The 72,089-nt window shown below is 32.1% G+C and overlaps 3 long non-coding RNA genes and 1 pseudogene across 6 annotated transcripts; 3 read left to right on the forward strand and 1 right to left on the reverse strand.

Moving 5' to 3' along the window:
* Positions 1–8,944: 8,944 nt before the first annotated feature.
* On the forward strand, positions 8,945–11,042 carry LOC107891378 (uncharacterized). Its single transcript, XR_001682207.2, has 3 exons — positions 8,945–9,208; positions 9,552–9,593; positions 10,785–11,042. It is a non-coding gene; the product is annotated as an uncharacterized lncRNA (long non-coding RNA).
* A 3,749-nt stretch (positions 11,043–14,791) lies between these two features.
* On the reverse strand, positions 14,792–18,140 carry LOC121220890 (uncharacterized). Its single transcript, XR_005918128.1, has 2 exons — positions 16,943–18,140; positions 14,792–15,380 (listed from the first exon to the last, which is right to left on the reverse strand). It is a non-coding gene; the product is annotated as an uncharacterized lncRNA (long non-coding RNA).
* Positions 18,141–20,004: 1,864 nt separating this feature from the next.
* On the forward strand, positions 20,005–28,640 carry LOC107891377 (uncharacterized). 4 transcript variants are annotated; one of them, XR_005918130.1, is made up of 6 exons: positions 20,005–20,372; positions 20,449–20,636; positions 20,761–20,885; positions 21,491–23,069; positions 23,150–26,912; positions 27,651–28,640. It is a non-coding gene; the product is annotated as an uncharacterized lncRNA (long non-coding RNA). The 4 variants fall into 4 exon arrangements; XR_001682206.2 differs by having other exon boundaries at positions 20,761–20,811; XR_001682204.2 differs by having other exon boundaries at positions 20,449–20,811.
* A 740-nt stretch (positions 28,641–29,380) lies between these two features.
* On the forward strand, positions 29,381–33,854 carry LOC107892546 (G-type lectin S-receptor-like serine/threonine-protein kinase At1g34300; annotated as a pseudogene).
* The last annotated feature ends 38,235 nt before the right edge of the window (positions 33,855–72,089 follow it).

The raw sequence follows: 72,089 nt of genomic DNA on the forward strand, positions 1-72,089 counted from the left end.
TTTCATTATTTTTCTTCATGTAAGTTCAATTTTTGTTTATTTCTTGAAATTTTTGTGTTTTTGAGATTTTTACAACTAGGTCCAACTATCTATTTTATTAGTTTTTGATTCTATGGGTAATTTTGAAAGCTACCATTGATGATTGTTGGATGTTTAAGATGAATTAACATGGATTTGAAGTTTTAATTTTGTTATATGATGATTTTATCAAGTAAAGTATTTTTAATAGAAATTGATTTTAGGACAAAATTGTGAAAGAGATTAAATCTTAGGGTTTGGTATTAAAGTTTGTTTATCAAAGGCTGCTTAATAGCTTATAATATTTAGATAAAGTTTTAATTGAGAAAAATTAGCTCATTTGATGAGTTAATTGGTGAGAGACTAAATTGCAAAAATTGTAAAAGTTAGGGTAATTGTGTAATTTCAAAATCTGAAGGGTATAAATTGTGAAGTAGACTAAAATTGAAATATATGCTAATGAATGAAAAATTTTACATTTTAGATCAAGAACCCGTAGATCAAAGAGAAAAAGGGAAATTAGTTGAATAGTCCATGAACTACTACCAATTTTACAATTCAATCTAGGTAAGTTCAAATGGTTACAATTTCATGATTATTTATTAATTTATGAATGATAAAATGTATGTATTCATATTTTTGTTATTGAGATTAAAATTTATTGTTAAAATATGAAATTGAAATGAATGCTTAAAACAAGTAGAACGTAGGATAGAGTACAATCATTTTATAGCAAAAGATGAATTGACGGATAAGAGTATGGTTGAACCATGGCAATGTTTATATGTAAGACCATAGCTGGGCTATGGCATTTTAATGAAAAGACCATAATTGGGTTATGGCACTTTGAATGTAAGATCATGGTTGGACCATGACAGTATTTATAAGTAAGACCATAGCTAGGCTATGACATTCTGATGATAAGACCATAACTGAGTTATGACACTACGAATGTAAGACCATCGTTGGGCCATGGCAATGCATGTGTAAGACCATAGTTGGACTATGGCACAAAGAAAATGATGTACTCATATCCGTAGGTCGTTCCTCGATTCAGTTAGAATTGGTAAATGTGAATTAATTGAAAGATATATTGATTATTAATGATATTGATCTAAAGGAAGTGTGTTCATTGACTTATGTTGTATTTGATAGGGAGAATGTATGATTTATTTACAATTTAGTTTATTATATTAAGTTTTGTAAGATCAATGTTTAATCTATTGAACTTACTAAGCTTCATTAAGCTTACTCGGGTTGTTTTATGTTCTTGTAGATTAACGTGTGATCGAGAGATCAGATCAACACATCAAGCCACACTATCCAGTTTAATCCGGTAGTTTTTAAAATGTAAATTTTGGTTTATATGGCATGTATAGGGTTGGTTTGGCAATGAAATAGTTTGAATTGTGGTTGTGAATCTTAAATGTTTGTATGTGTGTAATTAGTAGTAGAATTTAATAAATCAATGAAATGAGTTAAATGGGTACGTATAAGTAATTGATGTATATGTAATGTTGTATTATGTTTAGAACATGTATTGGTTGATTTTGATTGCTTGGTTGGGATATATTAGTGTATTTAATGTTGTGTGTAGGTTGATGTAAAAAAGGGTGAGAAAAGTGGCCTTAAAATGACCTATTTTCGTCCACACAGATAGAGACACGGGCGTGTGTGACACACGGCCATGCACATGGGCGTGTAGTCTGGCCGTGTGTCCCCTACACCTTGAAATTTCAAAACAAAATACTCAGGTATTTGCACACATCCTAGCACACGGGCGTGTGTCTCGGCCATGTGACCCCTGCACCCTTCACACGGCCTAACACACGGGTAAGGACATGGGCTGGGACATGGCCATGTGTCCCACATCAAATGCCCACACGGCCTGGCCACACGGATGTGTGTCCCCTGCACCTAAGAAAAATTTTAAAATTTCACGAAAAATTCTCCATGTTTTCGATTTAGTCCCAATTTGTTTCTAATGCCTATTTTGGGCCTTGAGGGCCCATTTAAAGGGACTATATAATAAAATATAATTAATTTTAGATATGAATAGTAAATAACATGAATTAATTGTAATTATTCTATAAACTCTAGTAATGCTTCGTAACCCTGTTCTGGCGGCGTATATGGGTTAGAGATGTTACAAGTTAGGATAGAATAAAGGGTTGGACCAGAATTATAAAATATTGAATTTTCATATACAGTTGTAAACTATTTTTATTAAGGTAGTCTTGGAAGTTTAAGACACGTGTCAGGTTCCAATAAGGGATTAGGTTATTTATATAGATACTCAAGTTACAAAAGAGAGTTTTTATTCTTTCTTTCTTAAGAAGTATTGTTACCTAAATCTTAAAGAACTTACAATATTACTCTCTCCTTCAAGTTGGAATTGTAGATCTGGATCTTCATTGGTGATTACTCCATGACGAGGCAAGGTTTATGACTCTGCCTGTTGGATCTAGTAAATCAATTAGATAAAGATATAAGACCTTACTTAGGGATTTTTAACATTAGAAATAACAGAAAAGAAGGGTATATGAATATATCTTTATAAATTTTCAAGTTCTGTAGCAATAGCTGCCGCTGATTTGCGTGGTGGATGTTTGGATTTGGAGTTTTGAACTATTGTAGATGAGAATTAGGTGAGTCCCTATATTGACTCTTGCATGTACATGAGATATTTCTGTAGAGACAGAAACTAGAAAAGTATAAGTATGATGGTCATGCAACTATACGAACAAATGTTAAGGATATGCTGCATATTATAGTATGGAATATGAGAAGTAGGTTTGATCATATATGTGTGTCTTAGATGCATGTTATGTTTTGCTCTGTTAAGAGTGAGTTGTGGAGTTAAAGATGAATGTGAATTGCATTAGTGCACTAAGGTCTGTGTCTGTTCACTATAGTGAGTCTAAAGGGGTTCGTCAGGACTAAAAATATGACCTCTTATATAAATATTGAAGAAAAATCCCATGGTCACGACACTTTTTGAAAGGAACTAAAGGACAGTAAATACATGGGGTTCTTTGCGTGTCCCAAGATAATGATGGGCAAACCTCACATAACGTGTTATGTGAGAAATTAGGCAAATCTATATCGTAAACATGTCAGGAAGGAAATCTTCTATGGCGAATCATGAAGGGGTAGCCTCTGTGAGGAACCCTGCAATGATAACTTATATGGCGCAATATGAAAGGAACGCCTTTGTGGTGAATCATGAAGGGATAACATCTACGGTGAACCTTACAATGAAACCCTTGTGGCGAAAAATGAAAGGAATACCCTTGTAGCAAACTCCGTAAGAAATACTTTCGCAGCACACTCTTAAGAACCGCCCTTGTGGCGAACAATGAATCAATAGCCTGTGTGGTGAATTCTGACGTGATAGCTTTTATGGCAAAATCCAAAAGCAGGGTGTTTGTGACGTATCCTAGTAAGGATCGTAATGATGTGACCTAAAGGAATGATCCTGAGGGGATTCTATATTAAACTACTTTGGTGCATTAAACATGGCTTGTAAGTGTGATTAAAAATATCAGCAAGGCACAATGTCTCTATGGGCCACGATAAAGTGTTATACAAAACCGTGGTTCAAAATAAAAAAGTGATGAGATATATAAGAAGTGATGGGTAAGCATAAAAGAAGCGTATTCTGAATAAGGATTTTTCTAACTATATATCAGAAGGAATGTACCTATATGTATAGGTGATCAAACATGGATTGTGGAACGATGACTTAAAGTTACGCATACAAGGGTGACGGTGATTCGATCGTATGAATATTTATAAAGGAAACGGGTAAAGACTTATGAAAGATCAACTTGAAAGAGGTAAGTGACATATTGAAGATGTTGATGAGTAAGAGATGAGCTCTGAGAAAGATATAGTATCTGACTTGTAAATGAGAATAGAAATTGAGGGAGTATTCGCCAAGGACTAAGTTGAAGGTTCAGAACGATGTGATCATCCAAATAAGTAACTAGTTGAGATGTGCAGAAATGACACATGTAAATGATGTTTTCCTCACTGAGTTATTACAAACTTATATGAGTGTGTGTTTTGTTACAGGCGAATTGATTTGAGTCTACACCAGGAGGGGTGATGTCAGGGCTACGCCTAAGGAGGCGTATTCAAAATTTGAGTTGTCATTGAGAACCCTATAACTTGAGGTGCTTGTAATAAATTAGGATTCCAAATTAAATATCATTGCATTTGTATTTACTCAATGTATTTACTTATGCATTTTAGTTTGGGATTTTGTCGTTAAGTAAATTGCCTTTATCTCTAAATTTTATAAGTAAATTAAACTTGTGTCTATGTTTGTGTGGTAATACCCAAGATCTGGATTCGGTTGATCGGATCGAGTTGAGGGTGTTACAACTCGAATCTGTAATTATTTGTGGTTTGTAATAATAGTTTAAATTTATGTATGTATTCATGTGGTAACACCCTAGATTTAAATCTGGTGAATCGGATCGAATTGAGGGCGTTACAATCATTCTTGTGGTAATATGGTGCCTACATTGTTAATTTTGTTGATTGTATTTGTTGTGTTTTAAGTGACTATGTTGGAGCATATCAACCATCCACTAGACCTATAGAAGATGATAATGATGAATTAAATAGGGGTGTTCATAGTTTGGTTAAAACTGAATTAACCGATTGAACCAATCTAATTTGATTAATCAATTGGTGGTTGAATTTAGTGTCAAAGATCGGTTAATAATTTTGTGAAATTTCGGTTATCGATTACTTAGGTTCAAAATTAGATAATTAACCAAATTAATCGAAATAAATAATATATAATATATTTTTTGAACTATTAAAAAAAAGAAAGTTAACATTAACAATGTATTTTTTATATGTTTTATATTTATTTTAACCAAAAGACAAAAACATATAACTTTTGGTTAATTCGGTTAACCGACGACCGAATTAACCAAAATATTTCGTTCAGTTAATATATTTGAAAAAATTTCGGTTCAGTTAACGGTTAAATATTTTTACATTTCTAGTAATTTAGTTAATAGTAATTCGGTTCTATTAATAGTCGAACCGACCATTTGAACACCTTTAGAATTAAATGCGCTAGATATTGAGCTTGTTGCAACTGCATCTATTGCTATAGCTAAATTTGTGTTTCAAGAACCTATTGATGAATAGCCAGTAAAAGTTAGAAACAATGAAGTCTATCTCTTGGATGGTTTAATTCAACCTTAGCCATCATCATGGGTAAAGAAAAATAATTCATTAGATGATGTCATTGGTAATCTTGATGAACGAGTCAAGACTAAAGAAAGCATCTAAGCCAAATTATTGTGATACAATCAGATTAACTAGTTATACTTCATCCATTGAGCCTACAAAAGGTTGATGAAGCCCTTGGTGGAAATCATACAATTGAACCTAAGGTATAGATAACCTTAGTTGCAACTGGTTCTGTGGCTAGAAGAAGGACCAGGGCAAATGTAACACCCCTAACCTGTCTTCATCGTCGAATTAGGGCTATGGAGCATTACTGTACAATCGAAAACATTTAACATCATAATATTTAAGTAAATTAAACGTATCATAATTCATTCAATCACATGCATTTCATCCCTAAATCGAGCCTTCGATACCCTAAAAATAGCTTTAAGGCAATCCAGGACTAATTTGAAACAAAACAGAAAGTTTAGGAAAAAGTTGCAAAAATTGGAAACAGGGGTCACACGGCCATGTGGCCAAACCGCGTGACATCACCCCAAGTTGTGTAACTTTCGAACAAGGGACACAGCACTGTGTCTCAGCCCGTATCCTCACCCGTGTAACTCACTGAGATTCCCATACGCCCGTGTGCCAGGCCATGTGCTAGGCCGTGTAACTCTCTGACTTTCCATACACGCCCGTGTGCTAAGTCATGTAACTCACTGACTTGAACACTAATAAACTCACAAATGACACACGGTCGTGTGATAGCTCGTGTTTCAGGCCATCTGAACCAAAATTTTACCTAAAAATAAGTCATTTCATGCATAACTCACCATACCATTTGTGCACACTTACAAGGGACTTAAGCATCATTCAAATACACATAAATATATCATTTCAAACATCCTAAATCACCTAACAAATATGCCATTCAAAGGCACCACAAATGCATCAAAACATCAATTACCTAAAACATGCCAACATTGCCATAATCCAAAAATAAAAACCAAGTTCAACTAACTACCATATATGACCAAATGCAAGCCATCAACACATACCAAAAGAACCTTATAAACAAGCACATTAAAGTAACCAAAATGACATAGCTTGGTAAGGCATCAAAGTGTACCAAACCAACATAGCTTTCAAAACTTATACATGCCAAAACACCATTAACACATTCACCAAAATACCATTACATATCACCCTATACATGTCATTATAACTCTTGGCCAAAATACTCAAAAACTACCAAATTGACTGTTGGATAGTGTGATAGATCTCCGACGAGCTTCCAACTGATCGAGCTCCCGATAATCTATAAAACAAAAGAAAGAAACTATGTAAGCAACGAGTGATTAGTAAGCTCGTATAAACTGAAACATAACTTACCATGTTATTATTACAATTCAATAATCAATTTTTTGAATTTGTTTTTATATTTAAGATTTTTATTAAGTTTTCAAAGTTTGGAAGTGTTGGAGTTAAAAAGAAATTCTTAGCAGCTGCTGGTTTCTGGTACTAGTCTTGAGTTGGTGGCCCGCTGTGCTGAACTATCATTGTACTATCAGAAATTAATGTGCACCGCATTTCTCAAGTTTGATAGTCATTTTCTGATAGCCCTTCAAAAGATTGAAGAGGTCAATTAGATAAGTGGAATTAATCATCACCTTCTAACTATATCGACCTTTGACACTTTTTAGTTTTTAAACCCATATTTTTCAACTCATGGAAATTAATTCAATCTTGACTTCCATACCGTTCTTTAAGATATACATAAATAAATATTTTATTATTTTTTAAATTTTACATTCCTTTATTAATTATGATGGTGAATTTTTCATCGGTTTTAGTTATATCGGTCAATGCATGTCGTTTTAGTGCTAAATTGGAACACTCAGCATCCATTGTCGTAGCTATAAAAATTTAGGTTTTTGCACCGACTCCTTCCGATCAATTTCGGTTGCATCTGTGGGAATATAGTGCACCATCCGATGGATGAATAATATGACAAAATATAAAGTTTTTATCCGACTATTTTGCTAAAGACTTAATTGGAACATGATTAATCAAAAAGATTACTAAAAAAGTTTATTTTTTGAACATACTTTCATATTAAAAATATAAAAACTAAAATATAATTAAGAAAAACTCACTCACCTGATTACCAAAGAAAAATATTCGTTCACCTTTCAGCTTATTTTATAAAAAAAGAAAAAGTAAAGGAGCTAAATCCTTAAATTTTCATGTTTAATGATGCATTTTATCAATAATTTTGGATTTATTTGAATGTTAAAATTTTATTTTTGAGTTTATTAATAAATAATTTATATAATTGATGAATATTTTATATTTGAAATTTATTTAGTTTCAGTTATTTAATATCTGTACATATATTTATATATATTAAATGTTTTTTAAAAATAGTGATAAATTTGAAATAGTACATCGAAAAAGATCAATATTGGTACGTACGAGTTCTAGTAGAAAAACGGTATGTTCACCGGTGTGGTATTGACTACTTTAATCACATTCTAATTAAGTTTTTAATATTATTCATGCAGAGGATGATGTACCATGTTGGTGTTGATATAATCGGAATTAATTGGAAGTTTGAGTGATGCAGTAAAAAAGTGTTGAATGTTCCAGTCTGAGGGGTATTACCGAAACCAATTTCTTACTTCGTTTATATTCAAAATAAATTCGTATTTATTGAAAATTAAAATTTGATTAGGAACTCAACTCAAGAGTGAGTGAACTTAATCAGGTTGGGTTGTGAGTTTTAAAAAAAAGATACAAAATATAAACCCAAATCAATTACGTAATTGAATCTACTTTGGGGACCTACCATAGTTGACTTGGAAATTGATAAAAGAAATGTTAATAACCTTGATTGATGAGGAAGAATTGGAGAATCAGGTATTAATAGGAATTGGTAGGTGATTACGAGTTTAAATCAATCAATGAAATAATAGTAAGTGTGAGAAGGTGATGTGCATGCAAAATTACAACATAAATTGGATGTTATGTTAAATGAATAATATTGGGATAAGTTTGAGTACGAAGTTATACGAATTTGCATAATAAAAATAATAGAATTTGAGTACTTAGGTTTCATGGTAATAATGTATAAAGGTGAATTTGTAGTCTTTAATGGGTAATCAAAATGATAGGTTTAATTGTGATTTTGAGGGTATTATATTTTAATTTCTTAACTATAAAATAAAGGTCTAGTAATTTGGAATTTATTAAGGTGTTAGGATTGTTTTTTTATGTGTAGGTTGAAATTTGGAATACTGCATCTAATACCCTATACTCGATTCAACCGACGGATTCGAATTTAAATTGCCACAACATCAACGAAACAAACTATGAACAATTTAAATCAAAGCTGAAAAAAACCTTTTGTGCCTAAAACCGTCAAATATGCTTTTATTAATCATACTTAACTTAGTTAGTTGAACTGCTAATCGATAATATAATTATAAACTTCTAGATCAAAAGTTTTAACTAGTAGGCTAATGGAAAATTAACAATAATAGTTATAATAATTTTAATCAATTTCTCTTCGTTGTAAATAAACACTACAGGAAAGTAAGGTTTTAACTACGTTTTTAGTGGTATTTAGACGGAAAACGTCACAATAGGTAAAATAGTAATGATTTTCTGATAAAAATGTCACAAAAAGTAAACAATAGCGGTGTTTACGGTGAAAACACCGCAAAAAGATTTTTTACTTTTGGCGCCGTTTTTCACAGTGATATCATCTCCCAAGCACGAATTATTTTCTTTGTTTGAAAACCCCAAATTCATTTCTCCTTTCTTTCCCAGACTTTCTTTGCTTGAAACCCCAAAATCCCGTCCCTTTTCTTTCTCAATCTTTTCGTCGTTGGAAAACCCCAAAATCCCGTCCCTTGTTCTTCTATTTTAGCTGCTCCTCACATTGAAGAAAATATCAGTCTTTTCTCAGTCTCAATCGACATTGTCTCAGGTAAGACAGTTCTGCTTCATTTCTTCTTCTTTTTTTCTCATTGGCTTTTTATTTTTGTGTTTTTCTTTAATTTCTAGATCTGTTGTAATTTATTTTCTCTTTTCTTCAATTTTTTTAATTTTTTTTAATTTTTTTTAATTTATTACTATCGAAACTGGAATATGTGATTTACAATGGTGTTTAGTCCATGAAATTTTCACAATATACTTTTACCCAAATAATAGATGCCTTAAGCAATCTTAGGTTTGGACAAAAACCAAATTTTGTCAATGGAAAAAACCAATTGTTTCAGCCCAGACTCGCCTATTTCTGTCTTGGTCATGCTTGATGGTTTCATTTACAGATGTCAGATGACTACATGGAAGACCTCTGCTCAAATATCAAGGTTGGTTGTGTATTTATTTTTTACTTTGTCATATGTACTTAGCATCTTTTGCAGCATATTAAACTACTGTTTTGGTCTCTAACTCTTTTTAAAGGAAGTAAAATAGTCCAATTCCGTGTGTGTGTGTTTTGAAGAAAATGTCATTTATTATTTATTACCTTTGGACATTGGTAGTTCAAGAAGAATTTATTTAATATTTGCCCACCATCTTGACAATGGTTTTGTACTGATGAAAGAACTTAATAAAATTCTGTAGTGCTAATTTATTTCTAGTTTTATCATCTTTAGAGATCAGAGATTAGTTAGTTTTTCATTTGTGATTTCCCCTTTTTGAAGTGCCAAATGAATGATCTTTAAAACCTATATTCTTTTGTTGCTAGATGCTTAAGGAAAGCTACTGAAGATCATAGACTGATTGATAGGGTACTTAAATACAGTGGCAAATATAGTCCTATTATGAGGCATTCTGCTCCAACAAATTGAATAAACTGCTGGAGCTTACCTTTAAGTTTAACCCTTGGCAAAGTTTCTTGCCCACTGGCATCTTTCTTTTTCATTTTTCTATCTATGGACCTTTATTGCAATAGCTCGTAATGCACGTATATCCATGATGGCATTGCAGACTTTAAGAAAGCAAGTTTACTGCATTGCAATTCATTGTCCATAACTAAATAGTATTATTTGTTTATTTTGTGTTTCCTTCTAATTATTATAGCATAATTAAAAATGGAAAAGTAGCATTAACATTGATTGCTAATTGATTTATAGTAGTGGATGGGACACGGAAAAGTGATAGGAAGAATAAAAGATGGAATAAATGTTGTACATGTTAGTGAGATTATATATTAGGGAATCCGATTCATACTTTTTTGCTCCGAAAGATTTTGATCTAAGTGACTAACCGTACGGGCAATCAGTGAGTTCTCTTCTTTGTTTATGTTCATAAGATCTCTGTGAGAGTTCTTTGTTGAGTGTCTAACAAGTCTATCCAAACTGCTGATGGACTCTATTTTTGTCTAGTTTTTCTTCTTTCATGAGAAAATATATTACATATATGTTTAACAGGCAGTTTAATCGTTTTTCATATCCGAAGTCCAAGAGGTGTATTCTGACAGTAAAATATTTGGTGTCTCCTACCTGTTTTACTGCTTTTATTTGTTTGTAACTTAGGATGGAACTTGTTATTTGCAGGTTAGTGACTATCCTGAACGAGATCCCTTTGAAGAGGATGAGATATGATGTGGTCGCGAAAGGGTACTGCTGCATCATTTGTTTCCATGCAGAACAATAACCTTACAGAGATCGGCAATGATATTTGATTTTATTTTTGGTATTATTGTAACATATTTGGCGTGGGACTGATGTGTGAGATACAAAACTCTTAGAGAGATGATACCTGAGCAATATTTTCTTATAATCTACTATTAATATATGATTCTTGTGTCTAAATCGTAGATCTTTGTGAGTTCTTTTCAAAACGGTTTTTGAATCACTTGATTTTGTGGGGAAAGCATCGCTAAATGTCATGTTCTTTAGCGGCGTTTGTAGGGAAAGCGCCGCTAAAAGTCATGTTATTTAGCGGCGTTTGTAAGAAAAGTGTCACCAGAGGTCATGCTCTTTAGCGGCGTTTGTGGGAAAAGCGCCGCTAAAGATCATGTTCTATAACGACGTTTTTCTACATAAATGTTGCAAAATTTAGCAGCATTATCTATAGCGACATTTTTTGCGGCGCTTATAAAAATGCCACAAATTGTTTTAACGGCACTTATAAATATCGCTATAGGCTCAGAAAAACGCCACTAAAAACTTGTTTTGATGTAGTGAAAGCACTACATTTCATATTTAGTTACAAAAAGAAAATTCTAACCTTGAGGTTCAACCTCTAGGCTGCCTCACTATATGCGAGTTACAGCTAAGAACATAAGTTCGTCTAAGCTTAAATGAATTCTGGCTTGATCCCTCTTCAGCTCTTTATATAAATCATTATACTTGAAAAACATAACAAAAACTAAGTTCAAATGAACTTAGTGAGTTTTCAATATAATATATCATTTATGAATTATAAGTAAAAAAACTTCATGCGTTTGATCTCCTAGCGTACTCTTGTCCTTCCTTATGTTGGCTCATCTTGAGAATTTGTATGCTTTCTGTATTGACACAATCCTCCGTTCATATCGATCGTACGATAAGCCACAATGAAGATTGATTTTTACTTACCCATTTGTACTGATTTCTTACAAGATGAAATATTACCTCTTTTTCCAACAGAACATATGCAAATTACCTTAGCAATTTTTATTATCGCGAATTAACGTATAGCGGATTAATTCTAGAAGACTCATGCATGGAGATTCACACTTGGAGAATTTCTTTTACATGCGGATTTACACTTAAATTCGTTCAAACATGGACTCAAGCTTGACGAACATATACCTACAGACCTTATTTACGAACATTTATAAGCAAAATTATAATCGCAGATTCATACATACAAGTTCTTACTTGTGAACTCCATCTTAATTAATAACTGTTGCCAAACTCTTGTTTGGTGGATAGTCACTGTGGACTCTCGATTTAAAGATAGTTCTTGGAAAACTCCTACATGGAGAAGATCCCTACAAGTTATGGCTTGATATAACTCGTTCATACAGACTCTTGTGGTTTGAACATAAGAATAAGCCCATACGGTTTCTTGCTTGGATAATAGTCCATGTTGACTCTTATAAAGCATAGTCTTTTTGATTTTTTTAAACTTGAAACATGAATATAAGACTAGCAGAATGCCATAGATTGAACCATAAAGATAAATCCAACGGACTGTCATACATATAGGTTCATATAGAAGATTCATAGATGCGAACTCATATATGGCGGACTCATGCGTGCGGATCCATAGGCAAATACTAACATACATTCGGATTCATAGAAGAAACTTCATAAATTTGGCGAACTTATATATGCGGATTTTTGTCACGGACTTCAAATGGTGAAATCTCATATATAACTTTGACATAAAACTTAAAGAATAAGTTTAGAGGACTTTCATAACTTACGTATGCCATGGTCATGGACTTGCTTATACATATGAGACATTAAGCCTTAGACTCTGCAGAGTCGCATACTTGAAAGAACCCACGTAGGGTTTATCATAAAGATGTGCACATATTGCCATACAATCCAACCGAACCTCCAAAAAACCAAATATCATGCGTATACATTCTCCGTACAACTCGCCGAAACCTCTGCAAAACCAATATCATGTGGCATAGAGTGTACAACATGTTATTTCTACATCTTTCTTCCGCCAATACATCCCTTCATACTCCACATATCGTTCATATTTATGGTGGAAATATAACAAACATTCGACTAAACATATTGTTAATAACACAACACAAATCTTACAAAGCATATCTATCAAACTATTTCAACGATAACTTATTCAATAATTATTTTACCAGGGAAAGTTTATCAAAACAATGAATTGAAACATACAATCAACATGCATATGTAAATCATCACTTTGTATACAACAACTATACAACAATCAGCCCACAATAATTCATCTCATCATCAACAGAACATGAAGTCAACCACAACACAATAAAACAATACTGATATATATATAACATCCACAAAAGGTTTGAGTTTAGAAAATACCTAAAGGTTGATACCTATTACTCCTGCTTAGCTTTTCCTTATCACTTGAGCTTCTTCCTTATCAGTTAGCTAAACATAATAACCGATTTAAGATCAAAACGAAGGCATTCATATGTAAGAAAACCACAATTCATTTGCATGCAGAAATATTTTAAAGATAACCATTTGGTCATAGTGAACATGTTGAGTTTTGAAATATTAAACATATTTTCTTAAAATTTTACCAAGGTAAAATCGTCAAAATTTTGCTAGGGGTAAAATAAGGATGAGAAAATTGTTTTATATATAAATATCAAAGTTTATTTTGGGAATAGAAAAACTAAATCGGGTTGGATCACATTACAGAGTACTAGGTTAAAAAGGCCTAAGAAGTACTCATAATTGGACCCCATGTGAGAGGGGCCCAAAAACTCCTCATGGACATGAAGAGGGAGGCAACCCTAGTAGGAATACTAGGGTGTGTCATCCACCCTAGTCCTATTCTAAGTAGGATATTGTTTTTCTATTTGAAATAAACCACTACAATTCAACTAGGGTTCTACTTTCTTTTCCTATAAATTGATGGCACCGATAGAGCTATTAACACAACTTTGAGAGATTGTTATTCTGCAAAAAAAATGGAGAGAATTAATTCTCAAATATTACATATATTTTTCTGGAATAACAATTCTACAGGTTTCTATTAAAAAGAGATAATTTTATTTTTCACCCCTAAATAGGAGAAAACTTTTTCTAGTTTTGTGTTTCAATTCAATTGGTTCGAGCCCACACTTAAAGTAGTTCATGATATGAGAATAGAGGATAATATTGTTTTGTTAAAAGTGTAACACCCCTAACCCTAATTCGTCACCGAAACAAGGTTACAGAGTATTATTGAACTTTTCAGATCAAATACGAATATTTCATATCTTTTAACATACATATTAGAAACTAATCATAATCACTCATATTGTCTCTTATATGAGCCCTCGGGCCCAAAACACATGTTAGAAATGAATTGGGACCAAACCAGAAACTCAGAGAATTTTTCACAAAATTAAAAAAAAAATTAGATGTAGGGGACACACACCCGTGTGACCAGCCCGTGTGGCTCACAAGGTCAAGAGATACGTCCGTGTCTTAGGCCATGTGGACATTCGAAATAGAGGCACACGACCGTGTCCCAGCCCATGTCTGTGCCTATGTAACTCCCTGACTTGGGTCACATGGCCAAGCGACATGCCCATGTGCTAGGCCGTGTGAAAATACTTAGGCATTTTGTTTAGCAATTTTAAAGATGCAGGGGACACACGGCCAAACCACACGCCCATGTGCTAGGCCGTGTGTCACACACGGCTGAGACGCACGCCCGTGTCTCTGCTTGTATAGACAAAAGTAGGATATTTCAAGGCCACATTTCTCACCTATTTTAATATCAACCTATACACAACATTTAAACACAACAAGACAATCATAATAAGCCAAAATCATGTTTTAAACATAGTATATCACCATATATACATAAACATAAGTTCACCATAATTACTCAAACTTACCTATTGAATTCATGCAATAACTCTACCTAAGTTCACCATAATTGAAATATACATAAACATATATATATGCAAAATTACAATTACTAACATTTACACATAAGACAAACTTTAATTAAATCCACACAAACCCTATACATGCCTTATAAACGATAATGTACGTTTCAAAAACTATTGGAATAAGCTGGATAGGGTGACTTGATGTGCTGATCTGATCTGTCGACATCTTGAAAATCTACAAAGATATTAAACAACTCGAGTAAGCTTAATGAAGCTTAGTAAGTTCGATGGGTTAAACGTAAATCTTACCGAATCTACTATAACAAATCAATTAAATAAAATCATTCAATGTAAACTTCCTGCCAATCACAACTTCAAATGATGAATACACTTATTTCAAATCAATACCAATAATAAACAACAATTCTTCCAATTTCAATTACATAAGTCACTTACCAAATCTTACCAAATTTGAGAACGACTTATGGATAAGAATACATCATTTTCTAAAGCCAGAAGGCTGAACAGAAGCTCATTAGAGCTAAACAGAAACCCATAAGGGTTGAACAGAAGCTCGTAAGACCTGAACGGAAACCTATAAAGGTTAAACAGAAGTTCATTAGAGCTAAACAGAAACTCATATGAGTTAAACAAAAGCTCGTAAGAGCTAAACGGAAAGTAAACACAAAAGTTCGCAACAAATGCTGAACCTCAGTTTACTTGGGTAATTTGCTGTCACTTTCCTTCAATGCCGTTAATTTATCGATTGTTGAATGTAGTCATATCTCGCGTTCCATTTAAATCCGAACATTCAATTCAATTTTGCAACTTTAACAATATTTCATTTTCAACAGTAGAATAAATACATAATACTATTCATCAAATCAATATCAATATAAATATTTAAGTTTAACCACACGAACTTACCTAGGTTAAATTGTAATATTTGTAGGAGATCAGGGACTATTCTACTAATTTTCCTTTTTCACGAGTATCTATGGGCTCTTGATATATAGCAAAATAGAAAACCAGCTTCTTAAGAGCTCTTCAATGGTGTTTTTAGGCTGAAATTTAGAGATGAAATGTCTAGAAATCATTTTAGCCATTTGTTTTATTTTTCTTAACTTCACCAAATGACCATTTTGCCCCTAATTCACCTTATTTTGTTTCTTTTTCTCTACTTATGCTGCCTCATGCCTGTATCTTAGGCTTAATTGCTCCTTAAGTCCTCACTTATTTATATATCAAGCCATTTAATCATTATTTCTTTTAATTAGTAAGTTTTTTACCTTTTTCAATTTAGTCCTTTTTAATTAATTAACTATCAAAACATGTCTTACGCCGTGTAGGCATTCGAAATAGGGACACACGGCCGTGTCCCAGCCTGTGCTCGTGCCCATATAACTCACTGACTTGGGTCACACGGCCAAAACACATGCCCGTGTACCCTTAAAAATAACCTCATACGCTCGTATGCCTGGCCATGTGCTAGGTCATGTAAAACCTGACTTGTAACCCTTTGAAAACTACAGGGGACATACGACCGTACCACCTGGCCGTGTGTCACACAAGGCTGAGTCACGTCCATGTCTCTGCCCGTGTGGACGAAAATAGGTTATTTTACAAGCCATTTTTCACCCTTTTCAACATGTACTTATAATCCCTTTTGCACATATACATAAGCTCTTAAAAGGCACAAAAATTATGCATAATCAAGCCAAACACATATGGTATAATAACATCCAACCAATATGCCCAAAGGCACCTCAAATGACAACATTAGAACATGTATAATCATGTACTCAATTTGGCCAAAATAATTGATTAACTTCTAACTAAGTTTGCATCATTACACAACATGTAAATTGTATTTAATAACATATTTCATTCAAAAACAAAACAATTATATGAACAATTTTTATTATTTATATAAAATATTATATTTACAAGTTTCTCATATTTAAAAACAATCAATAGCATGCTCTAAAAGTGAAATTACTTGGTAACAGGGTTGAATCGGAAAGATGGAGGCCTCTAGAAGACACTTCAATAAAAATTAACTATAATGCGGCTCTCCAACAACATTCCCTAGGATTGTCATATGAAATCAAAGAGGTGATGTCTTTGGGTCAACAATAGTTATTAACAGTTACATACCTACTGTGTTTGTCACGAAAGCCCTTGCATGTCTCCAGACAGTTCGTCTGGGCTTAGATTTGGGGCTCTATGAGGTTGTGATTGAAGGTGATGCCATCACGGTGGTCAAGAAGCTTCAGACAAACAGAAGAGACGAATCGATTATCAGTGCATATATTGAAGATTCAAAATCCATGTGTTTGAACTTTCGAAAATGTGTGGCGCATCTTTTGGCTACGAAAATATTAAGGAGGGAGTGGAATACTTATCTGCTTGGAGGAGTGCCGAATTGTGCAGTGGACGCGGTGGAAAATGATCACCTGGAGGTAGATTCAATAGATGAACCCCAGGTTTCTAAGGTGTGGTAGGTTAACACAGGCTTGCTACTGTCTGGTTGTCATTTGTTAAAGGAAGATGGAGGGTTGTAAAGGGATCAGAAGAGAGTGAAATGGTACTTTTAATTACAGGGCTTCTGGTTCACTGATCAGTTCCTAGAAGAAGTGCAGTTGTTTTCTTGGAAAGGAGATGACTTTGTGAACGGGTTCCGGGGCATTCATTGTTTTTGTCTTTTCAATGTTGAGAGAGCTCATTTATTAGGCTGGAGTAACTTTTGTTTTTTAGGCATTTTGTTTTTCAACTTCTAGTTTGTTTTAGATTTTGACCTGTTTACTTTTCACACAATAAATGATAATTCTAGCCGGTTCCAAAAAAAAAAAAACAATAGTCAATTGAGTTTTTATTGCTTCATCCATACAATCTCCTTAGGCTCCTCCATCTCCATCTCCCTCTCATCCCTACCTTAATCATGGTGCTCTTCCATTTCCATTTTCTTTTTTCCTTCATTTCCTTAGCTTCTTCCAACTCTTTCCTTGCTGTCATCACGTATGCAAGTGGGGTTCCTATTTAGATTGTTGGAGATGGCACCACCATTGACTTTGATGGTTCCCTCCATCTACTCTCTAACGGATCCCTTCATCTTATCAATGATTTTGGCGCTGTTGTCTGGGACTTTGGCACCACCAGCCAGGGTGTTTCCTCTGCTTCTATGGAAGACTCTGGGGAACTCTAGTTACTACGCAATGGTAGTTCTGCAGTTTGGTCTTCATTTGATCATCCAACGGATACAATCATTCCGACAGAACTTCACTATTGGTAGAGTTCTAACATCAGGGTTGTATTCTTTTTCTCTTCAAAGGTCATGGTAGGGGAGCTAGAAAAGCTTTTTAGGGTCGAAATTAAATTATAATTTTTACAATAATAAAAATATAATTCCATCATTTTTAGAGTCTGTTTTTATAATGTTTAAAAGATTAAATCAAATTTTTTTATATTTTTAGGGGTTATAATATAATTTTACTTTAAAATTTTAAAATTTTAAAAAGTTTGAAAAAAATTTCCATTTTAAGGTAATGCTTCCAGCCTCAAAAAATGACTTTCATGCAATTTAATCATTACTCAAGCCTAGTCAAATTTTATACATATTAATAACAGCCCACATAATTCACAATTTCAAAATTTTACCTTAAATTTATCATCTTTTTCAATTTAATCCCTAATTGATAATTTCATTAAAATTCTCTTTATAAAAGTTGTTTACCTAACAACAACATTTCATTTTCTATCATAAAACTTCAAAATTCAGGCATAATTATCAGTGAAAAAACCTTAATACTTTAATAGTTTTGCAAATTAATCCCCGAGCTAACTAGATTAAGCTACTACAATCTTGGAAACATAAATATCATTAAAAATGGGACAAGAATACATACCTAATTAAGCAAAACAAGCTTGCTAATATTTCAAGCTTCCATGGCTAGGTTTCTTTCTTTTATTTTTTATTTTTGGTGGATGATGATGAGAATAGATTATTTTATTTTATTTATTTTAACTTTAATCACTAATTTCCAAAATTAACCTTATTAATTCATTCAATTTCCAATGATGACTATTCATGCTTATCCACTAACAACTCTAAATGGCCTATTTACTATTTAAGGACCTCCAATTTCAAATTCTTTAGCTATTTAATACCAATAGCTATTAGAACTCAACTCTTGCACTTAATGCAATTTAGTTCTTTTCATCAAATTAGGTATGTAAACGGTAAAATTTCTTAACGAAATTTTTATACGGCAATTCTATCATACTATAAACCATAAAATAATATTAAACTAAATCTTTTTCTGACTTTAGATTTGTGGTCCTGAAACCACTGTTCCAATTTCACTGAAAACGGGCTGTTACAAACATAGTATGGGGACCAAAATTAAATTTTGATCATTGTTTTATAATGTAGAAAAAAATGTAAGGAAAATTAAAATAACCACAAAACATATTAATCGAAAAATTAACGATATAACTATTTGGACTAACAGATAACATTGTAAAATTATACAAATTAAATTATATTAAAAATTAAAATATGAAAATTAAATTTTAAATTTCAGCATAAATAGAAGTGAAATTGATATTTAACCATTTTTCTACGAGATAAATAAACCCGAGAATAGTACACTTATTAGGTTAAGAACTTTCTTTTATATATTTATTTTATTATATAATGGTATAAACCATCTATATTTATTTAAAAAAGTTTTAATGAAATCTATTATCCGATTTATTAAGGTACATGAGTGCATCAAATAAAGACTTCAAAAATAAAAGCATAATTTTATTTTTAATGAAGATCTAACTTAGTAAAATACTTCAATGTTTTTAATATATATTCAAATAAATAATAAGTTTAAACTTTAATCGTGTTTTGAGAACTAAACTAAATTATTCGATTGTACTGTTTCGAAACAAAATAAAAAAAATCTATATAAATCAATTAAACCAAATTAAAAAAATTAGTTAAAACTCATTAATTGTACTACATTCTATAATCTTATAATTTTATTTTTATTTTTATGAATTTATTAATAATTTATTTAACTTGAAAGTGTTAGTTTTCCTCAAATAAAAAAAAATATTTCTCGTAACGTGGTATGCTTATGAATTAATTGGAGAGGTAAAGGAAATAGAATCATGTGAACAGGACGACCCTAGCAGTGGTGGGGAAAGGCAGATATAGGCAGCTACCTTCCATCTTGGCCATACCTCTCTGTTTCATTTGTCTGCTTATAGTTAGATATGATATGATATACATGCATCTGCCAATGTATCAAACAACTGTATTTGATGTTGTCCCTTACGAATCCAACACACCCCATCGAAAAGCAGAAGCAACCTCCATAAACAGACATTTTCTTTCCACTGCTCCCAACGCAATGCCTGTGATTGTTTTCCCACTAGTCTTGACACGTGATTCTCTAAACACCCAAATATTTTCGTATATATATATCTAACACTTGTATGTATCTGCCTTTAATCAATAACCTTGTCATTCCGCCATTGATATACAAAAATGAAGCTCTTCTTCCTTCTTCTAGTTGCCATCCTCCTTATACAGGTAAAAACTTCACTTAGTAAGGGGATAAACCTTTTCCATTGAAAATTGCTCACTCAGTCTACTTCTTCCGTGTCAGGCTTTGCTGCACGCTTCTGCATTTAGTCATAATGCTAACTCTCTGCCAAATTTGAGTCTCCTCTTCTCTACTTATTTAGCTCACTGATAAGAATGTGTAATTGCAAGGAAAAGAAAATGCAACGCTAATGCGTTTAGAAGAAAAAATTGTCATTTTTCTTGTACATTCTTTTCACATTTATATGAATGGTTTGTGCAATGCTGAACTTTTCTTCTTCTTCTTCTTTTTTCGGTCTTCCTTTTCCTTCAGTATGCACTAGCTAACCCAATTTTATTTTTATTTTTATTTTTTTTACATTTTGTTTTAACTCAGATGAATGAAGTGATATGGTGGCTCTTACTAATAAGTATCACAAGAAAATCAGTATGTGTTATATTCTTTACCATGTAACCAAGCCTTATTTCTCTAACCAAGAACTTCGAATTGATTGCAATTAGGTAAATTTCTGTTTATAAACATATTAAAAATCACTAAATATGTTGAAATTCTAAATACTACTAAAATTGCATATTTATACTTGAATTTGGGGTAAGAAAAAAATAATAAGAACTGAACTCAACACTCAACAATCTCATATTTTAAGCATTGTGTTTTATTTATCAAAAAGTGTACTGTGGTTTAATAATATTATTTATATTTAGTGCCGAACTTATCATATTATTTTTTGTATTAATTATTAATTGAAGTAGTTAAATATTGTTAGAGTTGTGTGATTTCAATTATAAGAGATTGCTTGCAAGTCACGTTAAACAAAATATATCTTCTTTCTAGACGATTTAATATTTATGAGTATAATATATCTAGCATTTATTAGCATAATATATTTGAGTTTGATTAGAATTAGGTTTTTTCAACCTATAAATAGATGTAGTCGGAATTCTTCTTGTAATCATTCGAATTCGACATGGTGAATTTTCTTCTACTCTGCCCGTAATTTTTTCCCCGAAAGTATTTCCACGTAAAATTCTGTGTGTTCTTTATTTTTATTTCTCTTTTATTTGTGATATATTGTCATTACTGACGTTCTAATATAAATATTCAGACTTCAAATATGCATGCTCCAGGCGGTGCAGGAAGAAACCAACAAAGAAGGTTTGTGTGAGAGTATGCAAAATATGCTGTAAGAAATGCCACTGCGTTCCTCCGGGTGCTTACGGCCACAAGAGTGCCTGCCCCTGCGATGCCAAACTCAAAACCCATGGGCATAAGCTCAAGTGCCCCTGATTTCTAACCTGTGGAGTTTCTAGACTCTAAGAGTAACATATGTTTTAGTTAGGGCATACTAAAACTATCCCTAAAGGTATGATGTTTTGGGATGGGGCATGGGGGCTAAGTGGGTTGTTTGTTGAAGGGGAAGACCATGCATGCAAGTTTTATCATACATGTTGGGTTGGCTGTTATAAATAAAAAGTGGGCTGAGTTTAGAGCATTATTTTGTATAGTGTACAGTTGTTTGACATGCAACTATCTTTCTTTGTTCAAGACAACACTTGCTTTACATGTGTTCTTTTACTCCGACATCTTCCATAATAATGTAGTAAAGATAGAGTTGAGTGCGAGGCATATGATATAAATCTAGAAATAGAAAAAAATAGGGGATGCAGAGCGAAATAGGAGATTCATGGATGGTGTTCGCTGCCAGCTAAGAAGAGCAAAGATAAAGCAAAGCACAATTGAGAAGTCAATACTCCCTCACTCATTTGTTTTCATAATTGTCTTTATATTTTTCACAATTTATTTGCCAAATAATAACAATAAAAAGAGTTGAAACATTAATTTAGTGAGTAATCTTAAACTTTTTAGATCATGTTTATGTACTTATTTCAACTTTTTTTTTTGAATTACTGGAATATAATCATATTGAAATAATATTATCCTTCATATAAATCAAATTCGCCAATCCTATAAATTAAATTTCTAATTTTGTTGTTGTGAAAATATGACATAAATATTTGTCAGTTTTAGTGGTTCTTTGTTCTGGGAGTGCTTGTGAGGTCTTAAGTTTAACCTTTCGCTTGGGTAAATTTTGATATTTTGAATGAATTAGGCTTTACTCTTGTTTAGTAGGCTTTTATTTGATTGTTGGGTAAATTACATTAGAATAACTTATTAGTCTGGTGGTTAAATGGTGTGTTATTATGGTGGAGGTCTTGTGTTTGAATCCCTATGTAGGCAAGGGTATTATTTATTTATTTATTTTGCTCAGACTTTGGGATAGAGTTTTTTAATAGGGGGATTCAGTAGTGGATGTGTGGTGGGAATTAGGGGAGAAGATTAAAGGATTTTTAGGGTTATTGAGATTTTATACTCTTTTTTTCAAAAAAAAAATTGTCGTTTATTCTTCTCCCTCTCCTCTTGTCTAAATTCTTTGAGTTTTTCCATCTTTCTCTTTTTTTTTCTTCTTCTTGATTTTTCCCTAATCCATTTATTTTCTTTCATTTTCGCACGCAGTTAGTGCTCGCTTAGTTTCGGTAAGTGTTTCTCTTCGTTTCTGTTATGAATCTCTTAACAACTGAAGTGATAATGTTTTTTCTCTGTGATTTGGGCATAGGGGGAGGCTTGGACTGTTGAATTAAGTGTTCTCGCTTTAACAATAATTAAACGAAGGGTTATTGTTGGTGGTAAGTTGGGTTTCGGTTCGTTTTTGGTTTTCAATTCACTTGTAAATCCATTAAATTGATGTTGAGTGTCTTGATTATAGGCTTTGGAGTGCTCGGGGACTATTTTAACATCAAACAAAACCAGGTGTGTACCCAAAACGCAAAAAAAAAAAGAAAAAGATTCGGCGAAAAGCCAAAATTGCTTGTTGTTTGGACAACAACAGTAGGCTAACTTTGAAAAATTACCATAAATTGTGGAAATCGAATTAAAGAATGAAAAAAATATGGAATTAAATTTTAATGAGTCTAGTTTCTCATAGAAGAAACGGTGTAAGTATGGAATTGTAAATCGTGAGATATAATAAATTTTATGAGACAAGGTCAAAATGAATTCGAGTTCCCCTGTTCTGACTTTGGAAAATAATAAAAAATTGGAGAAAAATAATTAAGGGTTAAAATTTACATGTTTAAATTATTAATGAGTCTATTTTCAATAGAAATAAATGGTAACATCATCCAAATTTTTTACTAAGAGATAATTAATTTTTCGCAAAGAAAGATCGAAACTGTCAGACAGCAGAACAGGGGTAAGATTGAAGATTTTACTGTACTTATTGGCTGAACCAAAAATTCTGAAAATTTTATGGTAGAACGGTATTTTAGTCTAGTTTCAAAGGCATCAAGCAGACCTTAATTTGGAATTCTGTAGCTCGAGATATAAATAATTTAGTAATAGTGACTCAAGTAGACAGCTTTGAAGGAACATATAAGTAAATGGTGAAAACATATATGAATAATTAACTAGCATGGGTTAGATTAAAAATGGATCACGTGGCCAAGGCCAATTTAGGCCGAGTGGGACACATGGGCGTGTGAGCCCATTTTTCGGAAAAGTTCTGTAAAGTTACACGGGTCGCCCAAGTTGATTGTGGACCTACTGTCGGGTCAGTAAGCTTTACTTAGACCCCTATGTAACAACCCGGTTTGACTCTAATCGGAATAGTGGTTTTGGGACCACAAATCCAAATTAGAAAAATATTTTAATATTATTTTGTGTGTTTATTTTGTATGCATTTAATTGTGTGAAATTTTCGTGTTTTAATTTCGTCGTTTAAGTGTCCGATTTAATAAAAGGGCTTAATCGCGTAAAATGAAAATTTAGGGGTTAATTATTAAAACACCTAATTGTTGTTGTCTTTATAATTTAGAGGTTTTATTATGCAATTAGCCCACTATGTAAGTTAGTGGGTGGCAAAGGACTAATGTAACCTTATTATATATGTTATATATATATATTAGTAAAGGTTAATATAGTAAAATAATAATAAGGTTAATATATGTTTAATATAACAAATCAAAATGCCATGTTCTTCATCTTTTGGCCGAATTGGAGAGAAAATAAAAGGGGTTTAAAGCTTGTTTCATTTGGCACTTTCAAGCTTTGATTAAGGTAGGGATTTTGTTCGGTTTTTGATGATTTTTATGTTTTTAAGATCGTTGCTTCGATTACTATTTGACCCATGCTTGAATTTTTGATTTTGGTGAATATTTTGAGCTATGCCATTGATGAATGCTTGAGTTTTATGATGTTAGTAGGTGAAATATGAAATATATTTGTTAGATTAATATATTTTGTATTGGAATTTTTAGTGAAATTGAGTAAATAGGGCTAAATTGTGAAATTAAATTTTTGGGGGACTAAAGTGTGAAATAAATGCAATGTGTGGACTTCTATGAGAACCATGAATATTCGGCCCTTGTGTGGTATGGGCAAATTTTGTGTAAATTGTGTTTTATGCAATAAGGAGTAAATTGCAAAAAATGTAAATATTAGGGGCAAAATAGTAATTTGCCAAATTATGTGTTTTTGGATTAAATTGAATGTGTTAATAAATAAATTATCTTATTTTGAATATATTTAGATCGAGAACCAAAGAAATCGGAGTTAGATCGGGGAAAAGCCAAATTAGTCGAGTAATCGTCCGACTTCGATTTTCCATCGTCCGAGGTAAGTCTGTTAGCAATTTAATATTATTAACTCAACATATATATATGTGTGTATATTTATTATATAATTTATGAGCTATAATTAAAAGTATATAAATTGAATTTAGTTAATATAAGCATTTATATATGTAAATAAGAAGTTCGAATAAGTATGTATATATAATTATAAGTTTTTGGAGTTAAAGTGGAAGTATGGATGTTATATTTGTATTTATAATGTTCGAATATATATATGTATATATATATAAATAAATTTTTGAATTTAGTTGAATTGTGAATGTTATAAAAATATTAATAGGGTTCGAATAAGCATGTATAAGTTATTGTATTGAAATTAGATATGAAGTTATATATATGAGCATGAGGTTCGATTGTGTATGAATATATATATATAAGTTCATGAGTTGAATTATAAGTATAAATTATATATAAATGTATATGAGGTGCAAATATGTATGTATACATATGTATAATTTTTGTATTGAATCAAAGGTATGAAATTATTAGCTTAGATTATTTATAATATGTTTGAATGTATGATATGTTTTCTTTGAAGTGAATTTAATGCCATAAAATGTGTATGTATCTAAGTAATTCGAATGTTAAATGTATATTACTTCGGGTATATTATAAATTTAATAGTATGATATTAGTAGTAGGATTCAAGTTATAAAGTTATATACATAAATTTGTTAGGTTGAATCATGAAGATATTGAGCTGGATTTGGTGTTTGAATTTCATGTACCTATGTGGTTCAAAGATATAGGTTATAAATTTTGAGCTGAATTTTTACGTATGGATTTATATACATATATAGTTCGAATATGAATTACAGCTTCTTTGAACTGAAATTATTATTGTGAATTATATAAGTATGTTTTAAGTGCATGATTGTTACGTAGAATTGAATATAATTCAATTCCAACGGAGAAACGACTATCGGATTTATTGCCAGTGAAATTATTCAGACTATACGTCTAGCAGGCTAAGTGCCGGTGAATTGAATCGGACTATACGTCCAGCAGGCTAAGTGCCGGTGAACTGAATCAGGCTACAAGCCTAGCAGGCTAAGTGCCGGTGAACTAAATCAGGCTATAGGCCTAGCAGGCTAAGTGCCGGTGAACGGAATTAAACAATAAGCCTATCGGGTGAAGTGCCAGTGAATCTGTTTAAATTAAGTGATTCTATGCATTGGGTATAAATATATATGATTTTGTTTATATGAAATGGATAAATTTATGAACATTATTTCAAGGTGGTTGATGAGTATATAATCATTCGAATCCTTGTGAATAGTGAGTATGTATATATATATCGGTTATCATGAAATTGTTGGATATAAATATATGTGTGTATATATGTATGCATTCGACATATGTGGGTATAAGTGTATATGTGCATTCGGCACTTATAGTTGATAAGTATAAAAATTTTGCTCTTGATATATGTAATTGAACAATTATATATAAATGGATCCGATGAAGTGCGAACAATAAGTACTCTAGTAATCAGTATATGCAGTTAATGATTATGTTAGTAACTTGATTATATGCATATAATGTATATACCCTTGTCCATTTATGTATATTAGTTAAATATACATTCTTTTAGCTTTAAACAAAATGACTTAATATAGCAATGATTGGTTAGTAAATATATTTGATATTTGTGATTTCAATAAATTTACTTAAAGAATTATGTGATTCTTTTATATGTATTTTTAGATATGCTATAGACTTACTAAGCTATAAAAGCTTACTTTGATTGTTTTTGTCCATTTGTTTTCATAGATTTTGGAGACGCGTTACGAGCTCGGGGATCATCAACATAGTCTATCACACTATCGACTTCTTTTGGTATTTTGTTAAATATTTAAACTTGATCTTATGGCATGTATAGGTTTGAGTACGATGTTGGTTAAATTTTGATTGTAAATTATAAATAGCTATGAGAAAATAATTTAATTTTCATGTTTGTGATCAGTTTGGTTTTAAAAATGGTTGTGTTTGTTCGGTAATGCCTTGTAACCCTAATTCAGCGACGGATACAGGTTAGGGGTGTTACACCCTATATGTGTGATCTGTCTGTCTGATTTCCATACCGAGCATGACTTATGATATCTGAATGTATGTACTATTAATTGCATAATGGCATGACATATTTTGTATGTTGTATTGCATCGGGGTGAGTTGATATTTGGAGGAAGTGTCTGAAAGGCTATTAAGCCTGTTATCTGGCAGCTCAACTGCAACCTTCTGATTATGTGCCACATTTCGGTATAGCATGGTGTGTAGGGATGGGTGGGTTGATTTAATCCCCACATGGTGTGTAGGGTTGGACGGAGATGATGTGTAGAGGCTGGTGGGTAGGATTCTGATTTACTGTATCTGCATTCTGTATCTGATATGGGCCAAGGCCCTAATGTATTTCTAAGACTATATCTGAATGGGTTAAGGCCCAAACTGATTCTGTGATGGGCAGAGTCCCCATTCTGTATCTAACTGAATTCTGTTGATTTTCTGTATGCATGTTTTCTGTGGGGATTACACACTGATTTTGCAAAACTCACCATTTCTCTGTTTAAATCTGTACAGGTAATTCCCAAATTTGACAGGTCGGTGCAACAAAGAACTCGACGGTGGCCACACGTAAATTTTAGATTGTTTTCCGTTAATGCCTAGAATTTATTACTTATTTAGAGTTTTTGATGTATCTTCTACTAGACTATAGACTGGTTGGCTTTAAATTTGGGACATTATACTTTTTTTATGGATTTTTTTTAAAACTGCAACTCCACAAAACACGATTTTTTTCTAAAAACTAAGGTTTTTCGTAAATAGAAACGATTTTCTCTAAATTAATTAGTTACAAAAGCTTCCGCTAAGAGACAAATTTTAAAGCAAATCAACTAGTTTTTTTTTCGAATTAAATAAAAGCTAATTTACTATAACGGTTTTTAAACTCAACAATCTTGTCTTCAAATCCCTTTCCATGTGACATCGCCAGATTCAGCCATAATGTCTAGGCCGGGTTTGGGGTGTTACAATCCGCCACAATCTCCTTAGGCTCCTCCATCTCCATCTCCCCTTCATCCCTACCTTAATCATGGTGCTCTTCCATTTCCATTTTCTTTTTTCCTTCATTTCCTCAGCTTCCTCCAACTCTTTCCTCGCTGCCATCACGTATGCAGGTGGGGTTCCTATTTTGATTGTTGGAGATGGCACCACCATTGACTCTGATGGTTCCCTCCATCTACTCTCTAATGGAGCCCTTCATCTTGTCAATGATTTTGGCGCTGTTGTCTGGGACTTTGGCACCACCAGCCAGGGTGTTTCCTCTGCTTCCATGGAAGACTCTGGGGAACTCTAGTTACTACGCAATGGTAGTTCTGCAGTTTGGTCTTCATTTGATCATCCAACGGATACAATCATTCCGACAGAACTTCACTATCGGTAGAGTTCTAACATCAGGGTTGTATTCTTTTTCTCTTCAAAGGTCATGGTAGGGGAGCTAGAAAAGCTTTTTAGGGTCGAAATTAAATTATAATTTTTACAATAGTAAAAATATAATTCATCATTTTTATAGTCTATATTTTTATAATGTTTGAAAGATTAAATTAATTTTTTTTATATTTTTAGGGGTTATAATATAATTTTACTTTAAAATTTTAAAATTTTAAAAATTTTAAAAAGTTTGAAAAATTTTCCATTTTAAGGTAGTGCTTCCAGCCTCCTAGATAGGCCTCTAGGTAAGCGAATTTGACTTTGAGATGGAATGATAGTATTTTTTATTGAACACAAGGGTTGAATTCTTCTTTTGATGTATATTTAACTTAACCGAGTTTAGGGTTGCAACCTATTGGTATTTTGAGTCTGTTTGATCCTAGTTTGAGTATTAGGGTAATTATGGCTTACAGCAGGGATTCAAATTGCGGTCCGCTACCGAAATAGCGGCCATTATATAGCGGTAGCGGCGCCGTCCGAAACCGCAATTGCTGAAAATAGCGGTGTGAAGCGGATTCACTCCGATAGCGGTGGATCACGGCCGCAATTTAACGGGTAACGGCCAATTGCGGCAATAACGTTAACAACAAACTAAAAAAAATCATCTCCTCTAACAAAAATCAACAGAAACACTGAAACAACAGCAAGAAGGAATCAAAGTCCAAAGATTCAAAACTCAACAGCAATAGAAAATATAAAATCCTATTTCTCATACCCATGGATCGTGAATACTGAATACCTCAACAAAACAAGCAGCAAAAGCAGTACAAAGAAAAGTTTCAGCGAAAGAAAAACTTAGGATTTGCCATTAGGAACTGAAGATGAGAAATGGGTAGCAGTAGCACTTAGCAGTAGCAGAGATCTGGGCGAACAAAAAAAGGGGAAAAAAAGTTGGTTGAGTAACAGTGAAAGAGGAAAAGAAAATGAAAAGCCGTCGGGGTTGAGTGGGTTTGCCATCAGGGTGTGCCGGCGTGGATTAGGAGGCGGTAGTGGCGAAAAATTTGTGTGAAAACTGAAAACAGCAAAGGCTGGCCGCTGCCCGCTGGTGAAAAAAGGTTGAATTTGGTGAAAACACTATTCCTATTTTGTTTGTCTAGGGCCCTAGCAATTTGAGAAGTTGGGGATTTCTAATAACAAGGAAAGGTTTGAAACAGAATAGAGGGAACCGTTTCATTTCCTTTATATGTTATTAGATTTATAATTTTAGTTTATATGTTATTTTTAATTAATATTATAATTATGATTTATAATGATAATTATTTATTATTTATTATTATTTTAAATTTTCATAATTTTTATTACTTAGGGTTTGTTTAGAGTTACACACAAAATTATATTAATAAAAGTTCATAAGTGTTAAAAAATACTCTAAAAATTATTATTTTTATAATTATAATTATAATTACTATGTTTTGCAATAAGTTGTGCGACTTTTAAAAAAATTCACGACCGCGATACCTGCAGTAACCGCAATAGCGTCCGTTATGTCCGCGACCGCGATAAACGCGACGCGACCGCAATTTAAATCCCTGGCTTACAGCAGTGATTATGCGAAAGGAAGTAATATTTTGAGGTTTGTAAAGTTCTTCTATGGGTAGTGGGACTATAACAGTTTTGAATCAGTGTGATGTTTTTGGTTATTGTGGGAATATGGGAATTTGTAGTTATAGTGATACGAGTCCAATTAGCGGGTGTCGGTCGGAGAATTTTAGGCTGTTGGATGTGAATGATTTGAGGCAAGGGTGTAAGAGGAAAAGGAATATAGAGGATTGTCCAGGGAGTGCTGCTATGTTGGAACTGAATCATGCTGAATCTTTGACTTATCCGCCTGAGCTGCCTTCTCAGACCTTCTTTGTTGGGATATCAGCTTGTAGATTGACTTGTCTTGTCACCGCTTCTTGTGTTGCTTCCACTTCTTTGTCGGATGGAACAGGGCTCTGTTACTTGAGAACTACTGAGTTTGTGAGTGGGTATCAGGTTTGTGGACCAGTATTACCAAACCCATCTCCTTTTGCAGATAATGATGGAATGGGAGAGGTTGGAGGGTGCATGCCTGGATTGTGGCTACCATGTTGGTTTTGATTGCATTCGAAGGCAGTTTAAGGAAAAGCTTGGAGCCAGAGGGTTTGGGGCTTTATATAAAGGAGTTCTTTCTAGTAGAGCGGTTGTGGCAGTGAAGCAACTAGAAGGTATCGAGCAGGGTGAAAAGCAGTTTAGAATGGAGGTTGCAACCATCAGTAGCACCCACCATTTGAACTTGGTAAGATTGATTGGTTTTTGCGCTGAGGGCCATCACAGGCTTTTAGTTTATGAGTTCATGAAAAATGGGTCTCTAGATAACTTCCTTTTTACCACAGAAGAGCACTCAGGAAAGATGTTGAGTTGGGAATACCGTCATAATGTTGCTCTTGGAACTACAGGGGGAATCATGTACCTTCATGAGGAGTGTAGGGACTGCATTATTCATTGCGATATAAAGCCTGAGAATACTCTCTTGGATGAAATTTTCAATGCCAAAATGTCAGATTTCGGACTTGCCAAAGTTATAAATGCCAAAGACAATAGATATCGATTATTGACAAGTGTTAGGGAGGCAAGGAGCTATTTGGTACCTGAATGGCTTGCAAACCTTCCAATAACTTCAAAATCTGATGTTATAGCTATGGGATGGTATTGTCTGAGATAGCGAGTGGAAGAAGGAATTTTGATGTTGCAGCGGGCACAAATAGGAAAAAGTTTTATATGGGCTCATGAAGAGTTTGAGAAGGGTAATATAGAGGGAATTGTTGATAAAAAGCTTGTTAATCAAGATGTGGACATGGAGCAAATAACTAGGGCAATTCAGGTTAGTTTCTGGTGAATCCAAGAACAGCCTTCTCAACGGTCAATGATGGGAAAAGTGATTCAGATGTTGAAAGGAATCACAAATATTAAGAGACCGCCAGTACTCGAAGCTGCCATTGAAGGTTCTATAAGCAAAGCCAGCATAAACGTGAGCAGTAATATCAGCATTTTCTCAACTTTTGTTGTTTTTTCCCCATCTCTCTCTTCATCTTCTTCATTGCAAACAGTTGGGGTATTTCATAATGATTCAATTTTAAGTGGGGTAAAAAATGTAATTTCAGAATTTTATTTCTGTAATTTTAAGTTAACATAAAAATATATTATAGATCGATTAAGTAATTTAATTGAAAAAATAATAATTAAAGTTCATTAACTAAATTGTAAAGTTTAGTGAATTTTAATTAAAAAATATTTGAGAGAAATGATTAATAAATAATTTTTAATCTGAGGTAGTGGAGGATGATGATGGTTTCCTTTAATTGAGCTATAAATAGTAAATTTAGTGGATGAAAAGATGACACTAACATCTTCCTTCCCAAGTCGTAGCCATTAAAAGGAAAAGAAAGAAAACTCAAGCATTCAATCATTAATTTTATTAAGGCAATCAAGTCTCTTTTTTTTTAGAATTTTTATAGATTTTTTATTATGGAAGTTTGAATTAGTTAATCCATGCATTAATTTGTTCAATTAAATAATATTTAGCAAGTTATCATTATAGTAAATTGATTATTTCAAACTTAATTTGAAGAAATTGATGGTTAATAAGTTTAGATTGTGATATAGGTTAAATTAGAAATTAAAATAAATTTGTAACATTGGGAACTAAATTGAATAAATTATAAAATGTAACGAAATTAAGCTATAAATAGAAAGTATAAGATTTTTAATGAAAAATGTGAAATCGAATTTTGACCCGGTGCTAGATAGTGAAAAATACAAGTATCCCGATATAGAAAATAAATTGAATAAAATGCAAAATATGTTGGCTATGTATTTTTAACGTGATTTGGATGTAATATGATATTATTTTTAATATTGAATTATTGAACATAGTTAAGGACGACGTCAGGCTATCGTTTGAGAAGGGAAAATCGGGAATCGTAGACGACTAGCAGGAAATTCGGTTTGTACTTTTATGATTTGAGTTCAATATGTTGATATATACACACATACACACACACATATATATATAAATACATACATCTGTCTGATTGTTCCAAATTTATCTTCTGAGGCAAGTGTATTACAATTGCATGATTCAATTACTACATGATGATAGATTGAACTAAATTGAATATAGTAGAAATAAACATGATATAAGTTGATTAATTATTCATGATGTGAATTGATGACGAAATGTGGTGAATTGAGTTGAAATGAATATGATATAACCAAGTAGGGAATGAAATTGTGATATATGATGTGATATGAATATGGTATGAAACTTTGATAAGAGAACATGTAAAGGTAATGTAATTAGATCACTGGTACTCTACTAACTGTTCAAGTAGAGTGAGGTATAGTTGGCATACTATAGATTAGACTGTGTACGAGTTTATACTTCGGTTTTGTCTGATGATGCACTTTGTGCACCAACATATTTGCTTTGGTTCGTCTGATGATGCACTATGTGTGTCAGTATATTTACTTTGGTTTATTCGATGATGTATTCAAGTGCCAGATTGGTGTGTTGGTTGGATGATCCGTGTATCCATTTTGAGTCTAAATCCAATTAATAAGGGTTATAAAGTATGAACTCCATAAATGATATTAAATTGAAAAGATAATATGAAATGGTACTATGTGTGCATATATATATGAAATGTGATTAAAGATAGCATGTGAAAAATCATGCGAATCGGTTATTGTGAACCTTGAGGGTCAACATGAAAATGAAATGAATCAATTGATTCGAGGATTATCGAATAAAAAAAATGAATAGATAGTAAGAATTGGAATGAAATGATTATGTTATATTACTATAATATATGAACTAATATGTGTATAAATTTGGTCAAATGAGATCCTGTATGATCTTGGTATTTGACATGAATGGTAAATGAATTGGTTGAATCTAGAGCATGTTTTGATTGTGTTCATATTTTTAATGTTATTGTTTTATTAACTTGAATCATGAAAGTACCATTGAGTTTTATCATTCAGTGTACGGTTTGTCTATTTTTATGCACAAGTGTTGGTAAATCTCAAAGGTCCAAGAAGTCATCAATGAGCATCCAATCCACAACTCTCAACTCAACAATGTTTGTATAACCTTCTTATATTTCGATAACTAGCATGTACCTAAATTTTGAGTTGATTTTGTATAGTGAATGATTATTTTGATAATTTTATAAATTATAAATTGAGAGTGGTTGAAATTGATTCTTGTAGTATGGGTTTTGTGTGGGTTTATTTTTGCAGGCACATACTCCTCAAAACAGTGGCGCGTGAATGATCATGTTAAGAAAGGATCTGCCACCAAATACTTGCTGAGATGAAATTTTAGGCCGATGATGTTGCCAGCATTTTTGTTCCTCGAGGAACTTTGAAATGCTAAAATCTGGTTGAGTCATTTGCATTGAAACAAAGAGCGAAGGAGTTGGTAAAGATGAGTCTGTGACAGAGTCATGCCATTGTTTTTGTATCATTGGCAACTATATCAAAGTCGTGCGGGCCTTTTCCAGCCTTGCGTTGCCCGCTGCAACAACTTCAATTTATACTCTTCCTCTTCCCTTTCAACTTATCCCTCAAGTTTGATTTAAAATACAATTAGGCTATTAACTTACCTCTTAAGTTTAAATAAAATCACACAACACTCTTTTGAGATCTAATTACTAATTAAATTTTAAGTAATAGGATAATTATACTTTTTTTATTATTTATGTATGTGTTTTCTATTTAGTTTATTCTTTTCCAGATTTTTAATTATTAAAATAATAAAAATTTAATTACATATTAAAATACTATAAAATTAAATATATTTGGCTTTTTTCATAAAAATATATTTAACTTCAGTTAAAATTAAATATTTTAAATTTATATTTATTTCATTCATATATATTACATTAAGATGAATTTATTAAATTATTTTATGTAAACTAATTAGTTACCATTATTTAAAAAAATTTAACAGGGGAAAATAATTAAAATATAAAAGTACAAAAATCAACTAAAAGTTGATATTATATTTTGTTTAATTAAATATTTAACATGTATTTGCATAAAAAGGTAAATGAGATGGTAAAAATAAAATATAATTATCATTGCTAGCCCCAAGTGGTGGTGTAGTTTTTCATAAGTGCCCTATATACTATAAGATATAAATTAAAATCTTAACAAGAGCAAATGTTGATTTCATAAGTGACTATGCGCGTTTGCATGTTATTAGACACCCAATAAGACACTTTCACTTTGTGAACTGTCGTCTCTTCAAGCATTCACTTAGGCTCTCATTAGAGGTGAGAGACAAAGCTCTCCACTAGAGACATTATCAACCCTTGAGGGGTCCGTCGGAGGCAAACAACAATTCTTAGACTTCACCAAACAAAGTTAGCCTCCCTCAATAATGCCTTAGCTTAATGGTAATGTTAAGACCTTGAAAATTTAAGATCCAAGGTTCAAGTCTCATTTTGTATAAACCATGTGTGCTTGTGTCTATTTTGGTTTATGTCTCACTATATGTGAACTTTGTATAAATTTATTCTGGCATAGGTTTGGATACATTTTAATTATCAAAAGGGTGAATCTAGAAATTGTTTTAATAGGGGACGGAATTTGATTATAATATTCCTGTATGAGCCCATTTTGCCCAGGCCCAGTGCAAAACAAAAACAAAATAAAAATAAAACATAAACCAAATACATTGCAGCCCAAATTTCATATGGCCCAAACTACCCAAAATTAACCCTAAACCCAAACCAATACCAAAACCCTAGCCCAACTATTCCAAAATTTTTCAGCAATCAACCTTCAGCCGCAACTCAGCCCCCCAGGTGTGCTACCGAACCTCTAGGCCAACCATTGGCCACCTTGCGCACTACCACCGTCGCACGCCCCACGCATGCCCCTCTCCTCCATGCGTCTGACACCCCTCAAAGCCTGCAAACAAGCAAGAAAAGAGGACACAAAAAGACAAAAACCATGTGCAAACAGCAAAGGAGATAGCAGAAAACAATAGCGAAATCGGCTATAAAGCCTTGGGGAGGAACCCGATCGCCAGGGGGTTTTTTTCTTTGGTTCTTCTTCTTTTTTTTTGTTTGTTTTTTTCGGCATTTGAATACAAAAAACAGAAGTTAGAGTTTTAAAAAAAATACATAGATCTCAGTACTGAGATAGCAAGCATTCGGAAAAAAGGAAAGGCAAACGGAAAAGGTTACTTTTTTTCGATTTCTATATACATATCTATACATTTTTAAAGTTAATATAAACCTAAAATCTATATATTCTAAGACCAAGAACAAATAACAAAAAAAATAACAAAATTTACCTTTCCGGCCACCGCCGGCGCCGGCGAGCCTCCGGTGGCCGTCCGGTGACCCCCCCTTGGCCGGAAATCGCCCCGTGCCCTCCCTCTCCCTCTTTCTTTCTTTTTTTTTTCCTCACCTAGTCACAAATGAATTTTTCAAAAAAACTTAGCTTTTATAGGGGACCAAAACGCACCGTTTTGGTCCCCCCTGTTTAATGATAAAACGACGTCGTTTCGGACGTGGGGCGGGTCGACCCGACCCGCACCAGGGCAGGATCCGCGTGTTTTTGAGCGGAAGGGCTATTTGCGCAATTGGCCCTTCCGCATTTTTATATTTCGCAATCAAGTTATTCGTTGTTTATAAATTGACCCTGAAATCCATTACACTTTGCGATTTAGTCCCCCTTCCAACGGTGTCGTTTCAAGTGTTTGGATAAATTACTTATTTGATCCCCATAGTTTAACGCGCGTTCTGATAAGTCCATTCTCCTTTAATTTCTTTCAAAATTCGCCCCAAAGATTTGGTTTTAATCCAATCTCATCCCTTTTTCATCTATTTTTTTACCTTAAATTTCATAATATTTTTGCTGTTTAATTCAATTTTAAATATTAATTGTTATATATATAATATTATTATCATTGTTGTTTTATTATTATTGTATTATATTTAACTATATATATATATTTTGTTTCGTTTCTACTATTATATACATATATTATATATTCTTTAATATTAATATTTGTTCACATATTTCATTACGTATATATATATAGGTATTTTTGTGTATATGGTATTATTTTCATGTATTCATTTATTTATATCATTTTTTAAATAATTATATTAAGTATACACTTGTAAATATCGTGCTATTCGTATATTTCCCATTATCTCATACAAATATCTTTGCATTATTCGTCATATATTTCTTTCATTTTTATGTATATGTTTTTAGATATCACAACATTTATATATTTTTGCATTATGTTACGTATACATTTTTTATCTTTACTATTGTGATTATCAGTATATGTTTTTGTATTTATGAATATATCTTTAATACATATAAGTATATATTTATTATTAATAGATGTTTTCAACATTATTATTATGTATATTATGTGAATATTTTAACATTATATTATATATGTATTTATATATATTACGCATATATATATACCCTTTTTTAATATTATATTTTTTACATATATATGTAGATATACGTACTTATACATACCTAAATATATTTTTCATATTTCTTAATTCTTATATACTTACATATATTTATGCATATTTTATATCATATACATACTTATATATATTCTTTATATTCTTAAAAATGCCTTTTGTATATTTCACATATTTCATAATTCACATACATATATTTTATATTATCACGATTTGTAAATATATATAAACACATATTTACATTTTTATTTTTATAATACTTACTGATTTTATATATATGTATATATTTATCTATGTTTTCATATTCTATAATTTATATGCATTTCTTATTTTATGGCTTAAAATTATATATGCATATACATTTTTACATAATCGTATTTATTGTCATCATTGTTATTTGGTGTTTGTTTATTTATTCGTGTACACTTGTGCCTTTTTTAAATGTTAGTTCTATTTATTTATTTGTATGCTTTGTTTATGTAATCGCCTCGTCATTTCATTTTGCCTATTGCATTGTTGTTACTCACTTTACTTTGCTCACCTTGTCGTATTCGTTATTGTTTTGTCAAGCATTGACACTAAACACCAAAAGGAAAATTTTTCTAAATAAGGCAATATTTCGCGTTTGGAAACTCGAGAAAACGTGCCCTAACGTGCTGGGTTTCGATTTCTCGTTTGACTAAATAGCCAAATATCCTCTTAAAGCTTCAAAGTATGGTTTCATTAAACTATAAGGTGATCTTGGTTTCGATGGTTTAGAGTATCGTGTCCTAACGTGCTGGATGTGATATTCCTTCGGAACAAGAGAATCTTATGTTTCAATTCACGATATCAGATTTTCTTTTAAGGATCGTATTTTTTAAAAACTCTTCAAATTTTCAATTTTCGACACTAAGACACTAATTAATCAACTAGGTACCAATTTTGGGCGTATCGAGGGTGTTAATCCTTCCTCGTGCGTAACCGGCTCCCGAACTCATTTTTCTGAATTTCGTAGACCAAAATCGTTGTTTTAATAAAATTAAATCATTTATTAAGAACAACCACTTTTTGAGGTGACCCGATCACACCTCGTCAAAAAAGGATTGGTGGCGACTCCCGTTTTCATTCTTTTTTTTTAAATCCAAGTCGACCCCGTTTTCAACAAAAAATGGTGTCAACAATTCCCATAAACCAAAATATAAGTTTATTATGTATTAATTTGATTGTAAGATGACTGAATTGAAATTTTTTTTTTGGAGAGGTAGGTCCCTGCTTATCCTTTCAGATTTACGTTTGATTATTAGTTTAATTGTACTTTCTAATGATTAATTTTGGTTATAGTTATTATGATGTATTTTTTTTGTGAAGATATGTTTTCTAATAATTAAATTTGTTTATAATTATTTGTAATTGTGTAACTTAAAAAAAATTGCATATATTAATTCAACAATACATTATTATGTGCGGATAATCTTTTCCTCTTTGCTGAAGCTGACGTGGTGCAGGGTTCAACTATCAAAGAGATATTGACTTTTTGTTTTCTTCTCCAGCAATACCGATCCCACTCTTGCGTCTCATATTTGTAATGTGCTCGGCTTTAATGAGGTTTCAGATTTGGCCACTTACTTGGGTATGCAGTTGTTCCATAGGAGACTAACCACTAGTATGTTTAAGTTTGTTTTGGATAAAATCCGGAAGAGACTCGATAGTTGGGATGCCAAGATTCCATCCATGGCGGGACGAATTATTCTTGTTAGATCTGTCCTTATGGCAATCCAAGCTACTTTACGCAAACTACTTTGATTCCAAGCAGAATTTGCTCGTAAATTGAGAAATTTGCACGGGGATTTATTTGGGGGAAATCCGCTTCTAGCTGGAAACCGGCACTAGTTAGGTGGGAAGAATGCTGCCAACCGCAAGTTAATGGAGGTCTGAGCCTTAGGCACTTGAAAGAACAAAATGAATCCTATTTTTTTATTAAAATTGGGTTTCCATTGTGTCACCAATAAAGAAGCTCTCTGGGTTAAGATCTTACGTTCCAAATACAAAAATTATGAGCAGTGCCCGTTGGATATATCTCGTTCTAGATGTTCTTTCGTTTGAAGATATTTAGCTAAGGTTTGGCCTCTCTTGCACCAAAGCTTATGCTGGTCCGTGGGGGATGAATGTTGGATCAGATTTTGGAATAACACCTGGGTCCATTTATGTCTCGTTGCATTAATAGCAAAGGCATCAACAAGGATATGCCTCTTAAAAGTGTGGTGACTGGATTATCTTCACCATCACCTAGATATCTGTTCTTAAAATAGCTGGTATTCCGCCCCCGAATCGAACTATCGGACCGGATTCTCTTATGTCGAAATGGTCCACTAACGGAGAATTTTCAGTTAAGACGACGTAAGTTCCCTCTCATGGGATTCCTAGTCAGAAACAGATAAAAAATAATCCTTAGTATAGTCTTTCTGTTGGTCCACAGCGAGTGCACCAATTTCTTCGGCTTGTCCTCTAGAGGCTTCTCACTAATGCTGAATGGTGCCCAAAGGGTAAGACTGATAATGGGATATGTAATATGTGTGGTCTTTTAGAGGAGACTACCTACACGTTTTCGACTATTATAAGGCTCGTGTGACTTGGTTGCAATTCTTTCCTCCAAATTTGCATGACAGGTTTTTCTCTCTTCCTTTGTTAGCTTGGATTTTAGAGAACCTTAGAAATAGCATGGGGTTATATTTCCATGATTTCACTTGTCACTCCCTTTTGGTGTGATTTGCTGGAAATTATCGAAGCAAAGAAATCTCCTTGTTTTTAAAAATAAATCTTTTAACGTGTTTGATATTGTCAAAACCTCTTGGAGCAAGGTAGTTAACATTAAAGAGACTGATTGCAACTTTGCTCATACTAGTCGTGCTCGTTCACGGTTGACAAATGGTCCTCGCCACCACCAGGTTAGGTGAAATTGAACACTGATGATGCTAGGAGACCTGACTCAGGAATGGCTTTGGTGCCTAGGGTTGTCAAAGACCATTGCGGCATATGGATCTATGGATTCATACGCAATATTGGATAGTGTAGCATTGAGCAAACAAAGATTTGGGCAATATATGATGGTCTTAAGCTGTTGCGGTCCAAGGGTTGGAGAAGTGTGCTTGGGGAAAGTGATTGTTTACTGTATTCAAGTGTTTTTTGGCCGACTCAAAAGGTTATTTTTGAGGACATTTGAGGAATAATATTTTCGGGACTATTCAATGTTTGGTCATAGTAGTCATTTCGAGGGGAGCTATTCAATGGGTATTATGGGCCTTTATGGAATAAAAAAGAAATCATCTATTCGGCTGCATCGTGAATTCTTGAATCAAATTATAGCTTTATTGTAGCGCACAACGATTGCAAGCATTTCTCAGTCGTCCTTTAGAAATTTTTGCTCACATCAAACATGATATTCAAGGTGTGGGTAATAGACTTTTTGATGGTTTGTAATATGTACCAAAAAAAAATTTATAATTTAATTTAATAATATTTAAAATATTTTTATAACCAATTAAATTGTTATTATTGAATATAAAGATTGAAGATAAAATAAAAATAAAAATGATAATTAACTAAAACTAAAGGTGTTAATGGGTCGGATCAGACTTAGGCATAATATTAACACATTTTATGTTCGCCCAAGTCTAGCCCGGCTCAAAATATGAGTTTCAAAATTTTGTCCAAGCTCGTTTATATTTGTAAATAGCTAACTCAAGCCCATTTTAAGCTTACCCATGTTATTTTTAAAAAATTTTAAAATATATTTATAATATTTTTTAATTCAAAATTTAATAATTTAATATATTTTTATTTATTAAAATTTTATATATAGTCACCTTAATATTTTTTAATGTTTACTATTACAGATTTAATTTTTATGTGTTATATGTTCAAAAAAATGTGTTATAAATTATATAATATATAAAAATAACATAATATAAAATATTAAAAACTAAAAAGTGGGTCGGATCATGTTGGGTCGAGCTCGGGCTTAAAAATTCAAGCCCGAGCTTGACTCAAATTTTAAATAAGCCTAATTTTTTTTTGCTCAAGCCTACTTTTCAAGCCTAATATTTTTGCATGAACCCTCCTAAATTTATCTTAAAGACTGTTTGTCATGCTCCAATTTATCTTGTAAAAGATAAGTCCTTCTATCTTTGTTTTAATATCTGATACCTATATGTTTTTGTTGTGTATGACAATAATAGTTTAAAAATAAAAGGTTGTTAAAAACTGTTAAAAGATTTATGGATTTTTTGTTGTTGTCTTTGTTGGCACAAGTCTAACAACAACTTAACAAGTTCTCCGCAACTTGATATCCTAACACATATTGTTATATCCCTACCTCAATTTAGACCCAATTAGACCCTCCATTAGGCCAACCAGGGCCCACTAAGTGGCATAGTTGAGGGAACTCATCCACTCTCAACCTTAATACACTAATCTCTCTACCACCTCTACCTGAGTCCCTTTACTTGTTTGACTCTCAACCCTAGAGTAGGTGAACTAGCCTTCTTTGACACCGCTCCCTCTCCTCCTTCTCCATCTCCATTGATATTGTGTTTCAACAATGATGCGTGAGCATGGACCAAACTACCCCAAATCCTCCACCACCAAACCCTTCGTAGTCATCTTGAACCGTTTGGTTCCTACAAAACCAAAGGTTATTGCATTGGAAAATTCTTGTTAGAGAGGTTATTGATGGGAATGTGTCAAATAGAGAATACACATAAAACATAATGTGCGTAAACCGTGAGGAAATTCTTCAATTGAGTCTACTCTCTTTTGAATCTTTATTCGAGAATGCCTTGTTAAGTCGAGTTGGAACATCGAATAAAGGAATAAGGTTGTCTAGTGTATAGACTTCAATTCTTGAGATGGTTAGGAAAATTGGTTTTTTGTGTGTTGAAATTATGGAGTCTTTGGTGTTTTCATGTGGCATACAATATAATGATTAGTGCATATGATGTTGATATGTGGAAAAACCCAATATTTTATCTATAATGCATTAATTAAAGGTCTTGCTCATGGTCATTCTCCCGTCACAACTTACTATTAGATAATTACAAAGATGTGCTTAGACTTGGAGTTTGGTCCATGAGAGTCACGTTTTCTTCGTTAATAAAGGCTTGTTGTTAGGTTTTTAAATTTGGTTTTGGAGAAAGTGTTCAAGGCCATGTTTGGAAATATGGGTTTAAGCCACATGTCTTTATTCGAATTGTTTCGATCAATTTTTATACGAATGTTGGGTAAATTGTTGAACAAAAAAGGGTATGGGTGTTCGACGAAATGCCAGGAAGAGATGTTTGTCAAGATAAATTGAACTATTAGACATATATAATCTGTCCACTCACACATCAAAAGGTTGTAAAATGAGGTTCTTCGCATTGTAGGAGAGCTCAACAAACATTCATTACATAAATTCGGGTCGAGTAGTCTTGGCCGATGGTAGTGATTTGACACGATTTTTATCACGTAAGTCCAAGCTGAGTAGACTTGGTTGAAAGCTATGATTTGACACGATTTTCATTATGTAAATTCCAGTTGAGTAGACTTGGTTGATGTGATTTAACGTAGTAGAACCGTACTCTCCACGAAATTCTGAATTACAAAAGCCACAGTAATGTGATTGACCTGTAACTTTTATCATAAGCCTCCCTCATGCGTCTTGAAGCAATACCTTCTTACTTTCCGTAAGCCTCCATCCATGCGTTTTAGAGTAGGGCCACTTTATTACTTTCCATAAGCCTCCCTCCATGCATCGAGGAATAAGGTTATCTTATTACCTTCCGTAAGTCTCCCCTTATACGTTTGGGAGTAAGATCAAGTTATCACTTTTCATAAGCCTCCCCCTATACGTCTGGGAGCAAGCTCACTTTATTACTTTTTGTAAGCTTCACCCCATGCGTCTAGGAATAGGGTTATATTATTACTTTTCGTAAGCCTCCCCCATGTGTTTGGGAGCAGAGCCACTTTATTACCTTTCGTAAGCCTCCCTCCATGTGATTGGGAGCAGGGTTACTTAATTACTTGCCGTAAGCCTCTCCTATGTATCTGGAAGCAAGACATTCGCTATTCTCCAAATAATAATTGCGATCAGCCTACATTTGGGCCCTTCTATGAACCCTTTGAACTCTCAGCGGAGATGAGGCATATCTCCAACATTCGAACCCCTCAATGAACCCTTCGGGTTCTTAGCAGAAGTAAGGCATATCTCAAATATTTGAGCCCCCCCCCGAGAGTCCTTCAGGCTCTTAGCCGAGGTAAGGCATATCTTCAACATTTGGGCCCCTTGGGACTCTTGGTAGAAGTGAGGCATATCTTATTCGTAAAATTCAGAGTTAGGTTAATGAATAAATTTTATAACTACGAGCACATGCACTTTATCTCTCTAGATCAATAATTATTTTCAGATCAACATTATAATACCACTTTTCGCAAGTACTTACTCAAATATTACTCATAAAAACTCATTTCTTACGTTTCATATTACCAATGAATGGGTCGCATATCTTACATTTTACAATGTCAATGAATGGCTTGAACCTCCTCTATTTTACATATCCAATAATCATATCCACGATATACATACAACACATCTCCATTGTATAAATTCGAACCTTCTATTTGACAACTCACTAGTCGAATAGAAACACTATCCATCAACGCATTATTAAGGGTAATAATAAATTTTATTATTAAGTATTTACGAGTCAAATATGGTTTTAGAAAGATTTTGAATTGGTAATTGGTGTTTTATAATAAATTATTAGGTCAAGTGGTTTAAAAAATAAGGTATCGAGATCTTGATTCTATAAACCGAGCATTGAAAAAATTTTAATGTTTTGATAGTTAATTAATTAAAAAGCACTAAATTGAAAAAGGTACAAAACTTGCTAATTATAATAATGTGACGAAATGGCTTGGTTAATAAATAAAAAGGGACATAAGTGATAAATATGCCTAAATCAATGGATTTAAAAGCATTCTAGGCTTTTCTTCTCTATTTTTAATTTAAAACAAAGAAGGGAGAGAGCTCAAGTTGGTTTTCATATTTTTTGTTGCAGGTAAGTTCAATTTAGCCCCGTTTTCAATAATTTTTATGTTTTTGAGATCATTACAAATAGGTATAGCTAATCTATACCTTCGATTTTGAAACTGTTAAAGATTTTGAATGCTTCCATTGATGAATCTATATGATTTTAGATGTTAAATTATGAATTTGAGAAATTGGATGATATTTAAAAGTATTTTGTTAAGTAATTTTGATGAATTTCTCGATTAGGGACTAAATTATTGAAATAGTAAAAACACAAGGGTTTGTTGTGAAATTATTGTAAAAATAGACTGTGTTCAATTCCATAAACATTTGGCTAGCTTGGATTTGTATTGAAATGGTTAAATTGCATGTTTTGAGTTTAGGGATTAAATTGAATAAAAGATAAACTTTAGGGGCAATTTTGTAAAAATTTCCAAAATAACTAAATTGTATTAAATGAATGGTTTTATCGTCTAAATTAATATATTGAATGAAATTATTAATTTAGATCAAGATCGAGTGGAAATTTGAGAAAAATAAAAAATTTCCAAAATGTTCTTGAATATTGATATTTCTGCAATTCAACCAGGTAAATTCGTATGAACTGTACTCTGTATAATTTTGAATTAAAATGAATGTTAATTGGTGATTGATAATATATATAAGTTCTATTGGTAGAATTGAATTGTTGTTAAAAAAATTATCGAAATTAATACTTAGTTTGGATTCAATGCGGGATTTGAGTACATTCGTTATATGGCGCATGATGGCATTGGAGGAAAATGATGGCAAATTGCCCAAGTAAACCGGAGTTCAGCATTTGTTCCGAACTTTCGTGTTTACTTTATGTTTAGCTCTTTTGAGCTTCTGTTTAACCCTTATGGGTTTTCATTCAGCTCTATTGAGCTTCTGTTAAACCATTATGGGTTTTTGTTCAGCTCTTATGAGCTTCTGTTCAACCCTTATGGGTTTCTGTTTAGGTCTCATGAGCTTCTGTTCAGCCTTTAGGCTTCTGAAAATGATGTACTTAAATCCGTAAGTAGTTCTTCAAAAGGTAAAATATCAGGAGTTGTCTTGAATGATATATATGTATATGAAGAAATGGTAAGAGAATGATATGTATTATGATATGTATTTATATCAATATCTTGATATGTTGATATATGGAAATTATGTAAGTTGAGACAAGTAATAAACTCAAGTGTAACATGTTGAGATAGTAAGGTTATCGATGTTGAAATTATATGAAGCATGTTCAAGTACGCTAACAAGTGTTGTTGTTTGATGCTTAGGCAAATGCCAAGCTATTGGTTGAATGGTAATATGTTTAATTATAAGACGCATTGAAATGGTAAGTGTTCAAATGAAAATGTGCTTGTGTTCCTAAAAGAGTGGTAAGTTTAAAGTTATGTAATTTCTTATGAAAAGACTTATTATTTGATTAATTCGAAAAAGGCTATGTTCAAATGCATTAGCTTGTGGCTATGGTTGAATGATATGTTTATGACTGGTGTGTTACACATATGGAATGAGTGTAAAAAGTAAAGAAATACAAATGAAAATAAAGAAATTCGGAAGAGTATAAAGTTATTTAAAATCCTATTATGCTAGGGATAATATGTACAAGTGATGATGTGGATTTATTTACCTTGTGAGTTGATGAATATAGCCACATGAGTATTGCGGTATCAATATTAAATTATTCTTGATATTTATAAATTTCATATTTGAAATGAATGGACATGATTAAAGTTTATAAAAGCTTACTAAGCATTTATTGCTTACGTATTTGTTTTTCTTTACTTTTTAGATTATCAAAAGCTCGATTGGGTTGGAAGCTTGCCGGAATTATATCATACTATCCATCGGTTCTATCGATACTTCGAATGTTTTGATTTTGGTTATAATGGCATGTATACGTAACTTGTTTAATGTTAGCCTATTAGTAAATTGTTGCGATTAACCACTTTTTTTTGCTTGTTTTGGATGCCTAATTATGGCTTGGTTAGATGTATAAGGTTGATTGTAGGTACATGCCTTGTTGGGTGAGAAAAATAAATTATAAAATAGCCTATTTTCATCCGCACGGGCAGAGACAAAGACGTGTGTCTCTGCCGTGTATGACACACGCCTTAGTACATAAGCGTGTGATTTGGCCGTGTGTCCCCTGCATCTATTAAATTAAAAAATAAAATACCCAGGATTTTTCATACGGCCTAGCACAAGGGCGTGTGGCTTGGCCGTGTGACCCAAGTTAGTAAGCACCCTAATTTGGACACGGGCTGGGACACGGCTTGGGGCACGAGCGTGTCTCTTGACCGTGTGAGCCACACGGTCTGGCCCACAAGTGCGTGTGTCCCCTGCTCCATTAAATTTTTTGGATATTTTCTAAAAAAAATTTTAGTTCCCGGTTTAGTCCTGATTTATTTCATATGCTTATTTTGGGCCTTGAGGACTCACATAAGGAACAATATGGGTGATTATGATTAGTTTCTGATATGTATGTTAAATGACATAAAATATTCGTATTTGATCTGAAAAGTTAAGTAATGCTTTGTAACTTTGTTCTGACAACGGATAAAGGTTAGGGGTGTTACATTTAGTGGTATCAGAGCTATGGTTTAGTCGGTTCTCGGGCTTAACATAGCTTATGTTAAGTTTAAAAATACATGCCATTATATAACCTATGATAGTGTGATATCTCCCGACTCTGATGAGATTTGTTTTACTTATAGATAGAGACGTTTTCCAACCGAGCTAATTTCGATAATGTTGAAAGCGATACCCAAGTATCTGAGTAAAAATGTTACTTATGATGAGACGAAACTCATAAAGGTATGAATAAACGTTTGTAATAATTATGTTGATGATAAATGTTATGTTATACGTGTATATATGTATATATGATAGAGTCAAATTTTGAGGCTTTACGACCTTCACCCCCTCACCTGTACGTCTTATACAACGGAATTCACAATATTTATATTGATTAAGTTCACAAGTGTGAAATCGAAGAGTTCAATGTTGAATGATTAATAATACGATCAGAGTTGAGAATGGGGTAGTAATTAAAGACGATTTTAAAAAAGATATTCGATTTTTCTGAAGATTATTTGGCATACGCAATGTCATTATTAAGGGAGAAGTTATTCACGAGTAATCGACTTATTCGACATACGCAATGTCATTATTAGTGTTGAAATTGCAAAGATATCTGAATGCAGCTGTTATAGTCGAGTATTTTATAGTGATCTCTTCTAGGTATTCTATATGTTCTGTTATTTTCAAAGATATATGTAACTGTTCATTTTCAGATGTTATTTTTATCATATAGAAAGGTCGGTTAATCATGATATTAGACGGAATTATTGTTAGTCTGGTTGATTCATATTGGCATTGCTCTATCTTTCTTTGGTTTTCTAATCCATTATGTTTGATAGAAGATTCAATGATAAGACTCGTATGATGTTATTTTATTTTTTCTACTGGTTGATGCTCTGAAAAATGTATTTGTAATTTATGTTGTCTTTGTCACAATTGATTCCAATACGTATGAACGATATTCTTCATCCAGACTTTCTCTGTGATATCATTGATATCCTTACCATTCAATATGGGTTGTGTTCTCAGAAATTCAGTATAGCTTCACATCTTGGATTTCATTATCTCGGTTTTCTTATCATTCTTATGGTTTAATTTTTCCGTATAGCGTCACATCTTGGATTTCATTTTCTCGGTTTTCTTATCATTTTTATGGTTTAATTTTATCTATTAAACATGGTTCATCTGTAAAGGGGTATTTATTGGCTGGAGGTAATTACATCTATTATAATTATAGTTTTTGGTTTGATCACAGGAGCACGGTGATGCAGATCTCAGAGTATAGAGGTTGTATTACTATATTGGTTATTATTGAGACTATATTTGGTTTTCCTCTTTCAATTCAGAGTGCACTATTATTGTTGAGCTTTTATGAAAAGGATAGGTAACGACAAAAGTGTATACAATGGAAGATCGAGCTCAAACTTATATATTGGTTTTTATTTCTCTAGTAATCCAGAATTATGTCAACAAGTCAATAACGGGATGTCATAATTCATTAGAGTTAATGCAGTTTGTGGTAATTTTCGGTTAGTATTCCGAGAGAATTATGATATATGGTTCATATGGATTATCTTGACAACAAGACGAAAGAATATTCTGAAATTTTAATTATTCGATTGATAGAAGGACACAATTTTTTTAATCAGAGTGGGTTATTCATTAGAAAATTTAATTAAGTTATACGCATTTGAGACTATCCTCGGGACTAGGAATAAATTTTGTGCATTCACTGGTAAATTGACGAACAGTCAGAATGAGGGATTCATATTCTAGTAGACATAATATAAAAATATATCTATTAGACCAGTTCTAATCGGGAAATGGTATTATGGATTATAGTCATCTCAATGGTTGAAGCTATTGCGCTTGTGTTAAACAATATTGCTTGACACTTTCCATATAAGGAGAAATAAATATAAGTTGAAAGATTTCAGTTGCAGACATGTCAAAAGCATTAATCAGAGTTTGATAATTTGGGTTTCTCGGTTAAGATTCGTTAGACGATCACTTTGAATTTCTCGGTAATTGTACTGCTAATGATAAAGTTGTGATATTAGAATATCATGGTCGTTCATTTAAATTTGGTATAATATCAAGTTCTGATGTGACTTTTGATACGAGTTCTGAATCGAAATAAGTTATGGTGGACTTATCTGAAGTTTATCATTAAGAAGACAAAAGACTTGACTTGATGACTTTTATCAAGTGAGAAATTTCGAGGACGAAATTTCTTAATGGAAGAGAGTTGTAACAACCCTATTTTTAGGGGTGTCAAAAACAGTGGTTCGAGCCCACCAAATCCGATGAGTAAGCTCGTAAATTTTATTATTAAGTATTAACGAGTCAAATGTGATTTTAGAAAGGTTTTGAATTAGTAATTGGTGTTTTATAATAAATTATTAGGTCAAGTGTTTTATAATAAATCCGATGAGACCTCGATTCTATAAACTGAGTCGTATATATTTTTATAAATATTTATGGAGTGCCACTAAGGTAGTATTAAAGTTTCGTTGAAAATTTTTTAATGTTTTGATAGTTAATTAATTAAAAAGGACTAAATTGAAAAAGATACAAAACTTGCTAATTATAATAATGTGACTAAATGGCTTGGTTAATAAATAAAAAGAGACGTAAATCATAAATATGCCTAAATCAATGGATGAGGCGGCATATGAAGAAAAAAATAAAATAAAAAGAAACAATGGCTAAATTGTAATTATGTTGAAATTAAATAAGACAAATTGAAATTTAAAAGCATTCAAGGCTTTTCTTCTCCAGTTTTCGGTTAAAACAGAGAAGGGAGAGAGATCAAGCTGGTTTTCATTTTTTTGCTGTAGGTAAGTTCAATTTAGCCCCGTTTTCAATAATTTTTATGTTTTTGATATCGTTACTAATACGTCTAGCTAATTCGTACCTTCGATTTTGAAACTGTTAAAGATTTTGAATGTTGCCATTGATGAATCTATATGATTTTAGATGTTAAATGATGAATTTGAGATATTGGTTGATATTTAAAAGTATTTTGTTAAGTAATTTTGATAAATTTCCCGATTAGGGACTAAATTGTTGAAATAGTAAAAGCACAACAGTTTGTTGTGAAATTATTGAAAAATGGACTGTATTAAATGCCATGAACATTCGGCTAGCTTGGATTTGTATTAAAAATGGTTAAATTGCATGTTTTGAGTTCATGGCCTAAATTGAATACAAGATAAACTTTAGGGGCAATTTTGTAAAAATGTCCAAAATGACTAAATTGCATGAAATGGATGGTTTTATCATCTAAATTAATGTATTGAATGAAATTATTAATTTAGATTGAGATCGAGTGGAAAATTGAGAAAAATAGAAAATTTCCAAAATGCCATTGAATATTGATATTTCTGCAATTCAACTAGGTAAGTTCGTATGAGTTGTACTGTGTATAATTTTGATTTAAAATGACTGTTAATTGGTGATTGATAATATATATAAGTTCTATTGTTAGAATTGAATTATTGTTAAAAAAATATTATCAAAATTAATACTCAGTTTGGATTGAACGCGAGATTTGAGTACATTCATTATATGGCGCATGATGGGATTGGAGGAAAATGATGGCAAATTACCCAAGTAAATCGAGGTTTAGCATTTTTTGTGAAGTTTCGCGTTTACTTTCTGTTCAGCTCTTTTGAGCTTCTGTTTAACCTTTATGGGTTTACGTTCAGCTCTATCGAGCTTCTATTTAACCCTTATGGGTTTCTGTTCAGCTCTTACGAGCTTCTGTTCAACCCTTATGGGTTTCTGTTTAGCTCTCATGAGCTTCTGTTCAGCCTTCGGGCTTCTAAAAATGATGTACTCAAATCCGTAAGTCGTTCTTCAAAAGGTAAAATATCGAGAGTTGTCTTGAATGATATATATATGTAGATGAAGAAATGGTAAGAGAATGATATGTATTATGATATGTATTTATATCAATATCTTGATATGTTGATATTTGGAAATTATGTAAGTTTTGATAAGTAATAAACTCAAGTGTAACATGTTGAGATAGTAAGGTTATCGATGTTGAAATTATATGAAATATATTCAAGTACGCTAACAAGTGTTGTTGTTTGATACTTAGGCAAATGCCAAGCTATTGGTTGAATGGTAATATGTTTAATTATAAGATGCATTGAAATGGTAAGTGCTCAAATGAAACTATGCTTGTGTTCATGAAAGAGTGGTAAGTTTAAAGTTATGTAATTTCTTATGAAAAGACTTATTATATGATTAATTCAAAAAATGTTATGTTTAAATGCATTAGCTTGTGGCTATGGTTGAATGATATGTTTATGACTGGTGTGTTATGCATATGGAATGAGTGTAGAAAGTAAAGAAATGCAAGTGAAAATAAAGAAATTCGGAAGAGTATAAAGTTTTTTAAAATCCTATTATGCTAGGGATAATATGTACAAGTGATGATGTAGATTTATTTACCTTGTGAGTTGATTAATATAGCCACATGAGTATTGTGGTATCAATATTAAATTATTCTTGATATTTATAAATTTCATATTTGAAATGAATGGACATGATTAAAGTTTATATGAGCTTACTAAGCATTTATTACTTACGTATTTGTTTTTCTTTACTTTTTAGATTATCAAAAGCTCGATTGGGTTGGAAGATTGTCGGAGTTATATCACACTATCCATCGGTTCTATCGGTACTTTTGAATGTTTTGATTTTGGTTATAATGACATGTATACGTAACTTGTTCAATGTTGGCCTATTAGTAAATTTTTGAGATTAGCCACATATTTTGGCTTGTTTTGGATGTCTAAGTATGGCTTGTTGATATGTATAAGGTTGATTGTAGGTACATGCCTTGTTGGGTGAGAAAAATGGCTTATAAAATAGCCTGTTTTCTTCCACACGGCAGAGACACACGCCTAGCACATGGGCGTGTAGTTTGGTCGTGTATCTCCTGCATCTATTAAATTGCAAAACAGAATACCCAGGATTTTTCATACGGCCTAGCACACAGGCGTGTGGCTTGGCCGTGTGACCCAAGTTAGTAAGCACCCTAATTTGGACACAGGCTAAGGCACGGCCATGTGTCCCTATTTTGAATGCCCACACAACCTGAGACACGGGCGTGTCTCTTGACTTTGTGAGCCACACGGTTCTGCCACACGAGCGTTTGTCCCCTGCTCCATTAAAATTTTTTGATATTGTTTGAAATATTTTCTAATTTCCCGGTTTAGTCTTGATTTATTTCATATGTTTATTTTGGGCCTCGAGGGCTCACATAAGAAACAATATGGGTGGTTATGATTAGTTTCTGATATGTGTGTTAAATGACATGAAATGTTCGTATTTGATCTGAAAAATTCGATAATGCTCTGTAACCTTGTTCCGACGACGGATAAGAGTTAGGGGTGTTACAGGGACTATTATTATATCCCTACCTTAATTTGAACCCAATTGGACCCTTCATTTGGTTATCCATGGCCCAATGTGTGGCATAGTTAGGTAATAACACTTACTTACCTATAAATACCCAAATGTATCAACATTATAGGAGGACTCCTCCACTTTCAACTCTAGTACACTAAATCATCTATCACATTTGCCTAAGCCCCTCTACTTGTCCAGCTCTCGATCCTAGAGTGGGTGAACCGACCTTCGACATTGCTTCCTCTCCTCCTTCTCCATCTTTATTAATACCATGTATTAACATATGTTGATTAAAATATTGAAAAAGCTAACATTTCATCATATTTTTCATAATTTTCAGGGTAAACTTCAAAAATAGTCACGTTTGTTTTCCTAAGATTATATTTTAGTCATTTATGTTTGAAATGTTACGTTTTAGTCACTTACGTTATCATTTTTTTATGTAGTGGTCACTCTACCGTTAATCTCCGTTACCTCCCTAATAGCGGTCTTAACAGCGGTCTTACATGGCAGTCCAAATGGGTTTTAAAAACCTAATTTCGTCCCAGCAATTGGACATCTAAGTTGGCATTTAAAACTCATTTGAACTGCCACGTAGGACTGTCATCACGAAGGTAACGGAGTTTAACGGTAGAGTGACAACTTCGTAACAAAATGATAATGTAAGTGTCTAAAATGTAACATTTCAAACATAAGTGACTAAAATGTAATCTAAGGTAAACAAAAATGACTATTTTTGTAGTTTACCCTATATATACTAGGGCTTTTATATTGAAAAAAACAATTCTTTTATATAAAGAGTATAAATTATTATTATTATTATTATTATTATTATTATTATTAGAAATGTCAGTCATCATGGAACAAAATTATAAAGGTGTATTTGGTTCATATTATGTAAAATTACACCCTCTCACAATTCAAATTAAGAATAATTTGTTTGGATTCAAAGCATTCCCATCATCTTATAATTTCACATTTTCAAATAATAGCAAGATGTCAAAATATAAGATGTATTTTTAATATTATTTATTCCTTAGGTTATTTCAAATTATTGATGAAATGTGAAATTTTAGATTAATTTACCTTTTTTTTATTTTAATCAATTTTATCTCTTTTTTTCCAATGAAATTTAAGTCGAATGAAAACAAAAATCTTTTTTTTTCTTAAAAGTGAAACAGTATTTTTCATAATTTAAAATTATAATTATTATATTTACTATAAATATTTATTTAATAATATATTAATTATGATTTATAAATTATGGCTGATGATACAATAATTTCTCATAAATTATTATTTATCAATTTATTTTTAAGATGATATATTTACTTATTAATATATTAATATAAAAAATAAGAGTCTAATATATATAAACACGAGTTTAGAGAAACTTTTGAACTAATAAAAATAACTTTTTTTTCCATCATATTACTAAATTGAAATTTAAAAATAATTATAATATTTAATTTAGAATGTTTAGTTAAAAAGTTGACCTAAAATAGAAGTTGTCATAATTATACACTTAAATATAATATAATTTATTAAATATTGGGATAATTTAATAAAATTATAATAACTACACATTTAAAAATAATTATAATTTAGCTTACAATTATTATTTAAAAAAAGTTTGATGAAAACAAAATTTTGCTAATTATAAAATAAAATTATTATTTTAATAGAACTCTAAGTATAGAATATAAGAAAAAGTTGTGATATGTTATAAAATAATCAAATAAAAGACACTTAAAGTAAACAGAGAACTTTCTCGTATCTTCTTTTCATTTATAAAAGAGTTCTAAATATAAGCCACTGACATTCAATGCAACATAAATAAATGAAGCTTATTTAACTACTTCATTAACACTTACATTAAGCATCTTTAATAATAAATAGGGGTTTTAACTCATTACTTTTATAAATTTTTAAAGGTTATAGACATCCATTTAATGTATTTACAACACTCCCCATTAGATGTCTTTTAAATAAAAATGTGTCTCATTAAAACCTTTATTAGGGAAAAACCCTATGGGATAAAAACCTAATGAAGGAAAAAGAGTACACAATCTCCTATTACAAGTTGCCCGTTAAAAACCTTTACCGAGAAAACAAAATGGGACAAAACATTGGTTAAAGGAAAAGAGAACAATGTGTTTTTGACTCCCTCTAATGGTAATATCACATTACATCTTTCAGTTGAAGCATTTCAATCTTGTGCAGTAGTCTTTCAAACGTTGAAGTTGACAATGCCTTTGTAAAAATATCTGCTAAATTATCACTAAAACGAATTTGTTGTACTTTTATGTCACATTTCTTCTCAAGATCATGAGTGAAGAATAATTTTGGTAAAATATATTTCGTTCTGTCACCTTTGATATGACCACCCTTCAGTTGAGCTATACATGCTGCGTTATCTTCGTATAAGATAGTTGGCATCTTTTCCTGTAAAGGCAAATTACATATCTTCTAGATATGTTGGGTTAATAACCTTAGACAAACAAACTCTTGGCTTGTCTTATACATTGCAATTATTTCAACATGATTTGAAGAGACAGCAGCTAATGTCTACTTTATTGAATGCCATGATATGGCAGGACCTCCACATGTAAATAAATATCTCGTTTGAGATCGACCTTTATGTGGATCCAATAAATATCCAGCATCAACATAGCCAACTAATAGGGATTTTGAATCATTTGAATAAAACAACCCCATATCAATGGTCTCTCTGAGATATCTAAATACATGTTTAATTTCATTCCAATGTCTACGTGTTAGAGAAGAACTAAATCTTTCTAACCAGTTTACAGCAAAAGCTATATTAGGTCTTGTGTTGTTTGCAAGATACATCAATGCTCCTATGGTACTTAGATATGGTACTTCAGGACCAAGAAACTCCTCATCATTCTCGCAAGGACAAAATTGATCTTTATTCACATCTAACGATCGTACAACTTTCGTAGTACTCAATGGATGTGCTTTATCCATATAAAATTTCTTTAAGATCTTTTTCGTATAAGTTGATTGATGGACATGAAATCCATCTTTTAAATGCTCGATCTGCAGGCCAAGAAAAAACTTTGTTTTTTTAAGATATTTCATCTCAAGTTCTTTCTTTAAATAATTTACTTTATTTTGAAGCTCTTTAGGTGTTCCAATAATATTTAGATCATCAACATAAATAACAATTATCACAAAGTTTGATCCAGACCTTTTTATAAAAACACATGGGCAGATTGGATCGTTTTTATAACTTTCTTTTAACAAATATTCACTAAGACGATTGTACCACATACGTCCAGATTGTTTTAATCCATATAAACTTTTATTTAATTTGATTGATCAATTTTCTCGGGAAACTCCATATCTTTTAGTGATTTTCAATCCTTCTGGGATTTTCATATAAATTTCACTATCAAGTGTACCATACAAATAGACTGTAACAACATCTATTAGATGCATGTCAAGTTTTTCACGTACTGCCAGACTAAAAAGGTATCTAAACGTGGTTGCATCCACCACAAGAGAATATGTCTCTTCATAATCAATGTCAGGCCTTTGCGAAAATCCTTGTGCTACAAGTCATGCTTTATATGTTACGACTTCATTTTTCTCATTTCGTTTTCGCACAAATATCCATTTATATCCTACCGACTTTACATATTTAGGTGTTTGAACTATAGGTCCAAAAACCTCACGTTTAGAAAGTGAATTTAATTTTGCTTGAATTGCGTCTTTCCATTTTGGCCAATCTTTTCTATTTCTACATTCCTCAATAGATTGAGGCTCAAGATCCTCTTTTTCTTTTGCTATTTCAATAGCAACATTATAAGCAAAATTGTTATCGAAAACTATATTTTTTCAGTTCCATCTTTTTCTTGAAGTAACATAACTTATTGAGATCTCTTTGCTATCACCATTTTTAGGTACCTAAACCTCTTCTGGAGTTTTTTGATTAGTTATATCTTTGGGCTCTTCTTGGTAACTTACCTCTACAATATTACCATATTGAATAATTGTTCCTTTCCTTTTACGATGATTTTTATCTTTGGAACCGGTTGGCCTTCCACGCTTCACACGTGGATTACTTTCTTTTGCACTAACAATTTGCCCTATTGTGATATCAATTCGTATTGGAGCATTTTCAGCTGGTATGTGAGATTTTGTAATTCTCTTTAGGTCAGTAAATGAATCTGGCAGTTGATTGACGATGTTTTGCAAATGTATGATCCTTTGAACTTATTGTTCACATTAACTTGTGCGAGGATCTAATTGAGATAATGATGATCTATTCTATGTAATTTATTTTACCAGTTGTATTTTCTCTCCCCCTAATATTGGGAATGTTGTTTCATCAAAATGACAATCAATAAATCGTGCAATAAATAAATCTTCAGTTAATGGTTCAACATATTTAATTATAGAAGGAGATTCATAACCAACATATACTCCCAACCTCCTTTGATGACCCATCTTTGTGCGTTGTGGTGGAGCAATTGGAATATATACTGCACATCCAAAAATTCTAAGATGGGAAATATTTGGCTCCTGACCAAAAGCCAATTGTAATAAGGAGTATTTATTATAACTTTTTGGCCTTAAGCGCACAAGTGCTGCTGCATGCAAAATAGCATATCCCAAAGTTGTAACAGGGAGTTTTGTTCTCATAAGCAATGGCCGAGCTATTAGTTTGAGGCGTTTGATGAACAATTCAACTAAACCGTTTTGTGTGTGAACATAAGCTATAGGATGTTCAACTTTTATCCCAATTGACATACAATAATCATTAAAAGCTTGGGATGTAAACTCACCAGCATTATTAAGACGAATAGTTTTGATTGCATAATCTGGAAATCATGCTCTTAATCGAATTATTTGAGCAAGTAGTCTCGCAAATGTCAGGTTGCGAGTTGATAATAAACACACATGTGACCACCTACTAGATGCATCTATCAATACCATAAAATATCTGAATGGTCCACATGGTGGATGAATGGGCACACATATATCACCTTGAATGTGTTCCAGAAATGTGGGAGATTCAATCCCAACTTTAGCTGGTGATGGTCTAATAATCAATTTTCTTTGAGAGCAAGCAACACAAGACAAATCCTTGAATTTAAGAATCTTTTGGTTTTTTAATGGGTGTCCAATTGAATTCTCGATGATTCTTCACACCATAATAGATCCAGGATGGCCTAATCGATCATGTCAAATAGTAAAAGTATAGGGTTCTACAAACTTCTAGTTTGTAGTAACATGTGACTCAATTGCACTAATATGTGTATAATATAAACCTGATGAAAAATCAGGTAGCCTTTCCAAATCATATTTCTTTCCACATTCAACATTTGTAATATATAGATATTGAATATTTTTCTCATTTATAGTCCCAATATGATATCCATTAAGACGAATATCTTTAAAACTCAATAAATTTATTTGAGATTAGTGGAATATAAAGCATCATCAATGACAAATTTTGTACCTTTAGGTAATAATATAATAGCTCTTCCGAAGCCTTTAATAAGTTTTGATATTGTATTAACATGGGCATTACTTATTTCCAAATAAGAAAAATATTTTTTTTATCTTTGAGTATTGTATGTGTTGTAGCACTATCTGCAAGACACATGTCTCCATTGATTTTGGGTCCATCGAAATTTTGTTAAATATTCATATTCTTCATAAAAATAAACAAAATATAATATGAGAAACATTACAAATATTTATTAAATATATAAATTATTCTTATGCAAGAAAATAAAGCATACTTAAAACAACATAAAAATGTCAAAATAACATCAATTTTTCTAATGATTTTCAAATAAATTTGTCACATCTAAGTGAGTTATATTTTTAAGGTCATTAAATTTATTACCCTCATACGCATGGTCAATTTTAGAATTATAATGAATATATTCATCTTTTGCCTCCATTTCATCATTTTGGGATATAAAATTTGTCTGCATATGCTTTCCCTTCTTTTTAATGGATACTTGATAAAGTTTCACTAAATGCTCAAACATACGACAGGTACATGACCAATGCGCCTTCATACCACATCGGTAGCATATATTCTCAACAATCTTTGAAGATTATTTTGACCACTTCTTTCTTGTCTTTCATTGTTATTCCTTTTCTGGTGGTTAGAAGTATCGTTGTTATGACCACCATGATAACGATTACTAGTACGTCATCGACCACGTCTCCCACTACGTTTACGACCTCTTTATTTTCTATTTTCATAATTATTGTGTACTGTTACATTCACTTCCGGGAATGGTGCAGAACCAATGGGACGAATTCCATGATTTTTCATCAACAACTCATTATTTTGTTCAGCCACCAAAAGGCATGAAATCAATTCAGAATCCCTTTTAAAACCTCTTTCACGGTATTGCTGCTGCTGGAGCACATTAGTAGCATGGAAGGTTGAAAATGTTTTCTCTAACAAGTCTTCATCAGTTATGTTTTCTCCACATAATTTTAGTTGAGAACTAATTTTGAAAAGTTCTGAATTGTATTCACTTACAGTCTTAAAATCTTGCAACCGTAAGTGCATCCAATCATAACAAGCTTTAGAGAGTATCACCATTTTCTGATGGTCAAATCGTTCTTTCAAATTTTTCCACAACTCAAAAGGGTCTTTCACAGTGAGATATTCCACTTTTAATCGTTCATGTAGATGATGACAGATGAAAATCGTTGGTTTTGTCTTGTCTTGATTAGTTGCTTCTTTATCTGCTAATATAGTATTTCCTAGACCTTTAGCATCTAACACCCATGACAAATAATTCTTGCCTGAGATGTCTAAGGCCACAAATTCAAGTTTGGTAAGATTTGACATTATAATAACTTAAATCAAAATAAGAAAATATTAGTAAAATAATAAGCATATTCTAAATCGTAAAATAATTCAATTATATATAACAAAATTGCTAAATAATAATATGCATGTCAAATATTGGCATAGAGAGGAATAGTCATAATAATAACTTAACACAAATTACATTAATTGAAATTTCTTTTAGTAAAAGAAAACATGTATATATAATTATCATTATTAGATTTGAGTTGTAAAAATAAATGTGTAAATATTACCCAAAGTAAATATTTCATTTAGAAAATAAAATAAAAGAATTATGAAAATACGATACCGTATATAGTTTAACGGGAGTTATACGGGTAAATTATATAACGTTGAAATGACGTGAACTTCACTATGAACTTGTAGAAGCTTGTGTTGATAACGTGTTATAAAACAATCAAATAAAAGAACACTTAAAGTAAACAAAGAATTTTTTTCGTATCTTTTTTTTCATTTACAAAAGAGTTCTATATATAAGCCATTGACATTTAATGCAACATTAATAAATGAAGCTTATTTAACTGCTTCATTAACACGTGCATTAAGCATTTTTAATAATGAATGGGGGGTTTAAACTCATTACTTTCATAAATGTTTAAAGGTTATAGACATCTATTTAACGTATTTACAACATGATAATTATAATTTAAAAAGCTTGATGTAAACAATTTTTTTCTAATTATAATTTTGACCATATTATAAAAAATATTTTTATTTTTAAAAAAATTGTGTTAATAAATGTAAAGTACAGTTATTAATTGAATAAGAATTCTAAGCATCTTAATTATCACTTAATTAATATTGGAGTTATATACTAATTAAAATTTAATTTTAACTTTATAAATAGCATTCCATAGTTAGGTATTCAATCAAGTAACATTTAAGAAAAATTACATTAATAGCAATAATAAGTTAGAATTATATAAAAAAAGAATGTAGTATTAAAGTAATGCTTTTTGGAAAAAAATATCAAATCATATTCAAATAACAATAAACGAGATAAAATTTTATGTTAATTGATGATGAGGTAATATCATTTTATGTTGTTAGTTCGAAAAAAAAATTGTAACTTTATTTATTCATTATTTCTTTGATATAAGTGAAAAACATTTTGTGGATTCACTTTGAAAAGAAATTCAAAATTTAAAAATTATTTTTAACCGTTATTATTAAATGTGATCATTAATTTAATGTAAATATCTTTTGTATTATATAGTTTCAAATTTGTATATTATTTTATATTTTTATGTATTAATTCAATTTTTTCATTATTTTTAAAAAATTATTTTATTCTCTCGATTATTTTAAAAAAATTAAATTATTCCTCATTTAATTAATATATATTTGAAATTATAAAAATACATTATTTAATAAATTAAAAATATATAAAATCGCGTCCACTAATTATTATAAATGAAACTAAAAATTATTAAAGAAATTAAGGTCATTAAAAAGACAAAATCAATAAGTCATAAGTATTATGGTATCGACAATATATAAACAATATATTTTTTAAAAAAGAAATTACTTAGAGATTAATTAATTGAATAAATATCAATGTATGAAGATAAAAAGGAAATACGAAGATACAAAGCCTTTGTAATTTTTTATAGATTAAAATATAAGCGTATTGTGTATTAATTTATAATTTCGTTATTTTTGAAAGGGTTAAACAAATTATTTTTATTTTAAAAGGGTTAAAGTGTAATTTTACTATATTAATTTATAAGGAGTTGAATTGAAAATGTCGGGAGAGCAAAGTGCAATTATATTATATATTAATTTATAATTTCTCTAATTATTATACGACTTTATTTCTTCTAAGGGGATGGAAGTGATTTATTTTTGGTTATTTTCTTAATAATGTGATGCACCGATGCTCAAAGGTGAAGACATGAAGATTAGAATATATTTAAGATGAAAGTTAATATCTTAAAAATGGGATTTGGTGTTAGAATAACAGTGCCAGTGATGAAGATTAGAATAGGAGAAACTTTTATTGAAAAATTCTCAAAGGACGATGCTGCCTTTTCAATTGGTATTGATGCAAAGCAATAAATTAGGTATTATGAGGGATTTTTGTAAGCACAATATTTCATCAATAAATGGTCCTTCATCTGAAACTTCATTAACACAAAAAGTAAAAAGTAAAATAAAATAAAATGGTGGGATGCAGTCCGAAAGAGACCATAAACAGGAAATTGACGTCAGTGTTGGCATCAATATGATTAAAGTTCTAATATAGTTTTGAAGTTGCTATTTGGCAAATGGCATCAGTAAAGTTGGTGGACTGGGAAGAATAAGAATAAAGGAACTACCTTACAGTTTTATTTATATTTAACTATGGGAATTGCCTTTATTGTGAGATTTCATTAGATATTGAAAGCAATTAAAGATGTTCTTATTGTCCAGTGCAGCTGCTTTCCAGATATTAGCTTCACCTTGGACATAAATAACATCTAGCATTCATCCTAACTCACTGCAAACCCAAATGTCAGAATTCATTTTTAATTTTTATTTTCCATTAAACCCTGTAGGTGGGACAATATAAAGTAGCAGCCGCCTAGACTGAACCACTCTATGTAATACTAGCCATGCACAAAAGCACTGAACAAAGATGCCGGTTATAAAATTAGCACGCTCACTGCCATCCATGCATTGGAAAACACATTATAGCTTGGTCCTTTCACTACTAACTAGAAGCTGCCTCCCCATGCTCAAGCTCAATAAAAGTACAATGCCTAATGCAACCTTGGATATTTGTTGAAATAAATATAATACATGCAGTATAATCATTGTACTATGGTATAGGTTTTGGATAATTGTTGAATCAATAAAATATAATTACTCAACTTATCATATTTGATAATAGTAAACTTCTGATTTGATTTTAAATTCATAAGACAGCTTAAAAAAGAATATATCTTTTTTTTAGATGACTGTAAATTCATAAATGGGTGTGTGTTTGAGAAAAATGCAATTAATTGACTTGCCATGAGAGCGTTTCTTAAATTATTATGTGAAAAGTCATAGTAATTCTCATAGTGATAATGGTGCATGTGATCATTAAACTTTAAGTCATAGCAATTCTCATAGTGATTATGGTGCATAACCAAGATAGTATCCATCCCCTTACATAATGGGAACGATCTTGGGCCATTAATAGAGTGAGACTAGAAATGCATAGATGTGCTCAAATGAGACGTTATAAGATATTGAGTTCATCTGTATATCTTGGTCTACTCAAGATTATGAAAATAAAAGTTAGAACTATACAAGATGTCTTGATCTACTTGATGCAATACATTTAAAAGGCTCCATGATAGAATAGTTTTACTTCGAGATTAACTCTTAAAGAGATCTTATCGTAATCTTGACAGCAAGCTTTGAAAGAGTCCTAATTCAAGCATGATTTTTGAAGATAATTTATTCAAAATACTTCAAGATAATTTATTCGAAAAAGACTTGTAGATAAAACGTCAAGATAAAGCTTTTGAAATTAAATTAATTTTATCCCATTTTACATGGAACTAATTCTGAGATTATTTAAAGCCTTTATATATGGATGGTTTGTGAGATATAATTTGATGTACTTAGAAAGAGCTTAAATGTTCATAGTAAGGAGCTTTTATTTAATACATTTTATTATTTATTCACCTTTCAGTGATTAGTTAACAATCTTTAGTAAGAAAGGTTGTTTGGGGGAGAATTTATACTAAATGTACTAGGGAGAGGCCACAATTATTCGAGGGCTAGGGTAGATTAGGCATGAATCATTGTTTACACCATAAGTTTAGTAGTGAATGCCTTCTTTAGGTAAGGCCATGTAGATGTAGGTGATGCATCGAACTACGTTACCAATTTGTTTGTGTTCATTTCAATAGTTTTTGTTTTATTTGTATTGTTCTACCGTATTTCTACCAAAACTTGTAGCCACATTGTGTACCACAACCCATATTACAACATGGCTAGATGTTCTTTCAACTGGTATCAAAGCATCCCACCTAATGTAATTGGTTAGATATTTTGTCTAGCAATCAACAATGGAGTCTATCAAGGAAGATAGTTTAAATATATGTCCACCACTCTTAGATAGATCTATTTATATTTACTAGAAAGCTTGAATAGGGAGCTTTTATCAAATTAACTGATGAAAAAAGCATGGAAAGCTATGTTGAATGGTGATGAGTTCTCATCATATGTAATTGTACTCTTTTCACTTAGATTTATGTGAGTTTTAAAGTAAAATATTGTATATTTATTACAAAATTAAGGTAGATTTCACGTATAGCATCGTATTTACATTTTATGTTATTTTTATTTGTTTTTAGTTAATTTTTAGTTATTCTGAGTAATAAATATTTTAATAAGTGTTTTGACTTAAATTAGGCCCAATTTGGAATGAGAAGCGAGTTCGAATATGAGTGGAAGAAATACAAAAATTGAAAAAAGAAGAAAAGACTCAACATTATTTTTTTTTTGTTAAGTTTTTAATTTTTCTTTCATAGCAATTGTAGTTGTCGTGCTAACGTTTTTCGAAGCAACACTTGGATTGAGATTGGATTTGCAATCATTCAATAAGATTTTATTTTCTCTTAATTTCTTTTCAATTATTGTTCTTATGATTGCTTTATTATTTTCATTTGTTGTTTTAATGTTCATTATGAACTAACTGCTCAAGTAGTGGTGAAGTAAATCGGAATTTAACGGTTTATTGATTGACATAGGTTAGAGATAAGTTTAAGTTTGTGGTAAGATTAATTATTCAATTCATTTTTCATAATTAATCTAAATGACAATTAAATTAAGGAATAAGCTAAGAGAGAGTTAAACATTGAGAGTGCTTGCTTAACCTTAGCAATCTAGTTGAGTAGTTACCTAAACCCGCTAAGATATACACCAACTATTGGGATTGCTTATAAGATATACACCAACTTAGATAGTATCCAAACTGTGATGGACTTTCCAGATGTTTTTCCTGAGGAACTACCTGGACTACCTCCTGATTGTGAGGTTAAATTTGGGATTTATTTGATGTCTGGAGTTGCTAAAGTTTCCAAGACTCGTTGAGAGGTAACTTTACTTATCCCATACACGTCCAAATATTACATTTATTGTCAGCAAAGTAAGTCAGTTCATGCATTCACCAGGACAAGATCATTTTGAAGTTGTATACAGAATTCTATGATATCTAAAAGGGACTCCTGGTAAGGGGTGGTTGTTTAAAAGGCATGAACATTTGTTGGTCAAGGTCTACATTGATGCAGATTGGACTGGAAGCACTATTGATCGAAAGTCTATGTAACACCCCTAAACCGTATCCGTCGCTGAAACAGGGTTAATGATCATTACCAGGGTTTACGGATCAATCAGATAGAAATTTCAAACGTTTCATTACATATCAATATTCATAATAAAACCAATAAAAATCATATATTGTCCCTTAAACGAGCCCTCAAGGCCCGAAATACATATTCGAAACAAGTTAGGACTAAATCAGAAATTCAGAGAATTTTTTCAGAATTATTTAAAATTTTAAACATTGCAGTGGTCATACGGCCGTGTGACTCACACGGTCAGGAGACACGCCCATGTCTCAGGCCGTGTAAGCATTCGAAATAGGGACACACGGCCGTGTCCAGCTCGTGTCCGTACCCGTGTAACTCTCTGACTTGGGTCACACGGCCAAGTCACACGCCCGTGTGCCAGGCCGTGTGAGTATATTGACTTGCATTCTTAAAAGATATAGGGGACACATGACTGTGTCACTTGGCAGTGTGTCATACACAGCTGAGACATACGCTCGTGTCTCTACCCGTGTGGACGAAAATCAACCATTTTTTATGTCACATTTCTCACCCAAATTGATACCAACCTAGCCTCAACAATTTACACATCAATAAGCCATAGCAAGGCATTCAACACAAGCTAAATTCAAGCCTTATACATGTAATACTACCATATACAACCAATATACTTATAAGAACCTCTAATGACAACTTAAAAATAAGTCCACCAATTTCCAAACTTACCTATTTAATTTACCTAACTAAGTTACCAAACTTCATTTTAACTCAATTATATATATATCACCTATACTAACATCACACTCATACTTTAAATTCATATCAACATGTATGTTGGTTATATAAACAAAATATTATTCATAACATTTACATAAGCTAAATTTTGACCAAAATCAAACAAAAGCCTATACATGCCATATAAATCATATTTAATGTTTCAAAAACTATCGAGATAAGCTGGATAGTGTGACTTGAGTGCTGATCCGATCGTCCAACCTTTTGAAAATTTACAAAGACATTAAACAATACAAATAAGCTTAATGAAGCTTAGTAAGTTCGACGTTTTAAACAAAAATCTTACCGAACCTACTATAACAAGTCAAATAAATAAAACCAATCATGTCAATTCCCTGTCATTCACTAACAATTTCCTGTCATTCATAACTTCTATTAATAAATACATCCATTTTCAAATCAATATAAAAATGAATAACATATCTTTCAAATTCATTAGATAAATCACCTTACCGAAATTTTTCCATTCGAAGAACGACTTACGGATAAGAGTACATCGTTAATAGAAGCTCATAGAGCTAGTCTTCTTGAATACACCAGCAGAAGCTCGAAAGTTGAACAGAAGCTCATAAGAGCTAAACAAAAACTCATAAGAGTTGAACAGAAGCTCATAAAAACTGAACAAAAAGTAAAACACAAGAGTTCGCAAAAAATGTTGAATCATAGTTTACTTGGGAAAAATGTATTTGCCTCCTTCCAATACCATCATAAACCAAAATAAGAATGTACTTAAATCTCGCGTTCCATTCAAACCGAAATCCAATTTAATATTATAATTCCAACAATAATTCAATTCCAACAATAGAATAAATAAATAATACCATTCATTAATTTATACAAAATATTAAATTTTAACCGTACGAACTTACCTGGATTGAATTGTAACAATTGCAGAAGTTCAAGGACTATTTTGCTATTTTTTCTTTTTCACGAGTATCTACGAGATCTTGATATGGAGCCAAAATATGAAGAACCAACTTAAACTCTAAATATTTAAGGCGTGTCATTAAGGTGGTATTAAAGTTTCATTTAAAAAAATTTAACGTTTCGATAGCTAATTAATTAAAAAGGACTAAATTGAAAATGGTGCAAAACTTGCTAATTATAAGAATTAAGTGATTAAATGGTTTAATTAATAAATAAGGAAGGAATTAAGAAATAAATAAACCTAAATTAAATGGATGAGGCGGTATAAGAGAAAAAAATAATAAAATAAAGCCATTCAATGGTAAAATTGTAATTTTGGTTAAATTAAACATCCATAGGAGAAAGATTTTAAGCTGGTTCTTCATATTTTGGCTTCATATCAAAATCCCGTAGATACTCGTGAAAAAATAAAAATAGCGAAATCGTCCTTGAACTTCTGCAATTATTACAATTCAATCCAGGTAAGTTTGTACGGTTAAAATTTAATATTTTGTATAAATTGATGAATGGTATTAATTATTTATTCTATTGTTGGAATTGAATTATTGTTGGAATTATACTATTGAGTTGGATTTCGGTTTGAATGGAACACGAGATTTGAGTACATTCGTATTTTGGTGTATGATGATATTAGAATAAGACAATAGCATTTTTTCCAAGTAAACTTGGGTTTAGCATTTGTTTCAAACTCTTGTGTTTTACTTTCTGTTCAGCTCTTATGAGCTTTTGTTCAACTCTTATGAGTTTCTGTTTAGCTATTATGAGCTTCTATTCAACTTTCGAGCTTCTGTTAAGCTCTTACGAGCTTCTGTTGGCGTATTCAGGAAGGCTAGCTCTTATGAGCTTCTGTTAACGATGTACTCTTATCCGTAAGTCGTTCTTCGAATGGAAAATTTTTGGTAAGGTGATTTATCTAATGAATTTGAAAGACATGTTATTCATTTTTATGTTGATTTGAAAATAGATGTATTTATTAATAAAATTTATGAATGACAGGAAATTGTTAGTGATTAACAGGGAATTGACATGAATGGTTTTATTTGTTATAGTAGGTTCAGTAAGATTTTTGTTTAAACTGTCGAACTTACTAAGCTTCATTAAGCTTATTTGTATTGTTTAATGTCTTTGTAGATTTTCAGAAGGTTGGACGATCGGATCAGCACTCAAGCCAAACTATCTAGCTTATCTCGGTAGTTTTTGAAACATTAAATACGATTTATATGGCATGTATAGGCTTTTGTTTGATTTTGGTCAAAATTTAGCTTATGTAAATGTTATGAATAATATTTTGTTTATATAACCAACATACATATTGATATGAATTTAAAGTATGAGTGTGATGTTAGTATAAGTGATATATATAGTTAAGTTAAAATGAAATTTGGTAACTTAGTTAGGTAAATTAAATAGGTAAGTTTGGATATTGGTGGACTTATTTTTAAGTTGTCATTAGAGGTACTTATGAGTATATTGGTTGTATATGGTAGTATTACATGTATAAGGCTTGATTTTGGCTTGTGTTGAATGCCTTGTTATGGCTTATTGATGTGTAAATTGTTAAGGCTAGGTTGATATCTATTTGGGTGGGAAATGTGGCATAAAAAACGGCATATTTTCGTCCACAAGGGTAGAGACACGGGCATGTGTCTCAGCCGTGTGTGACATATATACGACCAAGTGACATGGTCGTGTGTCCCCTGTATTGTTTAAGAATGCAAGTCAGTATGCTCACACAGCTTGGCACACGGGCATGTGACTTGGCCATGTGACCCAAGTCCAAGAGTTACACGGGTACGAACATGGGATGGGCACAGTTGTGTGTCCCTATCTAATGCCCCAAAATTTCTAATTTCGTTATTGTAAAAATATGACACAAATATCTGTTAGCTTTAGTGGTTATGTGTTCTGAGAGTGTTTGGGAGGTCCTAAGTTCTAGCTTTCGCTTGGGCAAATTTTGGTATTTTGAATGAATTAGGCCTTACTCTTGTTGAGTAGGCTTCTATTTGATTGTTGGGTAAATTACATCAGAATGAGCCTACTGGTTTGATGGTTAAATGGTGTGTTATTATGGTGGTGGTTTTGTGTTCGAATATCTATGCAGGCAAGGGTATTATTTATTTATTTATTTTTCTCAGACTTCAAGATGGAGTTGTGTAATAGGGGGATTCTGAGTAGTGGATGTGTAGTGGGAATTAGGGGAGAAGATTAAGGGATTTGAGGGGTTATCGAGATTTTATTTTATTTTTTTCTCATAACCGAATTTTGACTCTCTTTTCCAAAAAAATTCTGTCTTCTATTCTTCTCCCTCACCTCTTGTCGAAATTCTCTGAGTTTTTCCATCTTTCTCTTCCTAATCCATTTATTTTCCTTCGTTTTGTCACGCGGTTAGTGCCCGCTTAGTTTTGGTATGTGTTTCTCTTTGTTTCTGTCACGCGGTAATGTTTTTCTCTGCGATTTAGGCGTAGGGGGAGGCTCGGACTAGTGAATTCAGTGTTCTCGCCTTAACAATAGTTAAACAGTGAGTTATCGTTGGTGGTAAGTTGGGTTTCTGTTCGTTCTTGGTTGTCAATTCGCTTGTAAATCTATTAAATTAATGTTGAGTATTTTGATTATAGGCTTTGGAGTGCTCGAGGACTGTTTTAGCATCAAACAAAACTAAGTGTGTACCCGAAACAAAAAAAAATCATTCGCGAAAAGCCAAAATTGCTTGCTGTTTGGACAGCAGCAGTAGGCTAAATTTGAAAAATTTCCATAAATTGTAGAAATCAAATTAGAGGATGAAAAAATATGGAATTAAAGCTTGTTGAGTCTAGTTTCTCATAAAAGAAACGATATAAGTAATGGAATTGTAAATCGTGAGGTGTAATCAACTTTGTGAGACAAGGTCAGAATGAATTTGGGTTCCCTTATTCTGTCTTTGGAAAATCATCAAAAATTGGATAACAATAATTAGGGGTTAAAATTCACATGTTTAAATTATTAATGAGTATATTTTCAATAGAAACAAATGGAAACATCATCCAAATTTGGTACTAAGAGATAATTAATTTTTAGCAAAGAAGGGATGAAGCTGTCAGACAATAGAACAGGGGTAAATTTGAAGATTTTACTGTACTTATTGGCTGAACCAAAAATTCTAAAAATTTTATGATAGAAAGGTATTTTAGTCTAGTTTCAAATACATCAAGCGGATCTTAATTCAGAATTCTGTAGCTCAAGATATAAATAATTTAGTAACAGTGACTCAAGTAGACAGCTTTGAAGGAACATATAAGTAAATAGTGAAAACATATATGAATAATTAACTAGCACGTGTTACATTAAAAATGGATCACGTGGCCAAGGCCAATTAGGGCCGAGTGGGCCACATGGGTGTATAAGCCCATTTTTCTGAAAAGTTCTGTAAGGTTGCACGGATCGCCCAAGTCGACTATGGACCTACTGTAGGGTCAGTAAGCTTTACTTAGACCCCTATATGTGTGATTTGTCTATCTGATTTCTATACCAAGCATGACTTATGATATTTAAATGTATGTACTATTAATTGCATAATGACATGACATATTTTGTATGTTACATTGCATTGGGGTGGGGTGGGTTGATGATATTTGGAGAAAGTGTCTGAAAGGCTATTAAGCCTGATATCTGACAACTCAGCTGCAACCTTCTAATTATGTGTCGCATTTCGGTACAGCATGGTGTGTAGGGATGGGTGGGTTGATTTAATCCCCACATGGTGTGTAGGATTGGATGGAGATGGTGTGTAGAGGCTGGTGGGTAGGATTCTGATTTACTGTATCTGCATTCTGTATCTGATATGGGCCAAGTCCCTAATGCATTTCTGAGACTGTATCTGAATGGGCTAAGGCCCAAACTGATTCTGTGATGGGCACATGCCCTAGACTGTATCTAACTAAATTATGTTGATTATCTGTATGCATGTTTTCTGTGGGGATTACACAGGCCCTAGACTGTATCTAACTAATTTATGTTGATTATCTGTATGCATGTTTTCTGTGGGGATTACACACTGAGTTTGCGAAAACTCACTCTTTCTCTTTTTAATCTGTACAGGTAATCCCCAAACTTGAGGGGATGGTGCAGCGCAGGACTCGACGGTGGCCACACGTAAATTTTAGACTTTTTTCTGTTAATTCTTAGAATTTATTACTTATTTGGGGTTTTTGATGTATATTCTGGATTATGGACTGGTTGGCTTTAAATTTAGGATTTTATACTCTTTTTTATGGATTTTTTTAAACTGCAACTCCACAAAACACGGGTTTTTCTAAAAACTAAGGTTCTTCGTAAATAGAAACGATTTTCCCTAAATTAATTAGTTACAAAAGCTTCCGCTAATAGACAAGTTTTAAAGCAAATCAACTAGTTTTTTTTTGAATTAAATAAAAGCTAACTTACTGTAACGATTTTTAAACTCAACAATCTTGTCTTCAAATCCCTTTCCATGTGACATCGCCAGATTCGGCCATAACGTCTAGGTCGAATTTGGGGTGTTACACCCTATTTCTAATGCCCACATGACCTGGGACACGGGCGTGTCTCCTGGCCGTGTGACCCCTGCATTGTTGAAAATTTTAAATAATTCAGAAAAAAATTTTCTGAGTTTCCTATTTAGTCCTGACTTGTTTCTAATATGCATTTCGGGCCTTAAGGGCTTGTTTAAGAGACAATATATAAGATTTTTTATTGGTTTTATTATGAATATTTATGTAATGAAACGTTTGAAATTTCTGTCTGATTGATCCGTAAACCCTGGTAATGCTCAGTAACCCTGTTCCAGTGACAGTGACGGGTTAGGGGTGTTACAGTCTACATCAGGTTATTGTACTTTCATTGGAGGAAATTTAATCACTTGGAGAAGTAAAATGTAAAAAGTGGTAGCTAGAAGTAGTGTCGAAGCTGAATTTAGAGCAATTGCCCATGGTATTTTTGAAGTTTTGTGGATTAAAAGGCTAATGGAAGATTTAAAAATTTCAAGTTCTTTGCCCATAAAAGTCTACAGTGATAATAAGGTTGCAATTGCAATTGCTCACAACCCTGTTCTTCATGATCGAACGAAACATGTAGAAATTGATAAGCATTTTATCAAAGACAAACTTGAAAAGGGACTGAATTGTATATCATATGTACCAACGACTGAACAGATTGCAGACATACTTACAAAGGGACTGCACAAGAAGTAATTTGATCACTTAATTGGCCAGTTAGCAATGGAAGATATTTTTAAATCAGCTTGAGGGGGAATGTTAAAAAGGAAAGTAAATTAATTTAAAATATGCTAGTTGTAAGATTATTGTAATTATAGAATAATTAAATTGTATAGATTAGGAAATGATTAAATTACTCCTAGATTTTTGAGCAGTTATTACCTATATATAGGTGTTGTATCACAATTATAAATGTAACACCTCAAAACCCGACTTAGAAGTTTAGACTGAATCTTAGAGGTTACATTTGCCACCAAAAGTGGCGGAAACAAAAACCTTAATTCAAACAAAAAAAACCTTTTTGTTCATCATGTTTGAAGCAATATTAAATTGGCGTCAAATGTTCAGAAATAAAATCCACAATTTTTAAAGTTCAATCCAAATAACACCTTACGAAATTCCAGCATAAAAACTTGTATCACGGATTATATAATCGTCTTACAAACCGACTTAAAATTTACCGTATAAAACTTATGAGATTTTACTTAAACTGAATCAAACCATATCTTTTTGAGACCTCCGGTATGTCGAGTCCAACTCCAAAACAGGGAATGTACCTGAAAGGAAAAACACTACAGAGATGAGCTACACGAGCTCAGTGTGAATCCAAAACATGAACAAATGGCAAAAGGCGGAGTGACACCATAAATACTTCAGACAAGCATATGTATAAAAATATCACTTACGAAAGTCTCAATCGGTATGTCAAATACAATATCAAATCACAGAAATAATTATCCAATCATACGCAATAATCAAAACATATTACGTGACATTAACTATATTGTCAATAACCAAAATTTCACACAAACAAACAAAATTTCTGACA

This window comes from Gossypium hirsutum, chromosome D09 (genome assembly GCF_007990345.1).
Source record: "Gossypium hirsutum isolate 1008001.06 chromosome D09, Gossypium_hirsutum_v2.1, whole genome shotgun sequence".
NCBI lineage: Eukaryota > Viridiplantae > Streptophyta > Magnoliopsida > Malvales > Malvaceae > Gossypium > Gossypium hirsutum.